The sequence below is a fragment of the Pagrus major genome, chromosome 21, assembly GCF_040436345.1.
Source record: "Pagrus major chromosome 21, Pma_NU_1.0".
NCBI lineage: Eukaryota > Metazoa > Chordata > Actinopteri > Spariformes > Sparidae > Pagrus > Pagrus major.
In genome coordinates this window covers 23,174,127-23,235,074 of record NC_133235.1, presented here as the reverse complement: position 1 = coordinate 23,235,074, position 60,948 = coordinate 23,174,127, and the positions used below count along the sequence as shown (strand labels likewise).

The 60,948-nt window shown below is 42.1% G+C and overlaps 2 protein-coding genes across 5 annotated transcripts; one reads left to right on the top strand and one right to left on the bottom strand.

The window, feature by feature from the left end:
- Positions 1–389: 389 nt before the first annotated feature.
- Positions 390–33,607, bottom strand: clcn2a (chloride channel, voltage-sensitive 2a). 4 transcript variants are annotated; one of them, XM_073491415.1, is made up of 25 exons: positions 33,527–33,607; positions 33,246–33,414; positions 25,077–25,208; positions 22,250–22,378; positions 21,733–21,866; positions 21,287–21,367; positions 18,986–19,009; positions 18,424–18,502; positions 17,556–17,681; positions 17,259–17,343; positions 16,728–16,829; positions 15,700–15,784; positions 12,687–12,842; positions 12,527–12,596; positions 12,331–12,441; positions 11,610–11,823; positions 11,347–11,480; positions 9,498–9,721; positions 8,950–9,061; positions 8,792–8,838; positions 6,879–6,941; positions 6,290–6,328; positions 6,094–6,198; positions 4,383–4,469; positions 390–4,235 (listed from the first exon to the last, which is right to left on the bottom strand). In XM_073491415.1, the coding sequence occupies exons 2-25, from the start codon at positions 33,412–33,414 to the stop codon at positions 3,714–3,716; spliced, it is 3,030 nt and encodes a 1,009-aa protein (XP_073347516.1). In that variant the 5' UTR covers positions 33,527–33,607; the 3' UTR covers positions 390–3,713. The 4 variants fall into 4 exon arrangements, with proteins under 4 accessions (XP_073347516.1, XP_073347512.1, XP_073347514.1 ...); XM_073491411.1 differs by lacking the exons at positions 6,879–6,941; positions 21,287–21,367; positions 21,733–21,866; ... (2 more) ...; positions 33,246–33,414; positions 33,527–33,607 and having other exon boundaries at positions 9,483–9,721; positions 15,700–15,802; positions 18,424–19,402; XM_073491413.1 differs by lacking the exons at positions 6,879–6,941; positions 21,287–21,367; positions 21,733–21,866; ... (2 more) ...; positions 33,246–33,414; positions 33,527–33,607 and having other exon boundaries at positions 15,700–15,802; positions 18,424–19,402.
- A 214-nt stretch (positions 33,608–33,821) lies between these two features.
- On the top strand, positions 33,822–36,159 carry LOC141017461 (zona pellucida sperm-binding protein 4-like). The gene is made up of 8 exons (XM_073492188.1): positions 33,822–34,130; positions 34,229–34,416; positions 34,624–34,721; positions 34,807–34,964; positions 35,043–35,235; positions 35,317–35,464; positions 35,558–35,633; positions 35,992–36,159. The coding sequence occupies exons 1-8, from the start codon at positions 33,869–33,871 to the stop codon at positions 36,093–36,095; spliced, it is 1,227 nt and encodes a 408-aa protein (XP_073348289.1). The 5' UTR covers positions 33,822–33,868; the 3' UTR covers positions 36,096–36,159.
- Positions 36,160–60,948: the final 24,789 nt, after the last annotated feature.

The following is a 60,948-nucleotide window of genomic DNA, read 5'->3' as shown; positions in this document are numbered from 1 at the left end:
CGTAGTATTTACACACATCTGATCTGACTTGTTTTTGTGGGGGATAAACCAATATCGGATGTACGTCATTGAGCTAGACAGCTTTTTCAAGAGGATGTTTCATGATTATCTTGATTCACGATTATCACGATGAAAATTCCCCACGATCAACTGTTTTTTATCTCGATCCGTGATAAAATATTATATCGTTCCATCTTCACTTCACGCTGTAAATAAAAGCATGAACCTGAAAATGAGAGTAAAATGGGACCATTAAAGTAACTAGTGATTCAATTTATCAAATAAATGTAGTGGAGTAAAAAAAGGCCGACAACATGATGACATGTAGCCAAGTAGAAATACTTACCACCACAAGGAAGAAACACAACTTCTCAGCTTGTTTGTTTTTTTAAAGGTGTTTTTGTTCTTTTTCAATTTTAATCATTCACTCATGTACAAAAACAATTTCATGTTCTCTGAAAAATAACAATGGCTGTCGGATCTCAAATGCATAATTCTCCTATGTACAGTAGCGTGTGCGCAGATCTCATCCGTGTATGTTCATATGTACAAAGCATATACAGGCCAGTGCCATATAAAGGGAGATACTACAGACTTATTGCTTAACTAGATACGCTGCAAATTAGCTTATACACTCTCTACATTTAACTCCTTATACGTTATCTTATATGGCGAGCACTACTTCACACTCTATATGCAAACAGAAAGTTAGGACGTTAATAAATCGTTGCACGAATGTTTTACACGGACCCAAAAAAATGAGCTGCGATGACGTCACGTAAGATTGAAATATGGCTCAAAAATCGTCGCATGAAGCTAAAATACTTACACCCATTTGAAGGTCGTAACGAGGACTCACACACACACACTTTGCTCTACGACAGTTTTTGGGTATCACTGTGCTTCAGACAGAAGTTACATTTCTCGACGTTGCATTAGAGGCCGGGCTGGATTAAGATACGTGTAACATATCACGGTGTTATTAATATCTACAGGCCGCATACACGTGTGCGCTTAAGTGTATGTGTGTGTGTATTTTGTGTGCTCTGTACAACTTCCTGCATCGTTCCTTTTCACTCTGAGCTCAAAGTGTTGTTCCTTTTATCATGCTAGAAACACGGTAAACACAGATAATTCACATAGCAGGAAAAATGTGGAGGCAGTTCAAGTGACAAGAACGACACGTCTACGTTTGCCCTTATTGAATCAGCCCCTATAAAGCCAAACAAGGCTACATGTGCAGGAAATTAATACTCATGGTAATTACAATGTGCTTCATCGTTATTTGGAGCCCTGTACTAAACTCGGTGGACCTTTGTAAGCTGCCTTTGTCGTCATGTGAACAGTTAATTGGGGATTTTGGGGGGCTGATATGACCCGACACAAATATTTAGTAGTCAAATAAAAAAAAAAGGAAAAAAAGGCTACTGATAACGACATGGACAAACTAGTGATGACGCTGTTGCTGTTATATCACCTTTTACTGCATTATTACTGTAAATTTATTGCATATCAGCCAACATATAACCAACACCACCGTGTCTTTTCTGGCCCTCGGATGTGTTAGTCCGGTGCTGGGGAATAGGTAGTTTAAATCGATAACATCATGTGCTCATTTGAATAATTTTCTCTGTTCTTCTGTGCTTTCTTCTCTGTTATTCACTCCCATTTCTGCCCCGTGTGACTTATCTCCCTCCTCGTAATGTTTGAAGTCGTGTTTACAGGATGTTCTTTTGGCAAAAAAAAGACTCTAATTATGTCGAAGAGTCTGAACCGGATTTGAGCAATGCAAGGAAAGTGTCAAAAAGTCTCTCTCGCTCTCTCTCTCTCTCTCTCGCACACAATCACACACACACATTTAAAAGATAAAGCTGGTGATATTCTGTATTTTTCTATATCATTAACAAATCCCATGAATGCTGCAATTTATTCGAGCTAAAAAAAAACGTATTTAAAACACACAAATGAACCACATCGTCGCACTGGTTGACATGTTCCTGAATATAGCCTGAAAGTAGATTCACTATTTTACCCTGTTTGAGTGACATGTTCATTCATCACAATGAATTTGGGCACTACATGGTGAATATCCCACAAACAAACTCCTGGTGCTGTAAAGTACTCGAGTCACCAAAGGCTGAGAGACAAATCCTCTATTTATTCTTGTCTGAGAAATATAAGCTTCAGTGTCCAGCTGTTTTTAATGAAAATATATTGATAAAATAATCTCACCTAAAGGTCCATTTAATAGCTGTTCTCAACCTTTCGATTATACCACATCATTTCAAACAAAATGGTTTAGTTTTAAAGGTCATTCTTGACCTTGGAGAACCTGCAGTTTCAGTTCAGCTTTCAGGCCAATAAAAAGCTCAAGCATCAACATCTGCAATTATCTGACAACTGAGAAAACCCAGTTGCGAAAATCAAAAGGTTGGCAGGTCAAGTTTCTGCAAACCGCTGATGCTTTCACATTTGTACATGTCAGACTACGTACAGTAATGACATTTCTACAAAACGTGTCTTATCACGTTCACATTACTTGTTTAAGACCTGACTTTAATATCAGGAGGTGGAGAGGACGCAAAGGCTAACTTTTAAACACTGGTGCTTTTTTATTCAGGTGCACCGACACGTAACACCTAGCTATACATTTTAATTAAAAAAGGTGCAGTATGTAAGAATTTTAGTTTAAAAAATTCAAAGATTAACTAAAATTATCAACAGAATGTAAAGAAACAACAGTTTTGATGTTATTTCCAAGATATTTTTCTATTGTGCGACAGGGATATCTACTGAAGTTAGCATGCTAACCACCTAGCCCCTAGCTACATTCTACCTAAAGAGGTGAAAGTCTGATAGTGAACAACACCAACAATCCCCCGGTGCTCCGTCAGTCAGCGAACAAGACCGCTAGCTACACGGTAAACTGAGCTTCCTTGCCAACGGAAGCTACAGTTAGCAGCAGCAGCAGTTAGCGGTTGCTCTGGTAATATGCTACCCCTATTTATTTGAATTGAACAGGTGGCCAATTCTTACATACTGCACCTTTAATTTCTTAACAAATTAAGTAAGTAAACTCAAAGTTGCAGCATATCCGTCATTTGCAGAAACATACTTTGCCGTTTCCTGTTTAAACTATACATTTATTTCTTGTTTTTCAAAGAGTACTCCACTGACTTATCTTTTTTATTCCATGACTTCTCCTTCCTTGTCAAAGCCTGGCGCCTAAATTACCTACAATGCAACTCACCCACTGCTTTGAGCAGAGATGAAGAGCTACAGAGGGCTGGTATGCTCTATTCTTTCTAACTCTACAACCCCAGATTTTTAAACTTATAGTTTTCACATATGCAGCACTACTTCCCAAGACTTCGACATGTAAAATCAGTGAGTTTATGTCTCCAACAGGAATGAATGAGCCTCAGACAGGAGAGGAAAGTGTTAAGAGACAAATCAATTGTTGTTTGTTTTTTTCATGGGATTTGTTGACAATAATAAAAATATCACATAAACATAACTTTGTCCTTTATCTACACACTTTATCCAGGCATCTGCACAGTAACACAATACTAAATGTCACAATCTCACTCGCTCACTCAGGCCACAACAACGTTAGAAACACGGGTATCTAGGCTGGACTTGGAGGTGAGAGTGACCTCTACAAATGTAAGAAACGTCAACATTCATGAGGCGACGGTATGGATCCCCTCTGATCATTCTGATTGGTCCTCAGTGTGGACGGGGCTACCCTCTCCCTCAGGTTCTGATAGGTCCTTGTTCGAAGACGGACTCCCCTGTTCTTCTTGCTCCATTGTTTGGTCCAGCTCAGGAGTTTGGGCAGGGAGGTCATAGTCACAGGCCAGCTCTGACTCCTCAGTGTGGGAGGGGCTGCAGTCAAAAGTAAACTCCGATTGGTCCTCCGTGAACGAGGGGCTTTCTTGGAGCACCAACTCCGACGACGGACTTGTGGTGTCGCCGGGGCTGGTTTCCAGCTGCAAAGTCGTTTTGTCCGAGAAGTTGACAGGGATCTCTTTGTACTGGAGATCTGGTTGTTCCTCCACGTCGGGAGGGTTGGGCTCCCGTGGCAATGAGAGCCCCCTGTGGCGGATGCACAGCTTGTGTAGTTCTGTTACTTCGGACACACTTGTGCTGTTCCCACAGTCACGGAAACTGGCCAACGGAGGGCGTACTTTAACTCCAGTCACTGTCACTGAGCCCTCTATGGCCTTACGCAGCTGGAGATAGAGCCACAGCCAGCAGGAAGAAAAGAGCAGAGCCAATGAAAGTGAAAAAAAAAAGAGATGAAAGGGATGGATTAATGATCATTTGAAGAAAATATTCTCATATCAGAAGCTTTACTGAAGGACAACATGCACGCTCACCTCTTTGAGAGAGACCACTCCGACCAGACGTCCCATGCTGGTAACGTAGGCGTGATCCAGACCCAGCAGAGAGAAGATAGTGTGGGTCTGTGGAGGAGGAGAGATGGGTCATGGCCTGGATACAGACTCAGGGAGGGGCTTCATTTGCATTTTGGATCATCGTTATGGAAAATGTCACACCAGGATCAGACATCATGATATTTTTGCCTTTAGAGATGGTCACTGTGAGGGCAAGCTACACGTTTGTCACCAACAAACCGTGAATGTAATCGTACTTTTATGAATGTAAATGGAACTGAAACGATTCAAGGTCACTCTGTGGTGAATGTCGCCTCTATCTACCCAGTTGGGAAAACGAGAGCGAGTGTGAGTTTGTCCCGATGTGCTGCTGTACCAGCGGGAGGCTTTAGATGAATTATAGCTGCGTTCACAACACATAAAGTCAGCTGCTTACTCACTGTCTATGACTGAAAAACCACCTATATTTTATGTTAACTAATGCAAAAAAACAACACTCAAAGCTTCAGCATAGTATGTCTTTGACCTTACAATATGATTATAACAAGCGCTTCACTTAAAGTACGCTCTGTGTGGGAAGCACACACTCATACATATCAAATGAGATCAGAACAGCTGATTTCAAGCAGACTGGGTCAATGATGCTGCTTAGAGCTGCTCGAAATCTCAAAATGCCAAGGACAGGTGCTTCAATGCTAGCTTTCTTATCTCCTTCAGCATAGGACACACTGGACCAATGAAAGTAAAGGGGATAAAGCCATCGCAACATTCGTTGGTGCAGTCCGATCCTCTTAGCACCGCAGTTGTCTTTTCCTAAGTCCTCATGGATTCTCCTTCACATCTTTCCTTCACCTCATAACTGTTTCCATTGAGTTCAGGGAAAAGTGTTTGTCTATTGTCCGGCATCATCCTGCAATTTCAGGTTGCTGCAACCGAACAACTGAAGGGTCGACGTCCCAAACAACATTGTTGAAGTCGTCAGAGAAGGTGAGAGAAGGCAAAATGATTTCAGACACGCTAGTCTGAATTTCAGGACATTGGTGGAATGTAACTAACTACATTTACTCAAGTACAATTTTGATGTACTTATAGCAGAACACTGAATTGTTGTAAAACAGAGGGAAATATTGTACTTTTTATTTCACTACTTTTCTCTGATAACTTTAGTTACTTTACAGATTTAGATCATATCATCAACAAATAAATTATAACGACGCATTTTTTAAAATTAGCTCCACTTTTCCCAGATTCAACATCAGAGTGATGTACACATTAATGCATCAATGATCATAATCCCGTAAAATAATATTCACTTTTCTGAAATGTGTAATTTTGTATAATGAGTGCTTTTACTTTTGTAAAATAGACTAATAATTTGCTTAAAACAGTGACTTTAAGTATTTTAACTACATGTAATGTCTATTACATGTAGTTCAATGTAAAGTGTCACATTTAGCACAAAGTTTTTCTATCATGTTGAGTCAGTGTTTAAAAAGGTTTTTGTATAACTGCATTAATTTAAATTTATTCACACTGCCTCAGCATGATAGAGAAACTTTGCATTAAATATGACACTTCACATTGAGTTTATCCCTTATAATCAGAAGGAACATCTACATTAAATTACTTAAATGTTTTAATCACTGTTTATTAATTGTATTTCAGTGTTCAGTTCTTTCTGTTGATATTGAACCTTATGCAGAGACGTTTGCTCCACCAGCTGGAAGGGGGCGGGATCAATCTTGCAGTTCTTGAAATCCACCGGCTCGTCGAGCTGCTGCTCCTCCCACTCCCCAATCTGCAACGAGACGGATGACACGGCCGCACACTCATAAACTCTGCATTTTAACACTCATTCTCGTATATTTCCTGTTCGGTGCGAGCCTCACCTCTGATGGAGTCATGCAATCCTCCACTTCAGAAGAGTCCTAAAAGACAAAATGGAGTCAGACATACATTTTCCTTCTACATATATAAAAACAAAGTAAGATTTTACACTAAAACTCCAGTTCGTACACTACACATACATAGTGTACCAACACGTACACAATGTAACCTAAAGAATCACTTATATGTAGAGTTTCTGAGGTAAAGGTGAGGGAAAAGTTTGGTTTATGGGTCAAACGCTTCACCTAATACCCAGAAACAACAACAGCAATCACAGCATTAACTTTAAGAATCAACCACCTTAAAAATCAAAAACACAAAACAAAGTCTCAAAAAACACAGGATCGCACAACCAAACACACAGAACATCACCAGCGGTTTATTGAGTCAAAGCTGATTAAACATTTCGTCTTAACACTGATGTTGAAAAGACAATTACACCTCTCTTACACACTTTCTCTCGCTCTCTCTGCAAAGCCACTCTAATGCTTCGGTTGGTGCACCACAAATATTTTGGTCCTGCGCTCACTACGTGCGTGTCGCAAGGCAACGGTTACTAAGCAACAGTCTCTAGGCGGCAGACAATCTTACCGCCATGGAGATCCTCACTCGTTTGGGCTTTCTTTTTTCAGGAGGAGCCGGACCAGCCGGGCTCTTCCAGGGGAGAGAAGGCATCAACACAGCACAACATTAACATAGCATCAGCGAAACTGGACAGTTTTACCCCCTTACATGGTGTCATGGCAACATTGGATCCCAGTCTGACTTCTGCTGGGAGAAGTCCCCGTGATGTGAGCACAATGTTGCTGAAAGGGTATAATTACTACACCACAGATGAAGGTGAGGGCACAAACTCTGCACGAGAAGCCCAATGCTTATACAGCATTGGATGGTAGATACACGGCCAGAACAAAAAGGTTTTTGAACACCTTATATTCGAACGTTTTAGTTAAGAAATTTTATCCTTTATGTTTTCCCTTGAATGTCCACTTAGGTAGCTTTAAGGCTGGAAAAAAATCATCTCATTCCTGCCTGTTCCACACCGTCTGACAGGAATATATACCATTAACACAGCTTGTTCCAGCGCTTCATTAAAGCTGCTCTGTAGAAGTGATTCCCAAACTGTTCCTGCAGCAGAGCCGTGGTTTTTGGTTTCCAGGAAAATAACTCAACAATTAAAACTGCCATGAAATTTTTGTTTAAACATTCATGACCCCTGAGGAGGAATTATAATAACTCTGTTGATCCTTTGATCTTTCATTTGGTGCAGGGGCCAAAACTTTTTCCCTTTGAAGGCAAAAACTTAACAGTGGGCCGCAGCAAGGACCTCTACTGTACTGATAAGATTCAAAATGCTGCGAGGATCCCAAGTTCCCTTCACTGACTGACTTCCGACAGGGCGTCACTTCCCTCCAGTGCTCAGATTATACAAATAATTAATAATTAGGGATATGTGCCGACATGAAAACGATTTTGGCAGTTGGAGATTATAATACAGAAAAAGATGCTTGGGATCATTTTAATTAATAACTTCAATTGAAGTTTCCCGTTTCTGTGCACTAATTTATCATTTTGGACCAGTGATTGCCAAAGCGTGGGCTGCAGCCACCTGGTTGGCCATGACGGCACTGCAGGTGGGACACGACAGGCCAATTAGAATATTTTTTTAATTTTCAAATTAATTTAAAGTTATAAATTACACTAAAACATGTATGATTAAATTATTTACATTTTATAAAGTGATCAGAACTTATAAAACAAGGGAGTTAAATGCATGTTATTCTTCATTTATCAGACCTATTTTTATGTGGTGTTTATAAATTGCTGTGTGTTTGTTGATGTGTGATTGACTCAATATTGCAATTGTTCAAAAAAAAAGGTGGGTTTAAGATAGTTTTGGCTTATGGAAGGAGTTTGGGAAACATGAGCTCTATGATCTTTAAAATATCTAAATCAAGAGCATCAATCCATCAAAAAGAAATTTGTTTCTACACAACTTCCCACAAATTGATCCCGACTTATCTAGTATCTTTATAAACGTTGGGATCTCCATAATCAGAATAAAGTTCTCTGGGTTTTGAACAATGTCTAGCTGCACAGCCACAAAGTTTTTGACCCAAAGACTGACCCGACAGTGCGTCAGCAATGTTTAAGAGGTTAAAGATAGACAAAACACACCGCATGACACCATCATGCATTGCGTAAAACTTAACCAAAGATGCTCAAATGTAGGATGTTCAAAAAGCGTTTGACTGGCAGTGAATGTGTTTTGTGGTGAGGGGGGCAATGACTCACAGAAGTTTTAAAACAAAAATCCACGACCACAGCGTGAGATCACACAGGAAATCCCTGCTGCCTGTGGGTGGATCCTGCCTGTCAGCAGGAGGAAGAGGAGGAGGACGGTATATGCGTGGACTCAGAGAGAGCACACACACCCACGCATACGATACGCGTCACATTCATACGGTACGCTTGCACCCACACATTTATTACATCCTTCTCACCTCCAGCAGCTCCTTGTCTTGGTCTGCACAGGAGAGAGTCTGAGAGCCTCGGGGAGAAAAAAGAGAGTCAATTTCTTTTTAATTTGGATTAGAAATGTGAATTTTTTCAATCAGTTTCTTTTCAGTATCCCATGCCTGTCTGTGTTTGAAGGACATACTGTTTGGTGTCTCTGTGTCGCTGATGGCGGACACAGTTTTCAAGGCCGATTTCAGAGGAAGCTGAACGTTGGACACCACTGGGCTGAAGGAGGAAGACTCCTCTGTGGAGATCTACATGGAAAATGTATTAACAGACAAAGCCAGACACAAGCGCGCGCACACACACACACACACACACACACACACACACACACACACACACACACGTACGCACACACACATTCACAGCAGATCCACAGAAAAGACAAATACGAACGAGCACATGCACATGAACGAACAGGACAGCACAGGTAAGGGCACAGACGACAGAGACACAGAGGACACGTGTTAATAGAAATCAAGAACATTTATACAAAATAGTTTGTCAATGCTTACAGAACCACGAGAGCTGACTAACACCTCCATCTGTGCCTTTACCTACTGCTACATGCTTCAAACATGCTGATCCACTTTTACTCTACTGCTACAACCCAACCCCAGCCAGACTTTGCCCCAGCCCAGCCCCTGCATGGCGCCCCCGGACGCCTCACACCTGTTGCGTGCTCACCAGGAAGCGGACCGCTTGGCGAGTGTTGGACGAGGCGTTGACGTGAGTGTGGGCGCAGGGGGAGCTGGGTGTGCTGTCGGTGGTCAGGCTGGGCAGGTGATCCTGGGTGCCGTTGTCTTGAGCCAGCTGGCGGAGGTACTCGAGCCTCCGCTTGCGGCCCAGCTGAAGAGAGAGCAGAGACTGGAGCTGCAGTCGCTCGATGGAGCCCAGCAGGATCATGGAGTCTGAGGGAGTGCAGAGAAAGAAAACAGGTAATGAGATAAAGAGACTAGCTTAAACTACTGCAGTGTAATAAACCTGTGCTTTGAATTAATTATAGTTGAAACTGTTAGAAAGGTGTTCATTCAAGTTTGTGGTGCTAATGTACTGAATTGTTTTATAGAAGTGTTTGTAATATCCAGTCTAAACTTATTGGTTTAATTACGGTGGAATAATATGGATCAGTCTTCATGAAGGTAGGATTTATTGCAGGATTGTTTTACTAAATTGAATTAATTCCAGCTACTGTAGGTGTACCCAATGATGTGGCAACGGATTGAACTGTAGATTTAAAATCATCATTTTCCTCAGAGATGTTTTTACATAATCCTGTCAGAAGAAATGAAGTCATTTTGGCTGATTTCAGTACAATAAAACTATTTAATCCTTTGTGCTCAATTGAGCTGCGCATTGTAACTGTCAAACTGTAAATACCACTTTGTTCAGGTGGGTTCATAAAAGTTCGACTGCTTGTGTTTTGACAACATTTAACCTTTGCTAATTTTGGCTTGCTTTTCAGAAGTATCATTTTTCTTTCTGGGGTAACACAGGTATTATAACAGCATAGCAACATTACAAACAACAAACAGCATAGCAACATTACAAACAACACCCGCTCTATTCCTGAATTCCTACAACACTGACACGATAGAAACTAGTTGAACCTCGCGACTTTTTCAGATCGATTCTTTTTCTTAGCCGGTGTTCCCACACCTTCTTAAACCTCAAAATCAATGACTTTTCAAGGGCTTTCCAGGCCCAATTACCTCAAATTCAACTACTCAACATGGCATAGACACAGATATGAGTTAATGACTGTTACATCACGGAGAATTTTATAACGAGAACCAGCGGCTCACAGACGACAATTAAAGAGAGAGAGAGAATTTCATGTGTGATCACTTCTCAGTTGTTCTCAGCGATGATAGAAAATGTCAGGAGACACGCAGACAGTGCAACATGGCATATTGACAAACATTTTGTCACAGCTGTATTTGTGACAAAAAGGCAGAATTCAAAGCTCCAAACTATACGGGCCGCATAACTGCTTACTGTTGCTCAGTATACTATTTGTTGTAGCGACTAGCTGCCGTCAGCAAGGAGCTGGACTATTTTCACATTTTACTCTATGAACTGAGGATTTATTTCGACCAAACCAGAGGTGATGTGGAAAGACAAACCATGACTTTGTTGGTGAGTTTTATTTAGTTTATGTTGAGTTTAAATGAAGTGTGTTTTACGGTGAGTTAATGATGTGAACAGTTTTATTTTCTTCTTAGAAAGGAAAGTAGATTTTTCTCTCTTGACATCTTGTGAGGTTTTTTTTTTTTTATTTATTAAACTAAGCAGCCAACTCCCCGCTTTATATATGCCCCACCTGAAACTACTGGGAGCTATCAGACTATCGCCTCTTGTGGTATACAGTGGTACCGTACCGTACAGTTTCCATTAAATAAACAAACAAACAAACAAACAAAATAAATAAATAAATACAAGCACTTTAAAGACCAATGTCTATTTCGGCCCATTTTTTCAAGCCCTGACCCCCCATACTCCTCAAATTCACCAACATTCGAGGAACCCAGCTTACCTCTGCCCTCAACCAGGGCCAACGTTTTGAGCTGACCAGTCAGCAGCATCTCCTGCAGCTCCCGATAGGAAGAGTTCAGAGTGATGAAGCGCACATCCCTGACCATGATGTCCTCCACACGGATATTATACTTCCTGAAACACGGAAGAGGGGAGAAAAAATATTGAGTTTAAACGAGGAGAAGGGTGAACAGGGTGACGAGGAAAAAAGAGGAGGGGCGAGATTTTTTTAAAAAGAGGCTAAATTATAAACAAAAAACTCACTCGTGATGGCCCATGCCCAGCTCAGGCAGATATGGAAGTTTCTTGATGCGGATGATGGAGTCGTACAGCGACGGCTGAAGCGACTGGGCCACGGCGTTGGCCAGGATCACAGCGATCATCACAGGCAGGATGTGGGAGATCTGACCAGTCAGCTCAAACACTATGACCGCTGTGGATACAGTGTGGGTGACTGCTCCAGACAACGCTGCAGCACCTGTGTAGGATGGAAGAGGATTTAAGAAAAATCTTCTTTCTGTCTAGTCTCTTTAAATCCATTCATATACAGCTAATAGAGGAGTGTATGTTTTAAAAATGAGACTTTTCAATATGTGATGTTAAATGCGCAAAGTGTGTGTTATTAATCAGAGGCGAGTTTACTGCCAGACAGCCGGTCCAAACAAGCTTTTCTCCGGGATGTCACTCTAATTCATTACATTTAACGCCGACCTGTCACACTAACCAGTGAGTCACGACCGGAGCAATTTTGTGTCCAACGATTTTATTTTTTTACCCTCAATTTTCATCAGTCACCTTCTATAAGCTGGTATGAAGTGATAAAAACGACTGCAGCTTTGCAGCGGCGTCAATTTCAATCACACGGCAGAGAGGGAAAGTGAAGAGTGGCCTGAAAATCGGTTATCGAGGCAAATTAGATACAAAATGGTGAATTTAAGTACAGTGCGTAAAAAAAAAAAAAGGAAGCAAATTCAGAGCCACTCACCAACTACAGCATAGCCACCAGGAACTATGGGATACACGCTGCCGTCAGCATGTATGCCATCAGGAAACATGGCCGCCATGATCTCTCCGACAAGTCTGCCAAATCCTGCGCCTGTCAGTCACACACAGAAACAGCACCGAGTTATTTCAAGGCTTTCTTACTCACTTAGAAAACATAGACATATTTAGAAATTCACCGATAAGAAAAACTGGCATGAAGGCCCCGCAGGGAACAGGCATGGTGGTAGCCACAGCAGACATCCAGAACTGAAAGAGAGAGGCGAGAAGTGTGTGACACATCTTTAACGTACTCAAATCACTCACACTGTGTAGACCTACAGTACGTGTAAAGCTTACCTTCATGATGATGAAGAGGATGAGCGTGATGAAGACGTTGACCTGGGGGTGCTTCCAGGCGTGGTGGTGGCTGATGTAGTCGAACTCTTCCGCCACGCCCTGACGGCACCACGTGCGGTTGTCGAACAGAGCGACCAGAGACTCGTGCTGCGTCAGCTGATGTGGTTGACACAAGAAAAATAGTTAGAGCACCTGAATGTTTCTTAGGATCCCCTCATACCTGACAGACCAGTTTAATAGGCTCACACAAGGTCAGAAGCAAAGGCGACATCTACTGGAAATGCTGCGTTTGATACTACTGGCTCATATGTCATAACTTTTATTTTTATTGCTATATAGTGTTGATAGTCTTCAGTGCATGCTATATTCAAAGAGAGAGCCAAGTTTCTTGAGCCATGGAGCCAGTACATTTACTCAAGTACTGTACTTAAATACAATTTTGAGGTACTTGTACTTGAATATTTCCATTTTCTGCTCCTTTTACTTCCACTCCACCACATTTTGGAGACAAATATTGCACTCCACTACATTCATTTGATAACTTCAGTTAGTAGTTACTTTGCAGAGTGACATGCTGCATTTTAAAATAAATGTACAAAAAACAAACAAAAAAGCAAAAAACAATGATTCTAATAATAAGAAATATGCAGAATATTGGCTCTGATCAACCCAGAGTATGTTAATATATGTATCATTTATTTGTACTTTTGATATTTAAGTATATTTAATATCAGATATTTAAAAATGTTTTAGTCAAGTCAAGATATCTTTACTTTTACTCAAGTATGACCAAGCTAGGATAGTGACAGAATATATGTAACGGGGTTACCTAATTAGGATACAACACAAAGGTAACTGTGTTCCAGTAAAGTTACAGAAAAAAAAGAATCTATTAGATTACAGATACATTTAGTAAAACGTGATTACTAACAGGATTATATATTAAAAACACTTCACGAGTGTCACACACACACTAAAACAAGTCATCTTTTCTTTTTTTCTTTTCTCTTGTCTCTGTTTGCACATGTTTACTAAGTAACAGAAAGTAATCAAGTTACATTACATTAACAATGTGATACCTGGATTACATTACTGACTAAATTTTTTAACAGGCAGGCTGTAACAAGTATATTTTTGGCCTTTTCATGGCTTTATTGACAGGACAGCTTAAGAGATGACATGAAATGAGATGACAGAGGGGGGATGACATGCAGCAAAGGGTCGCAGGTCGGACTCAAACGCTGGGCTGCTGCAGCGAGGACAAAGCCTCTGTACATGGGCTCGCATCCTCTACCAACTGAGCTACTGGGTGCCCTCGAAACACATCTTTAAAGTAACCCTCCCAACCCTGAGTATGACTTCTGGGAACACTTGCCGTGATGCATTGCCCACAATAATGTCTCCTTGTCTGTGACTTCCTTTGCACTCAAAATCTGTGAAGCCATTTTTGCTGTTGGAAATGTAGCTAGTTTTACAAACAAGAGAACAAGTTATGTTTCTGAGCAGCAGAACGCCCCCTGGCTACCCAGAGGCTAAATCAAAGCTAAAGCAGCTTCATACCAACCCTTCAGTGCAGAGAAGAACAGATTTTGCAGCAGTAAAACTCGACTTTCTTGGTTAATATAGTAGCACACACTGAAGAATGTATTCCTTTAATTACAATTACCATTAACACTGATTGGACATCCACATAAAGATTAGCAAAACTTCCCCTTTAATGATAGCATTAATAATACTGAGTGGAGTTTAATCTTTTTTGTGGAGTTAAATCTATTTCATAATGTGTTCACCGCACTCCATTCATACTCCATTTTAACTGGTAATTTGAGGTGTTAATGACTTTTAAATTCTTGATTTTCTAAAGTGGAAAAAAATCTGCTATCAGGCAAGTTTTTCATTGAATCGAGGGTCTGAGAACAGAAGATGTCGTTCACTGTACAGACTGTAAAGCCCACTGAGGCGATGTGATTGTGATTTTGGGCTGTATAAATAAAAATGATTCGATTAGGGTGAGATCATTCCACCTGCCTTTACAATAAAACTCCACTTGTTACAAATATTTTCTAGAAACAAATGTAACTTTTTTGATGCCGGTGCAGCAACATGTTTTATTCTCCATGAAGAGAGTCACTGTCTGAAAACAAAGACACCAGAGACGTGGCTTTCTTGTTTTCAGAGGCTCAAAGAGAAACTACACAGCTTGTTATGGAGGACAAAAACTATGTTCTCTGCATTTCTGCCTAAAAACAGTCAAACTATATTTCATTTCATTGCGTCAGTTGTTAAACTTTTTCATTGTCAGGATGATGCATCTGCAGGCATCTGAACCAGCAGCTTATTTCTTGGTTTTGGTTTTGGACATTACTACAGTACTGGATCCGCAAGTTTTGTATTTTAGAGCTGCAAAATTTAGCCAATTAATTGATCGTTTCAGTCATTTTTCAAGCAAAAATGACAAACATTTGCAGGCTCGAGGTTCTTAAATATGAAGATTTGCCGCTTTTCTTTGTCATTTAATCATAGTAAATGAGGAATCTTTGGGTTTTGGACTGTTGGTTGGATAAAAGAAGCAATTTAAGGATGTAAATTTTGGGCTCTGGGAAATTGTGATGATAATTTTTCACAATTTGTTTTGACATTTTATAGGCTATTCGACTAATCGTCAAAATAATCACCAAATAAATCAATAAAGACTATAATCGCTACTATAAAAAATGATTCTAACACTATGGCAATAAACATTACTTTTCTGCTGGTTGAAAATGTTGAAAAAAAGTGAGGGTAAAAAGAAAATATTTGTTTTTAATGTGAAGCTCCATCATCTACACACACGGTCTTTTGCTGAGAGAACCATATTAGGCAACATGACCACTTTTGAACAGTTTAAAGAGGAGCACAAAATGACTCACTCCATGACATCGACTCACACTTCATCTGAAATCACCATCAATCATCCCCTAACAGTGGAGGCATGCTTTCATACTGTCACAAGAGTGTAAAAGCATTTTCTCACCTGTCCAGCCATGAACTGCCCGAAGCCCGGAGGGAACGTGAGCGTGGAGACCAGCAGGGTGACAAGTGCGGGATACACCAGACGCCTGACAGGAAGAGAGGGACTGCGGGGTCATTAATGGGTGTGCCTGTCACACTGTATGTGCACACTGGATTTCTGGGTGTTAAGGAGGGAAGAACTATAAATAGCTCCCTGTGAAGTGTGAAACTGACCCAATTCATGCGAGGACTTCACCTAGATTTCCTCAACACTACATTAACATTGTGACATAAGACACCAATCTAATGTTAAATACAAGTTTAGGGGCACATTGTTTTACTTTTTAACCTTAAAATAATGGCCACAAAATCATTTTGATGGTACAGTGTCTTGTAATAGGGTGGATGGTGTCTCTGTCTCAGCCTATCACTTGTTTGTACACTATCTAACTTCAGTGAGAGGGTAGGATCAAAGCGTTACATACATGTTCACTTCAAGATACAAGTTTTGAACACATAACACTGTCATGACGTAATGAGTTTTGTTTGTAGTCAGCACCTACATTACATCTGACAAATGGTTGGTGTTGAAACTGTAGTCATATCAACAAATCCTGCTTGAGTGGGCTTTGGTTGCATGCAGCTAAACATTTCATGTGGAGAGAAAAGGAGGCGGACCGCAGTGACCGAATTGCAGTCTCTATCTGATGTCGATTTGGCTTTTAATTAGCTTTTTAAAAATGTATCTGGATTCATGTGCAGATAAATTAGGAGTTCTGTCAACTTCAACTCCATTCTTGCGTCTCAAGTTGCTAATCTGACTGTAAACGATGACCGGCGCACAGAGGAGGAAGTCCTGTGGTGCGTCTATTTGATGTTGGAAGTCGCAATTTCCGAGTCCCCAGTCGGCACTTTCAACTGGAGAAAAGTCAGATATCCGACTCGGAAGGTCGGATGCGCTTCACCAACGCCAATGTAGTGTTGAGGAAATATTTCCCAAAATGTCGGCCCACAGAGTGTTCAAGGTTGTGTGTAACATCAGACACTCACTTCCTCAGCAAGAACTTGTTTATCGTCTTCTGTTTCCTCATGCACTCTACGATCAGCCGGTTCAGATATACAAACAGGGCACCACCAAAACCGCAGGCAATCCTGCAAACAGACAAAGACATACATGTTTGTTCTGTTGAAGGTAAAATAGAAGAGAAACGCTGAAAAAGAACCACATGCCACTAAAACACACCTCCACTGTCTCTGGTTTAGTCAGTCCGAGGCTCTTTGACAGGAAGCCAACCAAAGTTAATTTATTGCCTTTCTCTATAAAAACGTTTTGGCATCAAACAAATCAAATTTGGCACGTGAGGATGTGGATACAGCCTCTACTTGTGATCGGCAGAGTAAAAAGTTAATTTCATGCCTTGTTCATTGAATACAAATCAACCTTCAGACTCTCAAAGGGAATGTGACTACAGAGAGTGAGAGAGAGAGGCTGAATGGGAGCTCAGATCTCTTCAGTAAATCAGGCGCCAAACTGCTCCGGGATCAGTTTAATGTGGCGTCGGTCCAGAGAGAGCCACTCACCCGAGGATGGCGAACGCTGGCAGCTCCTGAAGGTCAAACGGGAAGTCCAGGCGGAAACGTGTCTTAAAGAGAGCAGTGATGGTCTCTGAGGAAAAATAGGATTGTTCTCACTCTGGTTAAACTGTACAGCAACATTACACTGACTTGAAAGGGACAGGACACTAAGCACAAACTAAACATTTATACTGGTATACTGTACTCAGATATAGTATGCTTACAAATACTGAATCACCATCTAGACAACAGAAAAACACACAAAGAAAACTGTAATTGAAACACTGGAATAAGGACTTTTACCTTCCTCCTGGTTCCACACAGCCAACACTCTGAATATGAAGGCACTGAAGGTGGCGGCAAAGAAGCCCCTCCAGTAGTTCCTCACCGCAAAAAACGTTGAAGTGACCTCAATACTGAACAGCACCCCTGCAACACATAAACATCACAACTATAACTCGGAGACTTGGTTTAAAACAGACATTTCCTGGTCCAATATCGTAGCGAGTGCCAGTATGTAATGAATGAATGAATATCCACAGCAAAGTAGTTAAACCTGCAATATTCATACATTATATTATGCACACAATATTAACATTTCATCAGCTTTTAAGCCGATATAGCAAAATTGTCAGCCAACGCCTGCTCATTTAGACTTCCTGCAATTACAGAGGAACATCATGATTCGATCGGAGCCATGTTTGTGTCCACCTGAGAAATTTAAGCCCAATATTCACTGTCTTTTTGCTCTCTTTTTGGTCTCTACCAACTCCCACTGGCTCTTCAGCAGCCATGCTCCACTGTGTTCACCAGCTTGTTGCTAACCGTTTTTGTCTGCTGTTGGGTACTGAGCAGCTTTTTTTTTTTTTTAAAGTGTTGATCAAGTGATATTTTTTGACTTGACAGGGGTGTTAGATAAAAGGTCACTTCAAACAATGTGAGACATCCTGTCACATGAATAATTGTGTCTGACTTAATGTTATGTGGCCAACAGTTGCTGAGATACAGAATGTGGCTCCAGGAGTCCAACAGTTAGATGGATGGACCGACCAAGATTGGCACTCGCTCTCTTGCTAGCGGGGTAAATGCTCTCCTCATCTAATTATCTCCCGTAATTATCTAACCATAATTAGATACCATTCAATCAGAGGCTGCAGCCATGTTGTCTTACCTCCAATAGGGGCAGCGAAGCAGCAGCCCACACCCACTGCACAGGCGGCCGACAGCATCTCTGTGTTCCTCAGCTCGTTCTGTCCAACGACAATCAGATATAGGCACACACACACACGCAGAGCCGTGCATTCAAGAAAACACACACACACACACACAAATCCCAACAGGTGTACAGTGCATGGACGTGCAAATGCCACAAACACACAATACATAACAAATGCATTTCTCATGAAAACCCAGAAACCAGCTGTTTACAAATGCAACAGTTTTGCTGTAGAGCTGCTGTTGTATCTTCTCACATTGGATGAGATTACATATATGAGCGAGGGCCATAATTGAAAACCCAGGATTGAGTGTTGAAATCATGGAATGAGATGTTTGTATAGAAGCTAAAGGCAGCACAGATCGATGCCTCGCTGTGACGGTTCACTGAGCAGAATCAAACAGCGCGGACAAAATGGAAAAGCATCAATCTATCTCAGCTTCTGAAATGGACAGCATGGATTATTAATGTTGATGGAATTGGCAATAGAGAAACTATCTGACTCGTGCATTCATACCTTGCTTCCCTCAAAGGGCTCTTCCTTTAGCAGTGAAAGTGAAAAAAAAAAGACAGAAATATGTGTGAGTGCGGTCTGTGTCAGCGTAGAGGTTACCTTGTGTTTCTGCTCCTGGAAGACATCCAGCTTATTATCCAAACCACACAAAGTCAAACAAGCAGAGAATGAGCTTCAGCAAACACAGTCTTGATTCCACAGTGAACTGAATTAACATTTTCCCTCATTGATTATGTTTAACGGTTGCACAGTCGACCCCTGGACTATTTCAGTCTCTCTAACTGTGCTGACATGAGTTTTTCTTCCTCCACATCACTGCAGTCTATCTTCATCCGTACTGATGCCGACGCTGGTGTTGGTGGTGCATGGAGGAGAAGCACAGCACAATGTCCAGTGCAGAAATAGACAGAAGCCCGGGGTGTGGTCTCACATGAGTGGAGGTGAGAGTGTGTCCTGGGGAATGGCAGAAAGTCAAGGAAACATCAAAGACTTTTTTAAAGAGCAGCTGTGATAGTGTGTTCTTCTCGCAGCTTCACACCTACGGCAACCAGAGAAGATACAAAGATCAAGAAAATCCTCCAGTGTTGCCCATCCTCATTTCTTTTCAGCAACTTTTTAGGCCTCAGGTTTACAATAACTTTAATATAAAGATAAGCTGTCATTACACATTTTGTTGTTTTTTTCTTAAATTTGTTTTCCTGAAAACTGGTTCAACACAAAGAGGTGTGATGATGAGATGCAGTATTTCCAGTGTCAGAGTCATCAATGGTAAAAATCTTGATTTGCGTTCCTCTAGGTCAACGAGAGAAAGCCTTAATAGAAACTATCTACCATCATTAATGGAATAAAATAGTAAATGGAGCCCACTTCTCTAGCTTCTTGTGAAACTGGGGTAGGCTATTGCTGTCACGAGAAGAGTCTCCCCCTATGTAACACCATCAATTAGGACTCACTAGGGGACGGTATGGTTGTATGGTCCAGCGTAGTGAAAAAAGATCTCCAGCTCACACAAAATAGAGCCGCTAGACTCGCTTTTCACTGCTCTTTCATTTGACCAAAATTCAATCAAAGATGAAAAACTGAACAACTTGTACAGACAGGTCTAATGCACAATCATCAACTTCTAAAAACAAATCAACTTAAAAACATATTTCATTCATAGAGACTCCAGCTAGTGAAACTCATTACCTTCATACATTAAACAAAATCAGAAGCAAATACCGATTAAAAAAACAAATCACTCAAACCACCCATAACAGCTTAACCATACTTTAATCCGGATATTTGCTTGGATCTACATCAAATTGTACTCACTCACAGATACCGGCCACCTTAGTACGCCTGATTGTTTTCATCAAGATCCATGTATTATTCCCTGAGAAATTAAACAAAAACCCTTAACGTGGATCCGCACCGAAAGTTAATGGGGTCTATTCTGGGCTGAGTCCCATCGTCCATCCAAGTTTCATGGAAATTTGTTCAGTTGTTTTTGTGTAATCCTGCTGACAAACCAAACAACCAACCAACCGACAGACATGTGAGAAAACATAACCTCCTTGGCAATAGCATAAAAGGTTAGAGAAGTGGGCTTGAGATGTGATTGTCCCCCTAAACGCTCAACGGCAGCTCTCCAGCTTTGTGGTGTGAATGTGTTCAAATCGGGCGATCCTGAAAGAGAAAGCTTTGGTCCTAATTACCCTCGATGAAAAAAGGTTAAAAAGCATTCAGGCTTCCTGGTGATCGAATGCTTTACGACATATACTACATATACATGTAACTGCGATGACATCTGTTTGTTTCTGGATGTTGTCACATGCCCCCATCCGATTTAATTGTAAGTATTTAGACAAGTTCAGAACAGGTTAACAAGGACTCTGAAAAATATAGTAGACGAGGCAGATACCAGAGGTGCATCAAAGTTGTAACCTTAAATGGATTTCTGACTCCGAAGCAGAGACATGAGAGTGATATCGATCTTCTCACTCTTGGACATTGAGCAAAAATTTGGTTAAATTGGTGAACTACTCCATTAAAACTGCAGTCTGAAATGTGATGCTGGATTTTTGAATTAGTCTCGCCTCGGCCTTGTGGTAGAGCAAGGAGACTGTTTGAACTGAATTAAGTTAGGAGACATCTTGTATTTTCTAATGTCAACAGGACAAATATGAACCAAAAAACATCATCATCTGGATATGTTAATTGAGAAAGGGTTAGAGACATCTGAATATCCACAAAGGTTCAATAATTGAAAAAACAAGTGTGAGTGTGTGTATCAGTGTGTTTGCATGTAGTTACCATTCCTACCATGAAAATCCCCCCAAACAGAGCTGCCATGAATTTGCTCAGAAGAGCGGCGCACAGACTGGCAACGTGAACGAAGGGTCCCTGGGAGAGATGATGGAGAGAGATTAGGATGTTGGCAGACAGGATACGACTGAGAGCACATTTTATCACCGAGTGGAGCATGATGCACTCAAGTTCAGGGGCATTATTCAAAAACGATTAAACCCTGCTCAGAATCAGAATCAAACAACTTTATAACCCCCCAAATGGGAAATGCAAGTGTTATTAGCAGTAAATCACATTTTTTATTTTCCCAGCCACGACTTTAATGAGACTCAAAGAAGCAAGATTATTATATCCTCCCGACAAGAAACTTCAAAAAAACTGTCAAGCAATCCTTCATGTGCAGTTTCTCACAGCCAAGAAGACTGTGACGGGAGGAGATGAAGGAAGAATAAAGCCTCTACCTCCTTCCCCAGAGGCATCCCACTGCCCAGGGCGCAGGTCAGACCGATGACTTTGGCCACGAATGTCTTAAAGGTCAGATACTCCTTGAGGACCACCCCCCTCAGGATCGTCTTCATCTCAGGAATACCTGAACCTGGAAAATGAAAAGAGAGAGATGCCAGGTGGGATGATGGAGTGCAGAGGAAAGATGAGTTGAAAGAAAGCAATTACAGAGAGAGAGGGATGAAGAGAATAAATGAAGAGCCAAGGGGGGTGGAGGGTGAGGGGGAAAGGCTGATTGATATTCATATGGTTTTCTGTATGCACATCGCATCAGAGGTATATTTTATAGATTTCCTGCAGACGTGACCACTAATAGACGTATAGAACATGTCCTTGGAGGCCCTATGGTGCATTATAGAGCGGATGATACTATTCAAACACAGAAATGTGGCCGTGAATTTCAGATTTTAATACATGTTTGTGCATAAACTGCTTAAGTGTGTGTGTGTGTGTGTGTGTGCGTGTGTGTCTTACCCACAGCCTGAGGTGCCAGTATCTGTGTGAATCCTGCTGAGAAAGTGATGAGCACCACAGGGTAGGTGACCCAGGCGATGTACTGCAGAAGCAGGTTACTGTCCAGTCCACCATACATCCAATTCTGTGCTGCACACAAACACACACACACACACAACTTCATCTCAGTATAACGACTACGTATCAAGATTTACCTGTTGTGAACAGATTCACCTGATTCTTCTCTTCATTATCTCCCTTTGACCTCCTTCCACCTCTGCCTTATTCATGAATTTTTCTTCATTTTAGCAGTTCAGTGGCCTTCTGCTCCTCATTCATCATTTAACTCGCTTAGTATCAAATTTACCATATAACAAAACACAACAAAGGAAAGCGCTTCTTGGATAAAAGGGAACTGTCTACATACATAAAGCATTATTGTCTACCCTTTGTCCACATTACGGCAACATTTTTCTCACTTAAAATCACAGTGGATGAATTTAAAAAAACACAAAAACAACAGGGCAGCGCAGGAAAAAGTACTCAGATCTTTAAATAACCTAAAAGTACGAATAAAACAAAGAAAATTTACTCAAATACATGTAAAAGTTCAAAATCATACTTCAGTAAAAGTGCAGAAGTATTATCAAAACAACGTTCTTATAGTGTGATGGGCGATTGATCCCATGCATGTGCAGTTCAACTCTTCGAGTGATTATGCAAAAAGTCTGAAGTTAATAACTTTTGTAGAATTTCTGTTCCAGGTAATTAAAAGTCAGCACCGTCTGAGAACATGGACAAGCCCACAAGTCCACAGTGGCAATGGACACTATACAGGAATGCGGATTAGGACTGGTTTTGCGCCTCTTCCCAGAAATAAAGAAGGAGCTCAGCGGTCGCCATTTTGACGTGATTGCTGCTGTGGACCACTTTCTAGAGGTCCAAACACAACAACTTCTAGAGAGTAATTATCCATATGCACCAGTCATTTTAGTCCATTGTTAATGCTGATGCAACAATGTGTAAACAGAATTTTAATATTGTAGCTGCCAGGGTGGAACGAGTTTTAAAGAAGACATATTATGTTCATTATCAGGTTCATCTTTTTATCTAGGGCTACTAATGAAGCTCTAGCGAAGGTTCAGACAGGAGGACTACCCTTTCGCATGCTCAGTCTTCAGTCCAGTCGCCTATGGCTGACATCGACAGGCTCCCCACCAGAGAGCACAATTACGTGGCGTGTCCCCTCAGAGTTGCCGTAGGGCAAGAGTTGTTGTTTGTGATATGTGGGGAGAGGAAATGAAAAGAAGTATGCTGCTGCTCAGTGCACTAACATCACGTCTCCATGACCCGTTTATTATTTTCTTATTGAACCAGCTCGGTTAGGCGAACCCAAGACACCCGGTAAATTTGTGGCAGCAGTGTTTATTTTCTTGCGGGCGCTGTTTCTCTCAGTCATGCCGTTTTTATACACCGTTGTCTTAGCTTAGCTTCGCTAGTTTGGCTGTGTCTAGCTGCTGTGATGTCACAAAGTCATGGAATTAGAGGCGGGACTACTGACGTGGCATTCAGGAGCAGTGTTTTCTGTGGGAGAGAGGAGCTTCTGTTGATCTAGGTCTCCTTTAACTACTCTATTCAGTCCAGTGGTTTCGACCTAGAGGACGGGCCTCTAGGTTATTTTGTGAGCTCTAAAGGCTCAAAAGAAATCTCAAGGGTAAATGATGATTAATGGAGGAGGAAAAAAGAAAAAAACAAGTTGTGAGGCATTTTTTTTTGGTTTTTTGTATTTTTCTTTTATGTGAAATATGATTGAATTTTCCACATTCAGGCTTCATGTACTGGAGTACAAGTAGCTCCTTGAGTAAGAGTACCTAGTTAATTTTCATCACTGGTTCAAGAAAAACTGAGGTGAGAGAGAGAGAGAGAGTGATATGATGGATATCTCAGCACTTGTTAACTGGAAGTATTTCTGAGCTGCAAGCAAATGACCTTTTTCTGCTCATTCAGCAGTCGACAACACATAAATATGTAGATTAGAACCACTAAATCGTGACTTTGGCTGCATTAATACACAGTGCAGGTGATCACAGGGGAGTAATAGGAGGTTTAACCAGCTGCAATGTACCAGAGGAACCACTCAACAGTTGTGTTGTTGGATGTAAACGGTACTCCTGATACACGAGTGAATGATCTCTACAGAAAAGTCATAAAATATCCCAAGAAGAATTTTCTCTTGTTACCATTTTCTACTTCTCTTTACTTTCTCTTTTGTATTGTCTGTACAGACAATACACACAGCGAAAAACTGCTTAAGTCTGTTCAGATAAACAAATATATTCGTGGGTGTACATTCAATCTTCAAAAACTCACAGTTGTGTTTCTGTGGTTGTGGTCTTTTCATTATTGACAGAAATTTTATTGTCATCTGTTACGTTATCTCTTCAGGAATGTTCTGTTGAGGGTTTATCGTTTAAGATTTCTTTCCAGATTTTCTTTAGTGTTAAATTAAAAACAAAAATCAGCACCTGGTGTGTTAATTCAAGTGTTGAGAATGGTACATTTGACATGTTGTGGGAGTACAAAATGTATTTATTGATCCTTTAAATATTAATGAAAGCCAGTTTGTCAGCTTCTGTTCAAAATCAATATAACTCGGCGGCAGAATGACGGTCAATTTGTATTAATATTTTAATATCTACTTTCACATCACACCTGACAATTTTTTATAAAGCACTGCTCCTCACGGATTAATGCTTTTACAACTTTGCTGCCTCTGCGAGGACAGTTCATCATTCACTGTCTTTGCGGCTCTTTCCTCTCTCTTTCTGGCTCTCTGTCTCTTTCCTACCTTCTTGGCAGAAGGCGATGGCGTAGTCCATGACCCAGCTGACCAGAGCCATGAGCAGCCCCAGCAGAATGAGGAAGATCCAGTCCTCTCCCACCCGCGAGATCAGGAACTTCTGGCAGCGAGACGCACACACTGAGGACACAGAGACAGAAAGTGGAAACGTCTGAAATGAATGTTCACAGCGTGACAAGAGATATTTGTTGGTGTGAGACTGTAAAGGACCAGCGGTGTCAAAGAGGTAAAAAGAAGTGGATATTTGGTGGCAGAGGAGACAGGAATAAATGGAAGGATTTAGGCCGGGGGACCCAAGGCGGGTATATTTCATACCAACCCAATATCACGGTAGTTCACGAAATTTGAGCTTTAGGATTCATGTGCATGGGCACGAATTCTCCCCTTTTTCTGTGACACTCAAAATAGTTTACATTAAAAAAAAAATTAAAAAAAATTTCAAGATTTTTGTTAGCATATAACTTCACAATCTTTCTCTAACCATAACCAAAGTGAATCCTGTAGATTTACATTTGTGACCATTTCACACAATGAAAATATGTTTTCTTAAAATCAACCAAACTGCTTTTGTTGCCTAAACAGAACCACAAACAAAAAGGATGCAAAGCCTGGATTCTGGTGTCCACACACCCTGACCTCATCCCTGCAACTCCAGCAAAAAGACAAAAGATAATAGCTCGAGAGTCATGAAAACAATTTAAAATTTGTGTCCAAGTACACAAATCCTGTTGATCATATTTCATTACAATTTGACTAACTGCATGACAATTTAAATTCTTTCACTTACTGTAGTGTACACAAATTAAACATAATAACAAAATTCATATAATATGTATAACATTGAAACACAAATTAAAAAGGATGCAAACCAGTTTAGTTTAGTTTTAAACGATAAAATCTATAAAATAAATATAAAGTAGGTTAAAATTTAATCTATACAGTTCCACCACGTCGTGGTCACTCTCTGTTTAATATCTCCAGTTAAATCAGGCGAGTAAAGGCAGTGCTAAAATACACAGAACTGGATTTGAAGTGCATCAATGTACAATTGTCACATATTAAATTGCCAAAAAGAGACATCACAGTTAATGTCTAGAAATATTCCCATATTTACCTCCGCCAAAGAGGTCATGTTTTCACCCGTGTCCATTTGTTTGTTTGTTTGTTTGTTTGTTTGTTTGTTTGTTTGTTGGTTTGTCAGCAGGATCACATGAAAACTACTGAAAAGATTTCCATCAAACGTCAATGGAAGATGTGTCTCGGCCCAGAATAGAGCCCATTAACTTTTAGTGTGGATCCGGAAAAAGGATTTTTTTATTCTCACTTTCTTTAAATTTGCGAGATTCTTTTTCGAATTTCGAGGACGTTTTTCTAAATTTTCCGTTGCAGCATTTTTTTGTTTCTCACAGAATAATACATTGATCTTGATGAGAAAAAAAAATATATCAGGCGTATTTTGGTGGCTGGTATCTATGAGTGAGTAGATTCTAGATCTGGTGAGCTTATAGGTAAGCAGTTACGGGTGGTTTAAAATGCAGAGTGATACGGGGCTATAAGGTTTGACTTTGGATCAGGCTTGATTGAAATAAAGGGGACTTCATCATGATGTCTATCATTTATGTGATATAACATTCATATTTTGTTTGTGATAGATGATTTTATCCCTAACATCCACCTCTAGTGCAATGTGGAAAATAAGGAGTGCTTTTAAGTCCCTCTCCACTCAATAATGTGTGGTGTGTATTGTTTCTTCCCTCAGATGTTTGACCTTCACACAAGAACACTTGAAGGCTGTTTGCAAATTAATCTGCTGTGTGAGTTCAACACATACTCACGTGAGCAGCGGACATAATTTTAAGAATTTTGAATGACGTAATTGTTATTTTTTGTTTGAAAACCACATCTTGCAAGTTACTATTAAAAGAGGGGTACTTTTTAATGATTTGAAACAAGTCTGGAGAGGATCTTTACAGTTCAAAAGCAGTTTTCAGCCTTGATTGCCAAAATAAGGGCACGTTTTATATCTTCTGGAGGTTTGTTTCATCTCTGTGGTGCGTCGTTACTACGTGCTGCTTCCAGATTACGTTTTTTTAACTGGTAAAATGGTATAAAAATCACTTCTTACTCTATTCTACTCCACTCTAGCAACGTCATTGCGAAAACATCACTACACTGGTCTAATATGGTGGAAATAAAAGCATCAATAACTGGTTTATCATGCCAGGACATGAATCATCAGACAAATAAGATCCTCATGCTGTGTGAATAAAAGAATTCAAAACAGAAAGAACAAACTAAAGCAGGTTATGGTGTGATGAACGTGTTGAGAGAGAGAGAGAGCATGACTTTATCTTCATCCGCCTTAAACGTGAGAACACAGACACAAAACAAAGCCAGGTCATGGTTATAAATTCTACCATTACATTATAATCTATAACTCTGAGCTGGGTCAGCTAAAAGAAGCATCACTGGACTCATTTCTTTCTCTCTTGTCTGCGGACATTGCCAAAGCCTGGAATTCACTTCAACATCCAGAGCATTCATAGATGTGCCCGTCCCTCGAGGAGCTCAACATGTGCCACTAACACATTTACCAGATCCATATTTCATAAAAACGCTGCAGTCGTCACATACACTCGTATAATGCAGTGACATTTGCCATTGAGAAAACTGCGCATTTCAGGAGAAACCAAGAGATCGACACGTGTGGAGAGAGAGGAACAATAGGTTGGTGATATTATCGGTTTCTCTTTTTGTCCATGAAAAGACAAAACAACAACAATAATTACTTACACCTACTAATACAAACACATCAATGACTCATGCCGCTGCCCTTCTAGACATTTACTTTCTCCTTATTTTCATCATCTGGTATCTGTTTTGCAGCAGTTAAATATTCTCAGTGAACATTGTTCTGATTAGTATCAACATTTTTGTTGCCAGATCATTTTTAAAAACACTTCCTCTTTCCTCAAAGATATCCTAAAATGATTTTTTAGGAGACATGGTTGCTCTCAAACAGAAATGTTCTTATGGTTACATGGTTTGTATGTATGGGCACGGTTTCTGACAGCACATGAGAGTTTGGGGATAATTCTGGTCTAGTGAATGCAAAAATACATCCAGTCCAGTTTTGCCAGGTGCTATTTTCTCCCCAAACTGCTGGGGGAAAGGAAGAGTGGGGAGCAGTATAATAAAACCGAATCCAAAAATTAAACAGGAAGTTCAAATATTGCACTTTAAACCAGCTATTATCAATATATTCATAATAACAATGTGTCAAATAACAATGTGAAAGGTACCAATGAATCTACAGACAATGAATCTGCAGCTGTCCTAGGCCTTAGAGTGAGTTTTAACTTATTGTTTAGCTGTCTAGTCTGCTTCTGAAAACTGAAAAGTCATTCAGTTTTCTCTCATAGAAAAGCCATTAAAATGTTTCTTATAAAGACGCTGAAACAGTCAAATGTTTGGCATTTTTGCTCGACAAATGACTTCATCTGCTGATTAATTTTCTGTCAATCATCCAGCTGGTTGATCAACTAATTGTTGAAACTCTAGTGACATGGGCACTGATGCACATGTTGAGTGACTCCCACATACACCTGTCATTTATACCCACTCATACAACAAATGTGTATTAATCCACAGCGGAAACTAGTCCCCAGCAAGTGCACAAGTTACTCCTGTTTGAGTAACATTTGCTATAAGCTGCAGCGCCCAGCTGTTTAGGGAAATTATGGAGCCTCTTAAAAAAATCTAATTATATGTTTGTGGCCAGTTTTAAATGTTTAGATCTAAGTGCCACAGACAGGAAGTCCTCGAGTATTTAGAGAGAGATCCTCCCTTCCTCTTTGGCTATGTCTTCAATAAATGCTGCCATCTGACACTGATGATATTTTGCTTATTGATGGTACTTTTGTTCTATAATTGATCAAATCTGTGACTCTGCTGCTTGTGCAATATATTTCTAATCATAGGAAAAAAAGTCATACTGCCCCCTTCATGATCATGTTCACAAACTGCTCTTGCTGTTTGAATGACCTTGCTGGACATAATAACGATGCCATAAATTGCACCAGTCTTCCTGGTGCAGGATTCAGGTCACGGGTCTCCCGAGGGAGGCGGGGCACAACTGAGTGTATGACGGGACAAGCTGCCGTGCAGACAGGCCACCTGCTGGATGGAGGGTTGCCAACAGATGACGGATACGTGCATAAGGGAAACACACCCTCATGTTCAGACACGCCCGTCACACAGTGGACACACGGCACGTTAAAGGGACAGTTCACCCAAAAATTGAAGATGCATATTTTTCCTCTTACCTGTAGTGCTATTCGTCCATCCGGATTGTTTTGGTGTGAGTTGCTGAGTTTTAGAGATAGCGGCTGTGGAGATGTCTGCCTTCTCTTGAATAGAATGGAGCGTGACGGCTTGTTTTTTTATAATTGCAGTATATCGGACAATATATACACCAATGTCGATATATTCATGAGGCTCTAGGAGCGATCTAAGCTAATTAAGCTAGCCAACGTTATAGCAACGTCACATACCGGGCTGTCGCAAGCACAAGCTTCTCATCCATGAGTAGATGCATGCTTGTGGTGATACGGTTGAAAGAAAATAGTTCCTACATGCTCGCAACAAGATCTGTGGATAACCAGGTCATGATTTCTGGAAAGAGAAATTGCTGTTTGATGCAGTTTTTAAAAAATTTTTTTTGGCACTTTAAGCAACATAAGCCAAGCGCCATCTAGTTTTATTATATCTTGTCTTTCTTATAACTCATACCAAAACAATCTAGATGAAGAAATAGCACGACATGCAAGAGGAAATAGATGTATTTTTGATTTTGAAAGAGATATATTTAAAGATATCTGTGCAACTTAAACTGCCACGTTCGTCACTGGACGTATCATTTTTATTTTAGTTCACTGGACATTACCTTGTGGAAGAAGCTGGGAATATTCCCACAGCTTCTCCTTCTTTATTCCTATCTCTCTCACACACACACACACACACACACACACACACACACACACACACACACACACACACACACACACACACACACACACACACACACAAAGTCTGGCACCTGCACAACCACATACTTGTGTGTGCATCTTGGCTCGAGCTCACATCCGCAGGCTCAGTGGCGTTCACAGATGTCTTCTCTTGATCCCGTAATAAAAAGAAAAAAATTTCACACCCAACGCCAGACATTTTCTCCACCTCTGCTAGTCCTGCACTGCATCACCTGAAGACAAATAGCTGTAATCAGGAATAATACTAAAAATACAGGAGATTTTTCACCTATAAACAGCATATTCAAAGCCACTAAATATACAAAGCCCAACACAGCATGTGACATAATACGTTAATGCCTCTCCCTGGAGTAACTGGTTGACTGTGATCTGAGTAACGTCAGCTATAAAACTGCAGAAAGATTCACTCTGTGAGTCAAAATAAACACAGTGAGGCAGTGTATGTTTTTAGCTCTCCATCACGACCGGCAGCAGAGCCTTTGGCAGCGTGTGTAGGCTGCCTTGTTCAAAAGCTGCGGCTCCAGTTACTGATCTGAACCGAGGCACACACTCGTAGTCCATCACCCACAGATATGATGTTCCCACACAGATACATGAGAGGAAAACACTAAAACTCCCACTCCCACCAAATCTGAAGCTTCTTTGCTTACACTTAACAGGACAACAGCAGAACCTGTCCAGCCTGAGCTCCTATCTGAAGACATGGCTAAAAATACAAACACGTGTCTTGATCTACGAGCACGCACAGCACACAAATCACTCCGGCTGGCTTCTGATCTGAGAATGATTGTTTTAAATGGCTTTCATTACAGCGAGCAAGCGAGGCTGGCCTGATATAGTGTGGCTTTCACCTATGGTGCAATCTATCGAGCTCTAATCAGATCACTAGTCACAAGGGCAAAGAGGCAAAAACAGAGAGAGAGAGAGAGAGAGAGAGAGATGGATGCTGGAAAACAGCCACATTGGCTCACTTGTGCAAGCACGTGTGAAAACAAACGCTCAGGCTTTTCTCACTTTTGCTGAGATTATCGAGTATATTTTTAGACTTTCTGTATCGATTTCTGTATGTAATAGGCCAGTTCAACCAAATATAGAGTGCAACTAACTGATATTTTCATTATAAGCTATTTATCTTATTACTGTTTTCTTTTTCTATTACCTACTGATAGATATTATAGATAGATAATCTCTATTTGACTGTAGATTGTATTGTATGCTCTGTGTATGTGACAAATAAAGAGCCTCGAATCTTGAGTTTTCTTCCCAGTTAATCATTTGGAGGATAACAGGGGCTTATAAAGTCTTACACTTTAAGACAGAATTGAGACAACATGTCTCATATTTTGGGCAATATAAACTGGAAATATAATGGATCAGGGAGTTACACTGTGGGCTAAAACATGAGCCACGTGTTTATGACCTGTTTTTTAGCCTCTTTTGTTTACATTAGGGCAACTTAACACGTTAAAAGTATGCCAAATTAGCTAGTATCAGTTCCTGGGTGCAATGTACCCATAAATGTACAGACAACTTTCACTGGATTACTTTGATTTAACAGTCTAAAACCTAAAATTGGACAACATGTCCAATGATTTCAGGGATGTAAACAGGAACTATAATGTCACCATAGATTGGACTGTGGGCTTAAACTTGAGCCCTATGTTGTAAACCTATTAACCTATTAACCTATAACCCAGTCCCTGTGTGCAATGTAGCCATGGATGTACAGACAACTACCACTGGATTACTTTGATACTGAAGAAAACCTAAAAAATGGATAATTGTCAAGCAATTTCTGACTTCAGGAGAGTGCTTTTTTCAACGATTTTCTAGTGGATTTAACAGTCTAAAACCTAAAAGTCTAAAACAACATTAAGTTTGCTATCATAGAGCACTAAGAAAATCAGGACACTCTCACATTCAAAGAGCTGGAACTAGTGACCTTTTGGCATTTTTGCACAATCAATGGCAAATGATCGCAGTCTAATTTCAACTAATTCTCTTTGTATGGACTAATCAACTAATCAATTAAAACTACACATTTCAGTTCTAAGCAAAATAGCACAGTCAACATTTTTGTTCCAACTCTCCTCTAGTACTATATAACCAGGCAGTAGCTTCTGCGTCATTTCATCCACTTATTAAATATACATCTCTAAGTCTCATCCGTCACGTCAATATAATACAAGGGAGGAGGATTTCATTTGTGGAGCTCACAGAATTTAAAAATGACATTGAAACGTGTCTTTCCAAAAACAGTGTCCTTGTTATTGAGGATAATCCCAAGACGTGAGTGTAAATGTGTAAATGATTTTTTTTTTTTTTTTTAATAAATCGGGACTAATTCTGCAGCAGAGAGTAGCTCTAATGTTTCAATTTGGGTGAACTGACTCTTTAATAAATGCATCGCTGCTCTGTTGACTTTCAAAAAATCCCCTGATTGATTGAATGAAGGTTTAAATGAAGTTCAAAATGAAAATACGAACATCTGTGGGAAGCAAACACACACACACACACACACACACACACACACACACACACACACACACACACACACACACACACACACACACACACACACGTCTATCACTTTATTGTTGCGTACATGAATCTGAAGTGAAGCTCTCCTCTGGTGCCACTCCCTTATCTGCAGTCATCTGGGACGACTAGACTTAAAATAATCTGACAGTTCAGATCTGAGTTCTGTTCACACAAACAAAAATACACACACACACAGGCGCGCGCACACACACACACAGTGTATGCGGCGGGCCATTGGCAGCCAGCAGAGGGGGCTTTCTTTGTCTGACATTGAGACAGCCCTTGTTGGCTGGAGGTCATTGCTCTGATCAGTCACATTTAATCGTGTTCACATCCTCTCCTGCTCCCTTGTGTCAAGTAGCCGCTCTGCTGTACTTTAAGAAGTCAATGTTTTCACACAACTATCTCACTTGGCTGGATCACACACACGCACACACACCAGATCCACTTTGTTTATGAGCACTTAAAACACTGCTGTGCTCTGACCTTCACAGCATGTCGGAGCTCAACACTACCTGCACACTTTGTCTCGGCAAACACGCTCTTGTGTTGCATGATCATCACTTACATTGGCACTTTGCACAGGGGTCTTTCTCATACTCGAGCAGATCTGCAGCACGACTACGAACGCTGGTGTTCCTCCGCAGTCCTCCACCATCCCGCACTCCTCCATCCCGTAGGCGGGCCGCTTCCTCCTTGGCATACACACCCAGCTCCTGGGTGTACCGCCCATACATCTGTGTTTTTGAAAGACAGAAAAAGACAGCTTTTATACAGGTGGTGCAAGTGGGAGGCAGTGAAAGAAGTGTCAAAGTGATGCAGCAGGTTTTTCAGTTAAAAGATGTATACAGTATCAGGTCACAGTAAACAGGGACAGGTGTCAGAATGTTCACTGCCTGCAGCTCCACACTGTTCACAGCTCGTCTGAAGCCTCTTTTAGAAAAAAACACCCCACTCAGCTTTGACTCAACAGTCGTGTAATGACTTCTTTTCAGACAGATGAGCAGACAATAAGCTCCACCTGTCAGCTCCCAGCTGATTAACTCTGCAGGGCTGCCACACAATTGACTCCTAACGATGAGAGGCGGACTTCTTAGCAAACTACACACAATCAATCATGTATAAAGCCTGCGTCTGAGCCAGAGGTGCTGTTTTTGCAGTTTTGGCCAGTGTGTAGCTCTTAATACCATAATGGAGCTTTTCCAGCGTCTGTTTAGTGTTGTGGTGGTTGTTGTTTTGGTTTGTGATGTTGCTGCCCAGCCTCACTGGATGCTGCCCGTGCAGAAACACCAACCACAACAGCCGAAGGTCCCTCCACCTGCAGCTCCCTTTGATAAATGCCAGGTGGAGCGGCATGAGAAGATCCAGTGCGGGACTGAAGATATCACAGCCGAGCAATGTGAAAACATAAACTGCTGCTTTGATGGGCGGCAGTGCTACTACGGGAAAGCAGGTATTTAATTAGTGTCTATAGCCTCACGTGCAAATGCTACGTGATGAGTGTAAATATGCACTGCAACACAGCAATTCATCTGTTTTCCTCTCACCCAGTGACTGTGCAGTGTACCAGGGATGGCCAGTTTGTGGTGGTGGTGGCTCGAGATGCCACTGTGCCCCACATAGATGTGGATTCAGTCAGCCTGCTGGAAACAAACGACCCCTCCTGTACCCCTGTCGACTTCACAGCTGCTTTTGCCATCTTCCAGTTCCCTGTGACTGCATGTGGTACAACATTAAAGGTAGCTAGTGCAGTTTTTACTTTAGCTAATGTGAGCACTTACATGGTTGAAGTCCAGCCTATCATTACAACTTAAATGGTCCAAAACCCAAAGTACTGACTTAAAGTGGCGGGGGGAAAAAAGCCAGTTTTAGAAGTCTGAAACAACTTTTGCCATGTTATCGGTTCAACATTCTCAATTTTCTTGTTTGACTGTTTCCACCTGCAGGAGGAAGAGGATTACGTGGTATATGAGAACCACATGTCCTCTTCATATGAAGTGGGAGTTGGACCCAGAGGCTCAATTACCAGGGACAGCCATTTTGAGTGAGTTTGCATAAAATCAATCTCTGATTGCTTTTGTGACCCTGAGCTTTCCTGACATGTAAAAGTCCTCATGCTCTCCTGACAGGTTATTGTTCCAATGTCGATATTCTGGCACAGCGGTGGAGGCTCTTGTCATGGAGGTGAATGCGGTTCCTCCACCCATGCCTGTTGCTGCTCTAGGACCCCTCAGAGTGGAGCTGAAACTGGGCAACGGACAATGTCACTCGAAGGGATGTTTTGAGGGTGAGTGGGTCAAGAGCCTTGTCACACCAGCTCGTCCAGGATCTTTTTGTTTACTAAAACTGGACCATTTGATTGCAGTCGAGGCAGCGTACAGCTCCTTCTACACTCCAGCAGACTATCCAATCACTAAAGTGCTGAGGGAGCCAATCTATGTGGAGGTGAACATCCTGGAGAGGTCTGATCCGAACATCGTCCTGAACCTGGAGCACTGCTGGGCCACTTCTTCCCCTAATCCTAACAGCCTGCCACAGTGGGACATTCTGGTTGACGGGTATATAAAAACATGTCTCTTAAAACATGGTTATAAAAAAATTCTTGCATTATGTTTAACATGAGCTCTTGTTGGTTCCAGGTGTTCCTACCATGATGACCGTTACTTGACCACAGTGGTGCCTGTAGATGGCTCCTCTGGGCTCCTCTATCCAACGCACCACAAACGTTTTGCTGTTAAAATGTTCACGTTTGTGGATCAAAACACCTATTCTCCTCAGAAAGACACGGTACAATTATTCACATCAGTCCCTTTTTTTAAAAGTCCTTAAGTGACAGTCTGGAGTTTCAATGACAAATAAGCAACTTGCAATCTTTTTCAGGTGTTCCTCCATTGTGCTACAGCAGTGTGTTATCCCAGCAGCACAAACTCTTGTGAACAGCCATGCCACCGGCAACGTGAGTAGCTCGTTAACTGTAACACATGGTTTAAATTTTACAATTTCGATCATTCTATTACCAGCTTTTGTAATTGTTTAGGCTCTTAATTTTAAAGTTGTGACAACCAGAGCTTCATTAGTGTAATAAAAAATCAGGATTCCTACATTATCTTTACATGAATTTTAAATTTGGAGGTAAAAATCGACCAGGGATCTTTATCTGCAGATAAAAATTTAATCGGTGCATCATAAATTTTGTTTACAAAGTACAAGGTGAAAAATCACCCTGGAGGAACATGAAAATTCTTGCTTGACAAATGATCTGTCTCATTTTTAAAACCTGTCAAATCTAAGGTGATTGCCATCCTCCTTTGCAGGAAGAGCTGCAGTCACTGAAGTTTCCTTGAGTCAGAGGGCTCTGGTCTCGAGCGGCGAGGTGATCCTGACTCCATCTGTTCCCAACACCAAATCAAAAAGATGATGATCCACTGGCAGCCATTTCTGGCCGTGACTTTTATTAAAAGCTTGACAAAAGCTCATGCTTATTACAGAGTCTTGTCTGAATTGCTGTTTGAAGGTCGCTCGCTATACTTTTTTTGCTGAGGTAGATTTTGTGCAGAGGCAGTGAAGTCGTGCAAGTAATGCAACCCCCTCTTCCTGATTTTTGTGCTGAGAAATCACAAGGTTGCATTACAAATGGGCGCTTTGCTGCAAGTCATGCTTATCTGATAAATGTAACAGTAAGCTGATGCACACACTGGTTATTAGCTGAGAAAAATGACTTTAAAGTGGTATCTGTGCTTAACTAGCAGCACTAGTTCTGCAGTCCTGGTGGTATGGGCATGATTCAAACCTTTTATTTTTACCTTCTCAAACAGATCTCTTTCTAGCATGCCACATTAGGATGAGCATCACGACTCCTCCAGGCTTGCTGCTCTTCTCCCCCTCTTTATTTTTTGATAACAGTCCCTCTAGGTTTTTCTCTGTATGCTACAACTCGCAACATCTCTCCTCCACTGCGCTGCGCACCACCTCCCTCTTTGTCCCACTCCAACTCCTCCACCCCCTCCTCTCATTGAGATGGGCATCACGACTCCTCCAGACTCGCTCTTTCTGCTCGCATGAACAGGAGGTGCAGAGAGAAAGCAGAGCAGCCGTATAGCTTCAGTCTGACTGACAAGCAAAGGGATGGACTGTGCTGTCAGGATGCTCATCTCCCTCCACCTTAACCTCCAACCTGCTGGGAAGCATTTAAGCAAAACCCCAGCTATACATCACATTCAGACAGCAGCCTCATCCATAAGCCGCACTCCAAAATCCCAGAGGAATCGGCCAATAGGTGCCAGCTGACAAGAACTAACAGCAGCTGCTGTGTGGACATGCATAAACATGTCAGCAAAGTATGAATGTAAACAAGTTTTGCCACTGGTTAAAAATGCTGTCAATTAGAACAAGGTGGTGGATGCAGAGCAGACAGTAGCATGTGTGGAATACTAAATATTTGGGAAAATTAAGAATCTAAACAAATGTGTTGCACACTGAAAACTGGACTCTTCAGTCATTGTATTTGAACAAATTATTACTTTGTACAAAATGGAGGATCTTGTCATTAATAGAAATGATAAGGGCATAAAATACAAATTCAAGCCTTTTGCCTACAACATTAACCACTGAATATTAAATATCTTGTCTTTGTACTGTATTCAATTGAATAGAAGAACTGGCAAATCATCAGTGTTGTACAATACGTTAGAGCTATTCATGAGGTGGATTCTGTTTTAAACTGCAATGACAAAGAAAATTGAGTAATGAACCTTAATATTCCAACTTTGTGGCACTTTCAATCCAACAACACAATCTTCACACCAGTGGTCAACATAATTTCGAAAACTCAGTAAGGCATTTTATTGGAAAAATTACAGGAAACAAGGAAAAAGAGCAACAAAGGTCCCAAGTGTCCCAAATGTGTGTATATGTCTTAAACATTGGGCAACCAGATGGAAGGAATATGAATCACTTTGATTATGTAGTTCGCCTACTTTTTCAAGCTAAGCGGCCACATTACTGCATCACCGCCCCGCATCGATTCAGACTGTCTCCAGTTCAGTGCAAGTTCAGTCTGTTTCCTGTTCCAGCAGATGAGTATTTGTCTCTGTGGCTTCTGCAGCATTTAAGTAAGCTTTTAACAAGTTAACACGATACACTCAGTGACCAGTGAGGGAAGGTCTACTACTAAAAGCTTCTGATTCTGTGATGATAGTGATTCATTGTAGTCAGTTGAAGATTCAGTAGGGATGGGTACCAAAAATGACAGAAAATTTGGTCAATTCTTGTAACCTTAGCTGCAGGCTGAGACAAACCAGCCCCTCCTTCCTCTAGGAGAGGTGTCTGCGGGCAGTGAATCACATCAGCAGAGGTATAAGGACTGATACTGACTGATGTCTGTGTTTTTCATTCTTTCTAAACTTCACTCAGCATCTTAATGTCAGGAATATCTTTTATTGTTTTGACATTTTAGGTTTGTTTCCAGTGACATATTATTGAGTTTATAGTGATTTTAGTAAACATTACTGTTGCTGCTTTAGAGACAATATATTTAAAACACAAATATCTTACTTTTAAAAAGCAATAAGAGTATAAATAAATAACTGAGGAGTATCAGTAAGAGCAGGCGTATCAAATCTAATAATACCATCCCTAACATTCAGCGTTCAACATTTGTTCATACATGCATCGAACACCTAAAGGTCCAGTGTGTAGGTTGTAGTGGCATCTAGGGCAATGTAGCAGATTGCAACTAACAAAATACCCCTCATCTCACCCTCCTATATGGCGGCTGCTAAAACAGCAACAAACAAGAAAGGCCCACTCTAAAGCAAGTGACTGGTTTGTCTATTCTGGGCTACATGGAAGTGCAACATGGTGAACTCTGTGGAAGAGGACCCACTCCCTCTAGAAATAAAAAGCTCATTCTAAGGCAGTGTTTTCAATCCTGCTCATGGCAGCCCCCCTGCTCTCTATGTTTGAGACGTATCCCTGCCTGCTTCAAATGAGTTTTTCATTATCAGACTTCAGTGGAGCTTGATAACGAGCTGATCATTTGAATCAGGTGTGTTGGACCAGGAAGACATTGACCCTATGTTCCAATACCCATCCTACTGTACTATTTAGCATGCCAGAAAAAGATTTAGTATGTCCCAATACAAAGTATGTGAAATGCAGGATGCCAAAAATACCAGGATGTCCTACTACATCCAGTCGCAGTTTGCAAGCCAGCGTCCTTTTCTGGCTATTCTGACCCACAATCCTGTGCAGCAGACGATACGTCACAGTGTGTCAAGCAAATATAAACAGAGCAGCAGAGCAGAGAGAGAACAAACATTTCACAGCTCATTTGAGAAAATGACAGAAACCGCAATGACACATGAAAGCACATTTAAGTGGAAGTACTGTGTTCCAAAATGTCATGCTAAGGCCTCAGCAGATATAAGAGCCATAGGGCTAAAGTTCAAGCGCACGGTCATGACAAAGTAGTCTGTCCCAATTGTATGCATACCACATGCAACAGAATGTACTTTGTAAGGAAAGCTGCAGTACGTACTAAAAGTAAAGAGAAAAACGTACCCTTAAATCATGCTGGGCAGGGACCAGGACTGAAAAAACAAAGCCTGTTCAAATGTAACAAAAATAGATCAATAAAAACATAATTATTATTAATACTATATTTAATTTCTGCCAATAGATCTTCATAAATCACTCTGAATCCAACACACTGCACCTTGAAGAACAGAACTGCCAAATTCAATACAAAAATCCAATTTTGCACAGTTGGAAAAAAAGCATTCACACTGAATCTGAAAACCCCCCAAAATTGACAGTCTAGAGGACAGTGCCACGTTTTCTTCATCATGGTAGTATTTCCTAAATTGAATTACCCATATGCCCACTTCTTAAGATGTTTGACTAGCGATGTGAAGCATGGAGGAATGTGACAGACATTCCTGGTCAGTAACTGGTATATATTTCTATTTCTATTAATCTATTAACAGCCACACCATTTTTTTTTTCTCCCAGTATTTTATTTGTTGGCAGCTAATTTTCATGCACCCACACATACAGTATAGACGCACACAAACCCACCACCAGCACCAGACAAACACCCACCATGACTATAAACAGGGCCTCAGTGTTTCTTTGGCCTGTATGGAAGCAATCACTGGCCATCTGGAGCACGGCCCCCTGGGAGAGCAGCAGTTGGGACCCTGTGGGTTAAATGAGCTGTTATCTGTAACCGGTTTACCTCCCACATGACCAATTTCTGCATCTACATTAGTCAGTTTACCTCCCACATCACAACCCGCTACACTAGTTCAACTCCCACAGGTTGCTGGTTTAATGGTTTGTCGTAGAAAGTGACGAATGCAGAGACTAGTGTTTCAGTTCGGTGCAAAATGGTTTCACAAGGGAAGAAATGACCACAAATGTATTGGCTATAAAACCTGGAAGATGATCAAACTCACATTTGTTTTATTAATTCAATTGTGCAGTCACAGACTGAAACTCCAGAGAGTCCAAATTTGCACACAAAGAAGAGGCAGCCTCAGTTTTGTCGTCAAGGGTTATGTAAGTCGCAGCTGTCATGGTTGACTGTGATAGGCTGAGTCAACTGTCAATCAATCAAACATGACACAAATTCATCCTCCTGAATATCTCGTTTATCTGAGCCGTGGTTCAAATAGCTGCCATCTAGAAACAAATACGAAAAAGTGAAATGAACTATTAAGATCCAAACTTTTGCACCTGGCGAGAAACTGCAAACTGAGACTCTTTTTTGACATGAGGATGAGGATATTCAGATGATCACTGAGCTTTTATCTTAATATTTTCCAAAATGAACGAACAGTCTTCCTTCCTTCTTGCTAAACTTTTGACTGGAGCCTTCACTTCAATATTTCTGGGACTGCCCATTGCTCCGACAGCCAATTATTCTTAAACCCCAATAGTCCAGAAAATGTCCCACTGGACTGAAAGCCCATTTGTCCAACAGCATGTTATCCTGAAAAAAAAAAAAGCTGACTGCTTCGAAGACCCTTTGTTCTGAAAATAGACACTCCCTGGAGTATTTTGCCCTAACATTTCTTGGTTAGGGTTAGGGTATGTTGTTTGGTGTAAGGGCAGAGACATAGCTTAATAAAACCCCTGCCGATTCAGCACCATAGACAATACCGGTAGTCACTGAAGTAACAACTCCAATGAGAGTGTGTATTTTCAGAGCAATGGGCCTTTGGAGCAGTGGGCGTTTGTTCTCGGCATAACGGGCAAATGGGACATTTCTTTTGTCTCCTGGGGTTTTGGAACGATGGGCCATGGGAACAATGGCATGGCCCCAATACTTCTGCTATGGATTGTAAAGACAATATACACCATGAGACAATTTCAGAGATTGTCTTTTTTTAACCTGCCTGCATGGGTTTCTTGCATTTGGGTCCTTTTTTGCAAAACCTCCCAAATACAGAGAAGCCGCACCAGGTTTGAGGTTAATGTCCTGCTCAATATGTATCTTGCTCATGATGCTTGCTTGCGGAAACACAAAACTAATGGGTTTGTAAGAAGATAATTTGTGAATCTATTGTGTTTTTGTTTGGAAAAAACCCCCCAAAGTATATCATTCCCAAATATACAGCCCTTTCTCTGCAAAAAAAATGGCCATAGGTTGTCCGTGCAGGCAGCTTATCACGATCCATATTTACTGTTATTGTTTCCTGGCGACCTATAGTGGCTGTTTTAACTATGATGGGAGCAAAGGAGGAAGTCAGATGACGTAGTATTACTGCAACTGTGCGTGTGTGTGGTGTAATACAGTGCGCAGCTGTACCTGCAGGAAAACAGACGTAGTGCCAAAGAAAAAGGCTATTTGACGGCAACGTAAAGCATCAAATATGTTCAAAACATAGCGCACATTATAAACGATATTTATTTTTTAGGTGGGACTTATTTTAGGTGCTATAATTCGTCTTGCTACTCGTTTGGTTTACAGCAGCACAATGCTCTGCTTCCTGCCGGCGCTACTCACCGCTTCTCCGCACAGGGGGAGAGCTGACAGTCATCTACTGCAGGGAAGACATTGACGAGGGATAAGCACCTCATACATGTTTATTTTTTCAACACTTCTGACTACTCACAAGCGGCGCACCCTTCCAGCTTTCCTGCAGCAATTATATTTCACCCTACAACACGCCTTGCTGCACAGGTTCATTTACCAGATTGAAAACTTTTCAGCATCATGGAGAGAGCACCACGTCCACCATCTCTCTACTGCGTAAGACCCCCCACTTCACTGCCACATCACTCACTCTGCCACCTTTCTAAATCAGGCCATGTGCAGGCCTAGCACAACAGATGAGATAAAAAGTTCTCTATTATTCAGCAATTCCCAAGGCACTGCAGCATAATTTATTCACTGTGAGGCGACAGCAAGGACAAATATTTGACACTCTAGTGATGAAGGCTTGAACATCTACAACTTTCATCCTCGTTTCTCTTTAATAATACATATTCATAAGACGATTTTAATCTCTTCAAATTTTGCAGGGTTTTAGAGTGAAGGGAGCCATCACTGCGGAGAGAGAAAGATGGATGTTTTAGACCCTTAAACTGCCGTGTAGTGTTGTGCCAGTGTGATTACTTAAACGCGCGCTGAGTGTGTATTGATGAGACCAGGGGAATAACAGGAGGACTAAAGCACTCGGGCTAATCTCAGCCCTGAACCCTCCAGGGACAAGATTGAAAATTGAATTAGAGGAGGAAGCGACAAATTTGACTCATCCCGCTGTCTACATTTGCATTAATATAGGTAGCGGAGGCTGCCTTTAGAGTAGTTACCTATGAGTCAGAGCTCATGCGCTGACACACACACACACACACACATACACAAACAGACGTTAAAATAAACATGAAAAACCTTGATGCTGCCGAGGCAGACCTGCACACGTGTGAAACCCAGACAAGTAAAAATACACCAACACACACTCTGATCATGTTGGGTCGGGCGTCCTGATGTCAGAGAGACCGAAGGATCAAGCTGCTTGTCAGATAAAGACTTGACGGGATGAGCTGGCTGTTTTGTGTACATCATGACACTCATCCACAGGGATTATGTTGCAACAGGTTTAAAATGCGTATTAATGGAGTCTAACCAGCAGGAAAAAAGACACTAAAAGTCTGTCTGTGGTTTCGACAGTAGGTTTTGTTAGTAGGTTTCAAAAACGCAAAGATGGCCAGGGCGAGACGTCTAACCTAACACGTAGCCAAAAACAAAATATATCTAAAGCTGTAGAGTGCACCATGTGAAAGCCTGAAAGCCAGCTCCCCAACTGCAGTCACAGCTGATGTTGGCACGCCTGCAGCCAGTGCAGAAGAAGCTGAACCCTCCATGGATGGCAAAACTTTAAGTGATATATTGACAACTTCATGGACATCTTTAGGTAATTATTTAATTAGTTGGATAAACTGTTGTTGGAGCTAACAAGGCTCTTTCCATTAAAAGTACATTATCTGTACCAGATGCTTTTTCAGCCAACCTAAAGCCTCGTTTCGACCAACCAGCCTGGTGCAGTTCAGTTACACATTAAACCAGTTATTTTTGTGTTTCCATTATCAAATGTCATGAATAGTACCAAAAAGAATCGCTCCATGCTAGCCTGTTTTTTAGTTATCCTTCTGTTGAGGTACCTGCTGTAGGAACTCGGGCCTGTGTTCCTTCCCCTTTGATGTTGAGGCTCTGTGTTGTTATCACCTCTGTTTTTCTGGATGAAGCAGTTCTACAGGAAGAGGGGCGCCATCTTATCGCCTGGCATGAGAGGACAGTGTTTTTCTTGGTTGTAAATACTTCATATGAAGACACTTTTAATTAATTTACAACTCAAAGCCTTTGGATGAACCTCCTCTCCCTTGCAAGCACACATATCCTCTTTCACAGGTCATGGGGAGGCCTCTGTGAAGCTTACCAGGAGGGACAACTGGCCATCGGAAGGTGTCAATACAGAGTCTTTATATATGTAAATTAACTCACATCAAATGTTTTTCTTTCTTTGTTTTAGAGTATCTCTCTCTTTACCTGTGTCTCTCTCCTCACCTCTAACTTCTAAAGCACACATTAGCTTTTAAGAGAACACTGGAAACCTTCTGACTTGTTCTATGCAAACACTTCAGGTCTGAATTTATTACCCGTCTGGAGGTAATCTGGATCACATTCCACACCAAATGGTCTCTGTGTTCCTCCAGATTTCAGACCATTTCTAATTAACCATTAAGTCAGGATCTCATTCTCTTAATTCCAACAGATTAAGGGTCAGTAAGAGAAGCTCATAAAACTGATCTTTCTCCCGTTTCTCTGTGATGAAATTTGGCTAAAATCAAATTTAATGTTTAATTGTGTCATGTGTTTGGTGGAACCACAGTGCCCTCCAGTGGTGAGTCCGGGTACAAAGAAATTAAACTTTCAAGATATCTATGTTTTAATATGTTTTCCTGATTAAAACTCTGTAATATGTTTCTTCATTTACAGGTATTAGAACTATAAGAAATGCTTATATATGTGGTCAGATTCTATCAGTTCTACTGTACCTTTAAGTGTTTTCATGTTTGATCCAGTGTTAATTTCTTTTATTCGTTCAGCGAATTTAATCAGGTCATATTATTTCATTAAGTCCATTTATTTTGCCATGGTAAGGTCCTGAGAAAGGTGAAGCACGATCGCGAAACATTAAATCGGTTTAATTTAATTATGAGTTTCGTAAGTGTAGACGATTGATATGATACACAGTAATAACCGTCAGCCCGCCCTTAGGAACCGCCTTCTGGTATGGACTACAAAAACCAAGGGACAGCTATTCTGTCTCTCTCTTCTCTAAATTTTTCTTCACTTCACTTTTAAACCTTTACTTTTTGTATTTTTGCGACACGCTCTTAGGCAGAAATCTCCGCACAATTGACCACGTGCGATTTTTACCTCAATACCCTAATTTGAGGACGCACTGACTCTAAGTGCTTTTGTTTTGTTTTGCTAAGTATCATTATTTTACTCAGTAGAAGTTAATTTGACTTAATTCGTCTTGTTTTGAGTAATAACTGAGGACTCGCCCGGCCAGCGTTATTCTCTAGTTATTTTCGTCAAGAAAGTTGAATTAGTTCGATCAAAAGTTCAGAGCCATCACTCCATGCAAGAAGAAGACCTTTAATCCGACCACCAGCGTTAATAACATTGTGCAGTAATTGCCTGCATCAACAAACCGTGTGAACGGTTTGCAACGAACAGACATTTTGCCAAGCCGACCGGCCTGCCTTCAACGCTCACGAGCGGTGCCATCCCGCTGGGCAGCGGACCGGGACTTCCTGCCGGGTACTGGACAGACTGCGCTCTCCCTCCGACACCTGGACGAGAGAAACCCACTGGGAGACCGGACGAGCTGCGACATCCATCCGGCTCGAGCGGCATCTTCAAGCCGCAGACGATCCGCGACTCAGCTCCTTCTCCTGGACCGACACCTCAAGCCGAGGTCAAGCTATCAGCTCCGGAGAGGTCCAAAGTGGTGAACATCTCCCAGTCTTCAGGCAAAGTAGGCTAAACACCCACGCACACTGCTGGAGTCGCACGCATGTTCTTGAGTTGGTGGTGTCTCTTTTCTTTTGATTCATAGTAATCTTTAATTAATAAGAAATCCGGTTAGGTCTCGTTAGTGTCAAAATTACTATAGTAATCTTTGAATGCTTCCCAGACTCGTGACTTTACCATCCGCTCATCTCCATCCATTCATTACCATGATCATTTAGCCTCTACATTTTATGTTATCATTATTGTTTGTTTGAATCATCCTTTCATTTATTCACCTTGATTTATTTAGTAAATAAACAAATTTAACCGTACGTCGTTGTCTGTGCAGGTTTGTTTTAATGTGGAGAACCGATGGATATGTGTAGAATCTCACTTCTTCATTTTTGAGATTGAATAAATTGTTCTGAAATTGATTAGAATTGATACAAGTTAACCTTGTTTAGTCGAATTTGATTAATTACCTCCGGATTATTCAAATAGATAAAACATCGGAGGTGGTGCCCCATTAACGAGTGTTTTATTAATCCCAGTGATTGATAAATTGTGTTTATTATTAGTGTATCTCCTACATATTATATGGTGCCGTCCGTGCGAGGCCACCTAAAACCACAGTTCTCTGCATTAAATTGATGTGTACAGACAAACATCGGTTTTAAAATCAAAACCCAAGCTGTTTCATGTTGTTTAGCTGTCCACTGAGTGATTAATGCGATACTTAACTTTATATTCTTGACTGTATACACCTTGAATTGTGTGTGAGCATAAACTCCGCCGAGCTGTGATCGCGCTGCTTAATATGAAATTAATGTGTATGGATGCTGCGTTGTAACCAGATCCGCGTGTGATAAAGAGCCTTCAACATCGCTGCATGTTGGAAATTAATGTGTAGATGCTGCGTCGCACCAGACCTATGATTTAAAGAGTTGTTCAGCGCCGCCGTGCGTTAATGCTTCATGTACAGATTCTGCGCTGTAATCACCAGATCTGTGAGTTAAAAGGTTGTTTGACGCCGCCGTGCGTTAATGCTTCATGTACAGATTCTGCGCTGTAATCACCAGATCTGTGAGTTAAAATTGTTAAACGCCGCCGTGCGTTAATATCTCATGTACAGACGCTGTGTTGAACCAGGTCTGTGATTTATTTGCATGCATAAGTGTCGCCGCACACTTCTAAATTTAACCGGTTTGATGAATCATGAGCTGTTGCGCTGTGCCAAAGCTTAGAAATTCATTCTGAGATGAAGTTGTATTTACTGCGATAGTTCCAGGAATATTTGTAACTTGCTCAGACCCTCGTGTTTTCTGACTTAGATTAGCTACCTAAACAGAAAACAGCTGTATAGACAGTGAGAGGCTTTTATTTGATCTACTCCCGTAGTATCAAGATCGGTTGCTGTGGCAACCATCCGATCAAAGACAGTATATTTGACTGTGTAAAGGAGGACAGAAAACCTCTATCAGCTCAAATTTTGGAAACACAAGTAAATGAATGCAATGCTAGTTGCTGGTTGAATGTTTTCTGATGTGCTGGAAAGCTGTCTGTGATAAGAAATCAGTGCCGGCCGCCGCGCCCAGATTCTGTTTGTGTGAAAAGTGAACTCAACTGCTGCCCTTTTTACAGCTGAGAAGTGAACGCTTCAGAGCCCAAATCACCACTGAGCTAAATCCTGCTAACACAAGGGGGTATATCAGTGGGTGGAGCTAAAAAGTCCCTCCTCTAGACTCTTCTTCAGGTAGCCTTGTTAAAAGTCAATTCCGAGACAGCGCCCCTAGTGCTCGACTCTATTAAAACTCCTAAATTTGTAATAGCGCCCCCTGTTGCTCGACTTTATTAAATTTGTACTAGCGCCCTCTGTTGCTCGACTCTGTTAAAACCTCAAAGTTTGTGATAGCTTCCTCTATAGGACGATTCGGTAAAAGATTTTTAATTTGTGATAGCTTCCTCTAATGACCAAATCTGTGATTATCAAATTTGTGACAACACCCATGGTGAATGATTCTGTTAACAACAAATACGACTAAACAGCATACTCTGCTGGCTAACTTGTTTAACTGAATTTGATCCTTCAGCTTTAATAAACAAAATTAAATTTTTTTTACACAGATACTTGCTAAATTGTATTATTGGAAACTTGTAATACTGCAATAACTACCATAGTAAATTAGTGTGTCTCATTATTCAGATAAATAAAATTTTAATTTAGCTGTTAAATACAAATTTGACAACTTTAACCAGATTCAACAAGTTCAATCCAAGTCAATTAAAAATTTTATTTTTAGTGTACTATTTGAAATCTGACTCTGATGCTACGCTCATGCAAGTCAAATAATTAAGCTGTTAACTACACATCCAAGTAGTTTCAATTGAAAGCCACATTTAGATCAAATACTTTAGTTTTGTTGTTAACACATTAGCTGTTAGATCCTTTAAAATCCAAACACTTACTTGTTTTGAACTTCACAAGTTAATTCAAATAAAGGTGAATCCTACCTCTAATTGAAAACAATTAAACATTTAAAGCCCAAATAAAATAAATAGATGAAACAAAACAAAATTTAAATAAATTTAAAGATTTATTTATTTATTTATAATTTTTTTCCCTCTCTCAAAACAAACTTAAACAATGACCGATCCAAAGAGTCCTGGCAGTTCACTAGCCGCAAATTTGAATCCCCTAACCGCAACTTTGAATCCCCTAGCCGAACAAGATGCAGTAATAAAGGAGCTCACAACAGATTTGCTGCCAGGTTACGTAGACGACATCCAGAAAGCCGACCCTAATGAACTACAAAATATAATGACCGCGCTAATATGCCAATCCCTAACCGAACCAATGAAAGGAAAAACCAGAGAGAAAATGTTAGGGAGCATGATCGTTGTTATGGCTGCGCAACAAAAACATAGAGATGGATTGCTAGACAAAGCTGTAGCTGAAATGAGGGTCAGAAAAGAAAACCACAGAGCTCTTAAAAAGCAACATGAGGAAATGGAGGCATCCTTAACTGAGTCAGTGGAATCTTTAGCTAGAGCAAAAGATTACAATAAACAGCTGGAGTCTCAAGTTAAAGCATCAGAGGATGAACAAGCTACACTGCAGGATAAAAACTCAGAGCTAAAACAGATCCTAACAGCCCAAGGGCTAGAGCTAGATAAAAAGGAGTATGAACAAGCTACACTGCAGAACGAAAACTCAGAGCTAAAACAGATCCTAAACGCCAAAAGGCTAGAGCTAGATAAAAAGGAGTATGAACAAGCTACACTGCAGAACGAAAACTCAGAGCTAAAACAGATCCTAAACGCCAAAAGGCTAGAGCTAGATCAAAAGGAATATGAGCTTGAAGAAGTAACTAGAGATCTTCAAAAGGCTAACAAAGACTTGGAAGAAGCAACCAAAGCAAATAAGGATCTAAACTCTAAGCTCAAAGTCTGGGACAGGGCCAGAGAAAATGACAGAAAAACTTTTCAAGACATGCAACGGGACCTAACAGAGGCCAAAGCCCAAGCTGACAAATCCCATCTTGAACAGATGGAGAAAGAAGCAGAGCTCAATGAGGTTAAAAGGGAATTAGAACATTCTCTTGAGTATAGTTCATTCCAAAGAACGCCTGCAAATGCAAGCGCCCGTGAGGAAAGGAGAGAGAGCAGATTCCACAGAGACGCTCAAATAGGCGTATCCTCGCCGCGATCTTTGTCGCCCATAGGTCCTGCTGTCCGCAATCGGACTGACAGGGACCTACATGACCTACATGACCTAAATAAAAGGTCTACCTCTCCTCAACATCCCCCTCGTTCAAGCGCGCACTATCCGCGAAGTCCCTCCGACAGGGACCTAGACAAAATGGCTCGAAACATAAACCGTTTCGAACCCAAGCCTGGTGGCACTCACGACACCAGCGCTTATCTAAAAGACATAGAGTTCTATCTGAGGAGATTCCCAGACGCCACCGTTGATGACAAAATCTACCTAATTAGAGTCACCTCTAATCAGAGAGTCAGCAAATTCATCGAGCGACAACCTCGCCGTGTCAAAGAGAGCTATGAAGCCCTCAGTAGAGCACTAACAGATGAATTTAAAAGCTACACACCAAAAACAGGCCTAACCGCCGCATTAGCTGTCAGACAGGGAAGGCAAGAATCCCCTCAAGAGTACTATGAGAGGCTCCATGAAGCCTACTTCGGACCCAGGAACGAGACAGAAATGGAGGAAGAGTTACACTTCAAGTCACTGTTTGTACAAAACCTCCATCCCACGACCAGTCACCACCTTGGTGTCATGGCATGTCCAGAAACACTCACTAGCCAACAACTACGTGAACTGGCCACCAAAGGTTTTGCTAAACAAAGACAAACAATGATCAAGTCCACAGAAACAAATATCTTGAGTGTTTCTACTAAGACACCTCCTCTGGAGTTGGAAGGAGCTTCAGGTGTCAAACCGCTCCAGCCAGCCAAATCCTCTTCTAAACCTGACAAACCTCCAAAGGATCAGAAAAAGTCTTCACCCCACCGATCTGAGTCAGGTCGAAAATACCCACAAACATTTCGGTCTGACAAAAGTCAGTACCAACCCCGATTTGGTGCTAAACGTCACTTTTCTGACTCCCACCGAAACAAATCCCAATCAAGCCAATGGAAAAGTCGTCAAAATCATAATGGCAGGGAACATGACAGACGTGGGTCTCAAAGCTATCCATCCAGGAACAGACAGCACCGAAGCTCTTCTGATGAGGAAACGACAAAGAAAAACACCAGTGGTAAGTTGAATCATTCAGGTATGAGCAAAGAAGACCTTGACGCTATCGAACGGATGATTGAACGCATGCGCCAAGAGGATAAAGAGAAAGCTAACCTCTTCTCAGTGGCTGCTCGCTTGACAGCCCCTGAGGAGCCAGCTCCTTCTCCTCCAGAAACCTCATCCGACCAACCCAACGTGGTTATTGAAGAGGAGTGGTCTTCAGGTTTCACTGAACCAGAACAGGCACTGCCTCAGAACCAAAACCCAGTGGTCCAGAATGAGGCATCTGAACAATCGGTCCAAACGCGTGGAGAGCCAGCCTCTAGCGCAATCCTTGTGGTTCAGTTAAATTCAAACGAGACTCCCCCCAATGAAGGCCCGCCAATCTTTCAGGGCGAATCACCATTTCAACATTTCTTGGGCGATCTTAAAGAAAAGGGGGTTGCTCGCAAGTTCTATCTTTCTGCCACACTTGAAAATGAGCTTGAACATGAAGCACTTCTTGACACAGGGGCAGATGTGACTCTCATGTCACCACGGCTTTTCAACAAACTACGAGCAATGGCAAACCAATCAAACAGGAACTTGAAGCTGCAACACTGCTCACTTGAAGTCCAACCTTACTCGCCTACTGGCACTACATTGACAACCAGGGCAGTGATTAAATTCACTATTGGACCGATGAATCTCGTCCACCCCGTGTACGTGTCCTCCTTTGATTCAATCCCTCTTCTCATCGGTAAAGATCTCCTCAACCGATTTGAGCCACTGATTGACTTCAAACGCTTGAAGATTTGGGCACAGGTCCGCAACCCTCTTCCCATAGATCTTCCCCGAGCCACTGAAGCTCAATGTTATGCACTGGAGACAGATGTCTTGGCACCCGATGCCGTCGCTGGTCAACAACGACCAACCGACATGTACGGAGAGCCAGATACAAGTGAAGACACTCTGCCAACATTGACATGGCCTCGAAAAGAAGCTCTGACCCAACGAGACAACTTCTTGTGCTCATTGACCAACTCCCCCATGACACATGAGTTCTGCCCACAGATCATAAGCGGCATCAAACTTGAAGACATCAACTTTGACGATGTGGTCTTGGCCCTCTGGGCCGACAAATCGGCCATCAGCCGAGAGTTGTACGAGTCATTGTCACAAAAAGATCCAAAGATTGAGCTTGTGAAGAAACCTTTCCGTTTTCCTTCAGACCCCGTGCCACAGTCAACATGGACTGCTGACGGTGTTTGCACTTTGAAGATGCAATGGAACCAGAGGAACTTGACTCATCTCTTTTTGGTCATTCCCGATCTGCCACATCAAGTCTATGTCGGCAGCGATGTGCTGGCACGGTTAGACGTTCAGGTGGACATGATCAATAACATCTTGTGGTCACTGACAAAAACCCAGGATGAGGACATCACTCATGATTCTGAAAACATGAAGTCAGGACAAACTATCCCTGAAGCTTGCCAGGTAATCAATGAACGTCACATGATTGCACCGGCCAAAACCAGAAACGTGGCCATACACATGAACGTAAAACCCGGCCAACGTCCCAACCATTCACAAGCGTTCTTCCAACCCTCTCCCTTGTTCTTCGAACTAGGATTGTCTCTTGAAGCAACGCCCTTGTTGAATCTGCGCTCCAGATCAGCCCATCTGTTGGTACATAACAATACCACAGAAGACATACTGATTCCAAAATCCACCTCCTTGGGTTGGATGATCAGTACCAAGTTTCATGATTTCGAATTGAGAATCCCAGTGATAGGGCCTATGCCTCCTGCCTTGCTCCAAAACCACTTGGAGGGAGATATAGTGTACACTAAACCCTCAAGGGCTATCGCCTTATTCCCATCCTTGAAACTCACTGGAGATGCTATCTGTCGAATCGACCTTGCCAACCACGAAGAGATGGTTATCCAAACGGTCGACACATTGTCTCTTGACTCTTCACAGAGGTCCACCTCCGAGTCATCCTTGAATGACCTCAGAGAAATGTCCTCAGTGAACACACTTGACACTAAAGAGGAATCAGAGGCAATGTTCACAGCCCAAGTAGAACAAGTGATAACACAGGCCGATGCCTTAAACAATGAAATGGAACGTGAAAAACTTCGCAATGTCCTCTGTAAATACAAGACATCTTTCGCGAAAGACTCTCTTGATTGTGGTCTGACCACAGTCCACACGGTGCGCATCCCAACTCCACATGACGCACCTCCAACCTATGTGCGACAATACAAGATCCCACTGGCATCTTATGAACCTGTACAGGAGATCATAGATGACCTATTGGATAAGGGTATTGTCCGACCATGCAATAGCACCTACTCAGCCCCTCTCTGGCCAGTGCTAAAACCAAATGGAAAGTGGAGACTGACCATTGACTACCGTAAACTCAACCAGCAAGTCCCATTATCCAGATGGCCCATGACCCAACTGGGACAAGAGCTCCCTAAAGTCAGGGACGCAAAATACTTCTCCTCCATGGACATAGCATCAGGGTTCTGGACCTTGCCAGTACATGTTGAGGACCAGCACAAATTAGCCTTTACCTTCGCAAACAGGCAATACACTTTCACCAGGTGCCCATTCGGCTATGCTAACTCACCCGCCGAGTTCAACATCTTCTTGAACAAAGCATGCCCAGATGCTCTTGATCGTGGCACTTTGATATATGTTGACGATATCTTGATACGGAGTCCCAATCTGGACTCCCACCTGGAGGAAATGGACCATGTACTTGCGCAGCTCACAGCAGCTGGAGCGAAGGTCTCACTTTCAAAGTGTCAATGGTGCAAAACCAAAGTGAACTACGTGGGCCTTCTTGTAGGATCTCACGGCGTCGAGCCTCAAGCTGAGCGTGTTCAGGGTATTGCAAACATCAAGGCACCCACAAACATATCTGAGCTCCGCAGCTTCTTGGGGGTTTGCAACTACTCCCGCCAGTTCATCGAGAACTATGCAGACTTGGCCAAACCGCTAACAGAACTGCTCAAAAAGGACACTCCATTTGCTTGGGGTGAGCCACAAGAACAGGCGATGCAAGCCCTAAAAGACAAACTCTGTACAGCCCCATGCTTGGCCTATCCAGATTGCACCAAAGAATTCCACCTGGAAGTTGGATTCTCTACTGGTTGCATGAGTGCAGGCCTGTATCAGATTCACGATCGTGACAAACGCGTGGTGGCTTATGCGAGCAAAACACTACTGGCTCCCGAGCTCAAATACACTGATTGTGAAAAAGCACTGTTGGCAACCGTGTGGGCTGTCAAACACTTTTCTAACTATCTTGGTGGCCAGAAAGTGATTGTGGAAACACACCACCAACCAGTAACCTTCCTCAACAGTCAACGGATCAGAGAAGGTGTGGTAACCAATGCTCGAGTCGCATCTTGGTTAATGGCTCTGCAAAGTTTTGACATGGAAGTGCGATACGCACAGAACAACAAAACGCCCCTTGGCACTGGGCTTGCGAAATGCTGTCGGTGCACCAACGACATGCCCCTAAACACCACTCTGATCCCAGACCCCATACCTACAGAACCATCACGCCACCACTACTTTGACCAAAATGTCTGCCAAGACATGGTCACCGCCTATGTGGACGGGTGCTCCTTCCACCATGAACTTAAAGTTCGAGCAGGCGTAGGTTTGGTGTGGGTCCACAACACTCCAAATGAACCCCAACGGTTCAATCTGGGCTCTCAAACTTCCCAATACGCCGAAATCGCAGGCGTTCTGATCACGCTAGAGATGGCTGTGCTACACGAAGTGAAAACACTTGTCATTTGCACTGACTCTAACTATGCACGTCTGAGTTTTTCCTGTCACCTGCCCGTGTGGAAACGCAACGGCTTCACTACCTCCAACAGGAAACCAGTCAAACACAAAGAATTGTTCATGGCATGCGATCACCTGGTGGACAAACACGACATGCAAGTCTACTGGAAAAAGGTCAGAGGCCACTCTCGTGTCCCCGGACAGGACAAGGAGCTCAATGACTTGACAGACACATTGGCCAAACAAGGTGCTCTGGATGGAACTCCTTGGCAGTTCAACCCAGAATCTCTTCCCAACCCTCCCGACCCGATGGTTGGCGTTGTCACTCGAGCTCAGGCAGCAGCCGCTCCTCTCAGTAACCCTTCTGAGTCGGCAGCTATCTCAGTTGCTCCCCGTTTCACTGACACCGATCTTGTAGCACTTCAAGCCCTTGATCCGGCTATCCGCCGGATTTTCCTGTCTCTGTCTGACCCCTTGAACCATGCTATCTCCTCAGCTGACCTCGACTCCGTTCCAGGCTTGAGACACCTGTATAATGCACGTCCTTCCCTGCAGATCGTCAAGGGCCTCCTTGTGCATGTCTCCGATGCTCTCACTTCTCCTGCATTCGTGGTGCCTCAGAGCCACAGGGGGGTGATGTTGATGCATGCCCATGACTCTCCGTGTGCAGGACATAAAGGAGTCAAAGCAACATGCCAGGCACTCCAACAAGTGGCCTATTGGCCACACATGCAAAAAGATGTAGCAGACTACATCAAAGGCTGTCTAGTTTGCTGCCAGTTCCAACCGGCAAACCCGCTTCACAGAGCTCCCTTACAACGAAGGGGCATCTCTTTCCCCTGGTCAAACCTCCAAATCGACTGGGTAGGACCGTTAGCCAAATCGACCAGAGGCAATAAGTACTTCCTCACAGTCACTTGTGCATTCACCAAGTGGGTGGAAGGCTTGCCAGCCCCTAATGACACGGCTCAAACAACCGCCTACCTACTAATGAACCACATCTTCTCACGGTTCGGCCTGCCAAGTCGCGTCGATTCAGACCGAGGAACACACTTCACTGCTGATGTCATGCAGCAACTTTGGCAACTACTGGGTGTGAAAGCTGACCTCCACATCAGCTACCACCCTCAGTCCTCAGGCCAAGTAGAACGGGCAAACCGAACAGTGATCAGCATACTGAGAAAGTATGTAGCATTCAACCAAAGAGACTGGGACGTTAAGCTACCGTTGGTCTTGATGGCCATCAGAGCCACCTCACACAAGTCAACGGGCTTCTCCCCTTTCGAGATGATGACAGGTAGACAGATGACGCTTCCACTGCACCTGCTCTACCAGCCAGGCGAGGCTAACATCGCCACGGCATATACCACTCACCAGTATATGACCGATCTGAGTGAACACCTCAAAGCCACCTTCGCGTTCGCCCAGAAGCATTTGGGAAAAAGCGCTGAAGGACGCAAGGCCTACTACGACCAAAAAGCATCCCATGACGAACTCCAAGTGGGGGACAAGGTGTGGTACTACATTTTTGCTCCCCTGACTAAGAAAGACAACCAGAACGCTGGGAGGCTTGCCCGCAAGCTTCTGCCGCACTGGACAGGTCCTTATGTAGTCACCGAAAAACTCTCACCCGTTGTGTACCAGATCAAGGTTAGCAAAGGCAAGAAAGAGCCAACGCTTAAATGGGTCCATCGCAACCAGATTAAACCACACAAAACCCCCATGGGAATTGACGGGGACGCCAATGTCTCTATTAGGTCATAAATAAGAAAAGAAAAACCAAACAAATCCTTTAAAAACTTAAAGGTGCCAGACCGAAAAAGCATAAATAAAATATTTCCCTCAAACAAAATTTCACTGTTGTTCGTGTCATTTACAAAAGCTGACTTGAGAAACAAAGTGGTGTGAATTAACCTACTAACTTAACCTTTCTAACTAAGTACAGTGTTCAACTCACCCAAACCATTTGATTCAAAGTGGGGGTAATCTAAAACGATTACCCCTTTGGTCTAAATTGTACAGTAATTTGATGGTGTCCCTAATCATGTGCGTTCTCCTCATCAGGATGACGTGGCTGCTAATCTTCCTGACCCTCGGTTCGGTAATAACCGCTGCCCTTCCTGAGATAGTCGAACCAGGACCAAACTCGGGAATCGTTTTAAAGGAACAATCAGGACTCCTCATTACCAACTGCCGTCTGCACACACAAAAGGTGTTTGTCAGACTGAACCCCCGGGAGGTATGTAGAAGGAACGTTCCAACCACAGCCGAGCTTACCGGTTGGGCAGGCCAGAGGTGGAGCAGGGAGGTAATAGAACACGCTGAAGCAGACACCACTCACATGTTGCAGCAGTTGCAAAAGTTCACAGTCACACAGGCAGAGCTGAGTGGGCTTAGTCGCAGGCCTAAGCGCTTTATTGCAGGACTTCTGACAGCAGCAGCTGTTGTCGGAACTCTTTTCAATTTGGGACTCTCGTCAGTCAATGCTGTCAGTTTATCCACTGTAAGGCGTCATGTAGGTGAGCTACAGGCTGAAATGCCAGATATCAGAAAACAAATTCTCCAGCAACAGGAGGAGCTCCAAACAATTGGGCAATCACTGAAGGGCACTATTCTGGTAGTCAATACCCATAGTGAAGCCCTTAATAAGACCATCAACGCAGTAAACACGCTCCTCTCTGTAGTCTCGGTCGACTATGCCCACACACAATTGGTCAGCATGTTAATGACAGATATGTTGCGCGACATTGGATCCTCAGTGGACAGCTTAGCAATGGGTAAGATTCCACCATATCTTATTCCATTGTCTTTGGTACAGGACGTTTTGTCCACCACTACCAGGGATGTAGTCACACCAATCCAGGCTCACTTAGCTTATACATTAGGCAGTGCTGTCCCCATATACGTCAATCCTGAGAGAAGAGAAATAGGCTTTATCATCAATCTGCCAATAGTCTCTGCAGAAAACATTTACCGGCTCAAAGACGTGGTGAATGTAGGATTTTGGCAAGGCGACACACACGTTAAAGTGCAGACTCCGTCGCTCATTGCATATCACGACAACAACCCTGATTTGTATTTGGCCCCAAACCTGCGCATGTGTACTCTCACGAAAGACATTCACTACTTATGTCCGAGTAAACCATTCATTCGAGACAACACAGACGGGATCTGTGGACTCAAACCCATGGCATCTGACTCTCGTTGCCCGACTCAAATCACGCCCCGATCCCAAGTCCTTACGACTCAGGCTGAGATTGTAGGAGGTCGCTGGTTGGTTAACACCCCAGCGAGGACAGCTACCTTGTCATATGATCAACACGACACTGCCACACGCTTAACTTTGCCCGACCAAACCTTATGGATTAGCGTGCCAGAGAACGCTATCTTGCACATTGAAGACCTAGCTCTCTATCATTTAGATCCAAATCAGTATGAAAGCGAAATCGAGGTGTCTGACTTCTTCAGCAAGCACACACTCGAGTTAAACCCAAGCACAATCACCCAAGTGCAGTACGAGGGTACCCAGACCATCGACATAACCCCCGTCGATGATGTACTTAAAGAAATAGTCTCCAAAAGTAACACCCCCAGTCAACCCATCACCTACGCTTGGTCAACACCTGACACGGTCTTAGCATGCGTCGTAGCCTTAGGATATCTAGTGACTTTCGGCATAGCTTTCTTCTACCTCAAGCGCACTCAGGTCTTACAGTGTAAACTTGACAGATGCACGAACGGACTGGCTCGACTAGTCAGGCGTGGAAGGTCAGCACCAAACTACCCTGGTACTGGACTCGAAGTTGCTGATGAAGTCAGTGAGAGCAGTGACCAAGTGGTAGTAATGACTCCGACCCTTTTACAGTTAGTTGACGACAGTTACTAGCTTTAGTATAGGCCCTGTAAACCTATAAGATTAGCACCTCCTATTAACCCTTAGGAAGAGTTAGGGTCGTCAGTATTATTATCGTTTTTTTTCTTTTGATATATATACGATTTTTGTTATATAATAGACCTCAGCACATGATAAAGACAGACACCAACTCTGAACATGAAGTGTACCAGTTCAGTTTCCTCGACGAGGGACATCATGACTTCATCGATCCAAAGTTCCCGCTACTACGGTCATTCAGATCGAAGTGGGGGATATGTAGGAACTCGGGCCTGTGTTCCTTCCCCTTTGATGTTGAGGCTCTGTGTTGTTATCACCTCTGTTTTTCTGGATGAAGCAGTTCTACAGGAAGAGGGGCGCCATCTTATCGCCTGGCATGAGAGGACAGTGTTTTTCTTGGTTGTAAATACTTCATATGAAGACACTTTTAATTAATTTACAACTCAAAGCCTTTGGATGAACCTCCTCTCCCTTGCAAGCACACATATCCTCTTTCACAGGTCATGGGGAGGCCTCTGTGAAGCTTACCAGGAGGGACAACTGGCCATCGGAAGGTGTCAATACAGAGTCTTTATATATGTAAATTAACTCACATCAAATGTTTTTCTTTCTTTGTTTTAGAGTATCTCTCTCTTTACCTGTGTCTCTCTCCTCACCTCTAACTTCTAAAGCACACATTAGCTTTTAAGAGAACACTGGAAACCTTCTGACTTGTTCTATGCAAACACTTCAGGTCTGAATTTATTACCCGTCTGGAGGTAATCTGGATCACATTCCACACCAAATGGTCTCTGTGTTCCTCCAGATTTCAGACCATTTCTAATTAACCATTAAGTCAGGATCTCATTCTCTTAATTCCAACAGATTAAGGGTCAGTAAGAGAAGCTCATAAAACTGATCTTTCTCCCGTTTCTCTGTGATGAAATTTGGCTAAAATCAAATTTAATGTTTAATTGTGTCATGTGTTTGGTGGAACCACAGTGCCCTCCAGTGGTGAGTCCGGGTACAAAGAAATTAAACTTTCAAGATATCTATGTTTTAATATGTTTTCCTGATTAAAACTCTGTAATATGTTTCTTCATTTACAGGTATTAGAACTATAAGAAATGCTTATATATGTGGTCAGATTCTATCAGTTCTACTGTACCTTTAAGTGTTTTCATGTTTGATCCAGTGTTAATTTCTTTTATTCGTTCAGCGAATTTAATCAGGTCATATTATTTCATTAAGTCCATTTATTTTGCCATGGTAAGGTCCTGAGAAAGGTGAAGCACGATCGCGAAACATTAAATCGGTTTAATTTAATTATGAGTTTCGTAAGTGTAGACGATTGATATGATACACAGTAATAACCGTCAGCCCGCCCTTAGGAACCGCCTTCTGGTATGGACTACAAAAACCAAGGGACAGCTATTCTGTCTCTCTCTTCTCTAAATTTTTCTTCACTTCACTTTTAAACCTTTACTTTTTGTATTTTTGCGACACGCTCTTAGGCAGAAATCTCCGCACAATTGACCACGTGCGATTTTTACCTCAATACCCTAATTTGAGGACGCACTGACTCTAAGTGCTTTTGTTTTGTTTTGCTAAGTATCATTATTTTACTCAGTAGAAGTTAATTTGACTTAATTCGTCTTGTTTTGAGTAATAACTGAGGACTCGCCCGGCCAGCGTTATTCTCTAGTTATTTTCGTCAAGAAAGTTGAATTAGTTCGATCAAAAGTTCAGAGCCATCACTCCATGCAAGAAGAAGACCTTTAATCCGACCACCAGCGTTAATAACATTGTGCAGTAATTGCCTGCATCAACAAACCGTGTGAACGGTTTGCAACGAACAGACATTTTGCCAAGCCGACCGGCCTGCCTTCAACGCTCACGAGCGGTGCCATCCCGCTGGGCAGCGGACCGGGACTTCCTGCCGGGTACTGGACAGACTGCGCTCTCCCTCCGACACCTGGACGAGAGAAACCCACTGGGAGACCGGACGAGCTGCGACATCCATCCGGCTCGAGCGGCATCTTCAAGCCGCAGACGATCCGCGACTCAGCTCCTTCTCCTGGACCGACACCTCAAGCCGAGGTCAAGCTATCAGCTCCGGAGAGGTCCAAAGTGGTGAACATCTCCCAGTCTTCAGGCAAAGTAGGCTAAACACCCACGCACACTGCTGGAGTCGCACGCATGTTCTTGAGTTGGTGGTGTCTCTTTTCTTTTGATTCATAGTAATCTTTAATTAATAAGAAATCCGGTTAGGTCTCGTTAGTGTCAAAATTACTATAGTAATCTTTGAATGCTTCCCAGACTCGTGACTTTACCATCCGCTCATCTCCATCCATTCATTACCATGATCATTTAGCCTCTACATTTTATGTTATCATTATTGTTTGTTTGAATCATCCTTTCATTTATTCACCTTGATTTATTTAGTAAATAAACAAATTTAACCGTACGTCGTTGTCTGTGCAGGTTTGTTTTAATGTGGAGAACCGATGGATATGTGTAGAATCTCACTTCTTCATTTTTGAGATTGAATAAATTGTTCTGAAATTGATTAGAATTGATACAAGTTAACCTTGTTTAGTCGAATTTGATTAATTACCTCCGGATTATTCAAATAGATAAAACATCGGAGGTGGTGCCCCATTAACGAGTGTTTTATTAATCCCAGTGATTGATAAATTGTGTTTATTATTAGTGTATCTCCTACACTGCACACTAATCCAATACTAAAAAGGTGGAGTTAATAACTGCCGAGCACTGATTGTTCAACCAGAGTCATCTTGTTGTGATGTAGGATTTCCCAGTGTTCTTTGTTTCAGTAGGCTTTTGTCTTGCTACCTGCAAAGCAGCAGCAGAGTGATGGTGAATGTGAGGAGAGCTAAGAATAAAAGGCTGGTAGTTTGTACGTGTTCAGTCTGGCATTAATGTACAGTATAGGTCCATGTGTCTGTAAATTAAAATGGAGAAGTCTCTTTAGCATGGCCTTTCTGTGAGGGGCTGGCACGTTCTCCCCAGGCTCGCGTGGATTGTCTCCGGGTACTCTGGCTTCAATTCAAAGACATGCAAGTGAGGTTAATCAGCCACTCTAAATTGCCCGAAGGTGCGAATGTAAGTGTGAATGGTGGTTTGTCTGGCAACTTGTTCAGGGTGTACCCCGCTGCTCGCCCAATGTCAGCTGGGATCGGCTCCAGCCCCCCGCGACCCTGTAAAGGATTAGCAGTAACGCATAATAAATTAATGAGTTTCTCAAGAGTCAAGATCAGTTTCTGAAAGGGGTTAACCCTGAAACAGAGCCAAGAAGAACCCCG

Coding starts and splice junctions, on each gene's coding strand:
- LOC141017461 (XM_073492188.1), top strand. CDS start 33,869: ATGGAGCTTTTCCAGCGTCTGTTTAGTGTTGTGGTGGTTGTTGTTTTG. Junction 34,965..35,042: donor CTCGAAGGGATGTTTTGAGG/GTGAGTGGGTCA, acceptor ATTTGATTGCAG/TCGAGGCAGCGTACAGCTCC. Junction 35,465..35,557: donor ATTCTCCTCAGAAAGACACG/GTACAATTATTC, acceptor AATCTTTTTCAG/GTGTTCCTCCATTGTGCTAC.
- clcn2a (XM_073491415.1), bottom strand. CDS start 33,414: ATGTATGGGCGGTACACCCAGGAGCTGGGTGTGTATGCCAAGGAGGAA. Junction 12,442..12,526: donor CATGCCAGTTTTTCTTATCG/GTGAATTTCTAA, acceptor TGTGACTGACAG/GCGCAGGATTTGGCAGACTT. Junction 8,839..8,949: donor CGACACAGAGACACCAAACA/GTATGTCCTTCA, acceptor TTTCTCCCCGAG/GCTCTCAGACTCTCTCCTGT.